This window comes from Gossypium arboreum, chromosome 8 (genome assembly GCF_025698485.1).
Source record: "Gossypium arboreum isolate Shixiya-1 chromosome 8, ASM2569848v2, whole genome shotgun sequence".
NCBI lineage: Eukaryota > Viridiplantae > Streptophyta > Magnoliopsida > Malvales > Malvaceae > Gossypium > Gossypium arboreum.
This window is the reverse complement of record NC_069077.1, coordinates 79749043-79821131: the sequence shown is the minus strand read 5'-3', so window position 1 is coordinate 79821131 and position 72089 is coordinate 79749043. Positions and strand designations below refer to the sequence as shown.

Below are 72089 nucleotides of genomic sequence, written 5' to 3'. Positions count from 1 at the left end.
TTGGCAAATTACCATTTTACCCCTGACATTTACATTTTTTTAGAATTTAGTCCCTATTGCACAAAACACTAAATATGCAAAATTTCAATATACCCATGTTTGGCCGAATATTCCTAGTATTCATACAAGTCCATATATTTCATTTATTTCACATTTCAATCCCTAAAATTATTATTTTTGCAATTTAGTCCTAATTAATCAAAATCATCAAAAACTACAATACAAAACATATTAGTCAAAAACATATCTTTCATATTTCATCAACAAACAACAAAAATCACAAGCTCTCAACAATGGCATAATTCAAAATATTCACCAAAATAAAAAATTCAAGCATGGGTTTACTAGTACTCGAAGCAACGATCTCAAAAACGTAAAAAAATATCAAAAATCGAGCTAAACTCATACCTTAATCAAGCTTGAATTGTAACAGCCTGATTTAGACCCTAATCGGAATGGTGGTTTCGGGACCACGAATCCGAGTCAAAAAAATATTTAAAAATTATTTTCTGTGTTTATTTTGTGTGAATTTATATCTGTGAAATTTTCGTGATTTAATTTTGTCGTTTGGGTATCCGATTTAATAAAAGGACTTAATCGCGTAAATTAAAAATTGGTAGTTTAATTTATAAAGGGTCGAATTGTTATTGGCTTTATAAGAGGAAGCCCTTAAGTAATAGCCCATTGACTTATTAAATGGACGGTAGTGGACATATATTATATGATTTTTTTTATAACTTTAGTATGGATAAATAAGTAAATTAAATCATAAGTTAATAAAATATATTATAACATAAAACATAAATAATAATAAAAAAGAGAAATCCATGTCCATTTTATTTTTATCATTGCCGAAACTAAAACAAGAAAGAAAAATAAAATAAAACCTAGGTTCGGTTGCTTTTCAAGCTCAATCAAGGTAAGAGTTTAACTCGATTTTTGATGATTTTTTACGTTTTTGAGATTGTTGCTTCGAGTACTATAAAACCCATGCTTGAATTTTTGATTTTGATGAATATTTTTAGTTGTGCCATTGTTGAGAGCTTGTGATTTTTGTTGTTTGATGATGAAATATGGAATATATGTTTTAGATTAACATGTTTTGTATTAGAGTTTTTGATGATTTTGAGTATTTAGGATAAAGTTGAAAAATTAACAATTTGAGGGGATAAAATGTGAAATAAATGAAATATATGGACTTGTATAAGCATGGGTAAAATTTGGCCCAACATGGGTATAGAGAAATTTTGCATATTTTGTGTTTTGTGCAATAGGGACTAAATTGTAAAAATTATAAATGTCAGGGGTAAAATGGTAATTTTCCCATTTATGTGTTTTTGGACTAAAATTGAATGAAAATATATTTGAATGAGCTTAATTTGAATATGTTTAGATCAAGAACCAAAGAAATTGAATTTGGACCGGGGAAAAACGAAAGTCGTCGATTAGCGAATTTCGAATCCGCTTTTCTGACGTCCGAGGTAAGTTTATAAGAAAATGAATATCGTAAATTTTAAATATATGTATAATGCTGATTTGAATTTTATGAGTTTGTATAAATAATAGCCGAATGTGAAAATGGTTGGGAACTATGTTTACGAATACGATTCGACCGAGATACGACGTCCGAAAGCGCCGTATGAACCTTAGGAATAGCTAGGATACATATGTCATGACATAGGATTCCGATATATGTGTGCGAGTAAGACCATGGCATCGATTTGTGATTCCGATATGTGTTTAAGAGTAAGACCCTGTCTGGGATAGTGGCATCGATATATGGCTACATGTAAGACCACATCTAGGACATTGGCATTGTACGATTTATGTGATTATCCGAGTGTCCTATCCAATTCCAAATGATTCAACGGGAAAAGGTAAATCGAATTCGAATATGTTAATTGAGCTATATGCCAGATATAAATTAATATAGTACTTACTTGAGGTAAGTTACGTAAACACCGTGACTATATATTATAAATCTTGTATGGTGCAAATAAACGATATATGCAAATGTGATATGTGTACTAGACTTTGTGAGTCAGTAGCTTATTTTTCATGAAAAATCTTTAATCATATGCATATATGAATGAAAATCTTTAATCATATGCATATATGATTAGGTAATTTCGGTTACATATTTAATATGTGAATATTCTGAATCATATTAATACAGGGATTTAAGTATGCAAGAGTTATCGACCTTGTAATTATTATTGAAATGAAAGTTAGTATTAGATATGCATGACTATAAGTGTTCGGCTTCATAATTAGCATATATATGAAATTATGCAACTACACATGAGTTTATATGCTTCTGGATATGTGAAGTAAGTTACAATGATTAATTGGTTGTGGAAAATAAGGGATAATAATGATAATTTGTCTTCATGAGTGTTCGGCCAGTGTGATATTTGAGTGTGAAAATATATATTTATAATGAATTATAAATATTTGAATCTGAAAGGTTATGATTTTATAATTTAGTTTGATTTGAATAAGTTGATAATATTATTGGGATGTTAAATTGCTTATGACTTACAAAGCTTCAAAGGCTTACTCTGTGTTTTTATGTGTATCTTATTTTATAGATTTTGAATTCAAGTTACAAGTTCGGAGATCGTCAGCAAAGTCTAACATATTATCTACAACATCGGTACTTAAATATTCAAACCTGAATTACGGCATGTATAGGTTGGAATGTGTTTTGGGAAAATATTGAACTTTGATTTTGTATTAAGGCCATGCGAAAATGGCTTATTTCTATGTTTGTGTTCGGTTCTAGCTTGATAATGGTATAAGCTTATTTGATTCATATGCCGTGTGTCATGGATGTATGTGGTATGAGTTATGTATTTGAATGTTGAATTTAGTTAATGACTTTGCATGAGGAAAGGAGAAATATGCCATAAGCATGTTAGTTACTTTGGATGTGTATTATACTAATTTATTTAGTGAATAAGAGCACCTGATTATCATGTTTAATCTTAGTCCTATATGTACTAGTCGTAAGGTTTAGTGAACTTAGTTTTAGTAATTTCAGGGATGAAATCATTGGATATGTTCATGGCTTAAATAATGGAATTCGGTTGTAAGGCAAATAGTAAGAAATAAAATGTCTCATGAATATTTAGTCAATTGTGTGTATGGAATAAAATGTGAAGTGTGGTTGTTCAACTTAAGGAAAAGCGTACAGTATGTATATGAGTAAATATCAAGTTCGGCCATGTTGTGTCATAACAAGGATATACATATAATTGACTATTAAATTAAGTAATATGTTTTAAACGGTTATTTTAGAAACTTCTACAGATATAGATATTGTGTTTTAATAACAGACTGAGAATATTATTGTTGATGCATGGTTAGGCGTTGAGTGCTTGTTGCGGTTGAAAATTTATTTATGAATATATGATGAAACATGTTTGAGTTCAATGAGATATGTTACCTCTTTTTAAGTGATAGATATATGTATATCAACCGAAATTATAATTTGTCTTAAAAGCTTCATTTGGTTCTGCCTAGTTACCTCTACATATGAATTTATAGTTTAAAAATGGATGTACCAGGTAACCTTAGTGTTTGACTCATGAATTATATTTATATACATTAATACTGTAATGTCACGTAAATATATAAAGAAAGGTATTGGAAATAGTTCCTAATAAGGTTTGATGTCGTATGGACGCATGACTTATGTATGTTGGTTTTATATTAAATTAATCGATTATTAATTTGGTGCATGTACAGCATATAGCTAAATTGTTTAATAGACAGATTATATTTTGAATTATGTCAAGTTAATAATAATGAGATACTAAAATTGGAGATCTGATTTAGTTTGAATTTTAATGTTATTAAAAACTTCAAACTGTGATATGTTTTTGTATACCTGTGAGATATGTATTATGATCGGTAATGACTCATAACCTTCATTCAGCGACGGATATAAGTTAAGGGTGTTACATGAATAAAGTTAAACCCTAGCTTCTTATTCTTATTCTTTCTTGTTTAAGTTTCGGCCAAAAGAAAATATAATGAACAATGATTTTTAATTATATTATAATATGATATATTATAACATATTATTCCATTTACATTTTTAACCTTTTAATTTAAATATAAAATCATTATAACATAAGGTCATTACCATCTACCACTCATGATTTTATTCTAATTGCATTATAAATGCCTCCACTTATAAAGACAACAACAATTAAGCACATTCACATTTAACCACCAACTTTTCTTTTTACGCGATTAAGTCCTTTTATTTAATCGGACACTCAAATGATAAAATTAAATCATGAAAATTTCTCAGATATAAATTCACACAAAATAAACATAGAAAATAATTTTTAAATATTTTTTTGACTTAGATTCGTGGCCCCGAAACCACCGTTCCGACTAGGGTCTAAATCAGTCATTACAACAAATATGCTAGAGGTTGAACTATTCGACATATGGGGGATTGATTTTCTAGGCCTGTTTCCTTCTTTGTATGGTAATAAATATATTTTGGTAGTTTTGGATTATGTATGCAAGTGAGTTGAAGCCGAAGCATATGGAAACACAAAAATTTACACACTTTTTCATACCCTTTTTAACTTAATTTCATGCGAATTCGGTTAAATTCTTGTCAAAAAATAATTAACTTTTATAAAATAATTAAAGTGCACTTAAAATATGAACATGTTTAATTATATTTAATTTCATAATTATTTTTGACGAATTTTGGTTATTTTCGATAGATTTTCACAAAAGGGCGAAAAATGACTCGGCAGACAATGCTAGAAGCACAAAACCGAGAAGCAATTTGAAGTATCGAGGAGAACTAAATTTCAGCCTAAGATGGTCCAAAATTATATGTATTAATTAATAATATAATTAATTTTAATTTATACCCAAGTTAATTTGGGTTAATAAATCATTATTAATTAATTATGAAAAAAGGGTCTAATTGAACCGAACTGAGTGAACCGAAGCGGCCAAGAAAAGGGCAGCCCAAAATCGTCCAAGTGCTGACCCAATTCAGATTATTAGCTTATTATTTAAGCTGCAAAGAAGCCCTTGAAGACATGTTCAAATTGCAATTTAGCCCCTCCACAATTGATGGTTTTGAAGATTTGCCCCAAGCCATATTTAGCAAAGTTGAAGCCATCAACTTTGACACATAGATGGCCGGCCAAGGGGTGGCTCTTTCGCTGCTATCTTTATCTGCCAGATTCAGTTATAAAAACCCCCCTTGGCTGATCATTCAAAGCATCCCTCATTCATTCACATCTCTTCTCTCCTCTCTCACTTTCTCCTCTCATTTTCCCATTCAAAGTCCCTTGCTCCCTTGCCGATTTCTCCTCTTGGAAAAGGGGTATTCATCAGCCATCTTGGAGCATCATTGAAGTGTTCATATCAGCCTTGATCGGCGAGGACAATAGAGAACGAAGGCAGAGAAAACTAGTCAAGCCACGGAGAAACACCGAATTTGATTCTTATTCTTTATTTCTTTAATTTTTGTTGTTGTTATGATGAACATAACTATGAAAATTTATGTTGTTGGAATAGTTAATTTAATCAGCTTAGCTTGAATTTAATTCATGTTGGTTTGATTGCATTTCATCTGCTTAAATTATTAAAATTGTGTTTATGTTGTTATAGGCCTCGGTAAAATGCTTTATTAAGTAAAATCATGCCTATGTTATTCTTGCATTACGATTGTGAGGTAACTAATGAATTAGTTATTTAAACGGATTGAAATTGTAATTAATGGACACAATACTTAATCAGTGCATGTTTATTCTTCTAAGGTAGCTGAAGGTTAAATTAGCATTGTATCTGGCGATACATTTGCCTTGCATAATTTGCAAGGTTATTGTGATTAAACTGTTTCAAGGTAAGGATACCTTGTTACCTCACATAGTCTTTTATGTTCTTATTAGATTTAATTAATCGTTTGAATTGACATAGGGATATGTTAAGAGATGAATGGATTTCTGTAGGTGAATGTGTTCGTATGTTACCAAATTACTGAGTTGCCGTGAATTTATTTGTAACAACATAAGCATGAGTTTAATAATTCTAAGTTAAAGAAATGTAATTAATCCAACACAATTATGTCATCTTGATTAAATCATATTTTGAAATCGTGCATTAGAACTTTTATTTTTATTTAGTTAAAATCTTATTTTTCTTAATCACCCTTTTCAAAACAAAATATTTTTCTTCACCAAAGTGTTTTAATTGCCTTCATAAATAATTCTTTTCACAGTCCCTGTGGGTACGATAACTCGAGATTTACTTGTCACTTTATTACTTGTTGCGATTGTGTACACTTGCACATTTCCGTCATTCCAGCATACCCAACAAATGATGCTAAGGTAGTCATGCGATTCCTACATAAGCATGTTTTTACACGGTTTGGGACTCCTAGAGCTATAATTAGCGATGAATGATCTCACTTTATAAATAAATGGCTTAAGTGGTAGCTTCATAAGTATGATGTGAAGCATAAGATTGCTACTGCCTATCACCCATAGTCAAATGGGCAAGTTGAAAGGGTGAACCTTGAAATCAAAGGTATTCTTGAGAGGGTGGTGTGCCTTAATAGAATAGATTGGTCTCAAAGGCTTGATGATGTACTGTGAGCATATCGAACTACTTTTAAGACGTCGTTAGGAATGACTCCCTATTGCCTAGTTTTTGGAAAGGCATGTCATTTACCGCTTGAATTAGAGAATAAAGCTCACTGGGCTTTGAAACAATTATATTTGGATCTTAAGCAAGTTAGTGAGAGAAGGATGTTACAACTTGATGAGTTTGAAGGGTTCATGTTATTTTCATATGAGAATGCCATGATGTGTAAAGAAAAATATAAGAGATGGCATGATAGTCGAATACAACCTCATGAATTCAGAGAAGGTCAAAAAGTGTTGTTATTTAATTTGAGGATGAGGTTATTTTCGAGAAAGCTCGAGTCCCAATGAAAGAACCTTATACCATCCACAAAGTTTATCCATATGGAGTTGTAGAATTGTACAACAATCATGGAGGTACGTTTAAAGTGAATGGCCAACGTTTCAAGCACTATTCGGATGGTGAAGTTGAGTGAATTAAAACCTCGTTCAAATTATTAGACCCTTAATTTTTCATAAACCTACTTTTTAATAAAAAGTTAGAAATTATTTTCTTAAATTAGTACATTTAATTAATTACTTCTAAGGAGATTGGAACTTAAGCGGGATTGTATTGATCCCTCCAGCCTTTCTTGGGAATTAATTTACTGTAATCTTTTGAGAATAAATTTTCTAATTAATTTTGAAATTTTTATTTTTATTTTAGTTTTAGTTTTTAATATTAATTTTATTTATTATCTTATGCAGTCTAGTTGTAAATATAGTTTGGGCTCAAGGCCTGAAACAACAAATAGGAGAAATTTACCCATTGTTGTCATCAATAAGGGTTCTCTAAAACCCTAATTTTTCCACCATATTTTCCCTCCATCATTACTTGCCGCTCAAGTCACTTAAAGTAACTAAAATTTTGCAACAAATTTACCCTAATTCGCCACTATATAAACCTCTCTCCACCACTATAATCTTTACAACGCTTCAAGCAATTAGCTTAAACCCTAACCACACATTCTTTTTCCTTTTAGCCGTCGGCCTAAATCCAAAAAATTTTCCCCAAAATACTTTCCTTGTCACAAAACCCTAGTCTTGCCGCCACAAGCTTTTTGTCGGAGCGACCCTATCGCTGTCGCAAGCTTTGCGTGACCGCCAGCCCATCACTGCAGCAAGGTAACCGCCGTCGCAAATCCCTTGCTTCATCCATTGTCGATTCTTATCCCTTCTTTTTTTTGATATTCTGTCTATTTTTCGAAAAAAAAACATCACGTCTCGCAAAAGAACTAAATCTTTTAAGACCACTTCTGAAAATCTCACTGTGATTCAAGATGAGGAAGTGAAAGAAAGGTTTGATTCTATCCTCAAAAATAAACCTATGATGCTAGAAAAAGGTTTCAACTTGGAAAGAAATGATAAGATGGTTGTGCCTTTGCCGATTTAAAATATAATTGATGCCCTCAATTGGAATTATTTTTGTGATGCATGATCATTGCCCGAAGAAGAGTTAATTCAAGAGTTCTATGCTAATTTGACTAAGCCAGATGCTATTGAAGTTCTTGTTCGCAAGAAAATTGTAACACCCCGTACCCGAGACCGTTGCCGGAGTCGAACACGAGGTGTTAACGGACTTAATTCATTAATTAAACAGCTCATACAATTCATTTTAAAATTTCCAGACAAGCTGGCTAACTGCATCACAGTCGCTTTAAAAATAATATCTCGAGTTACGAAACTCGAAATCCAATTCCGTAAATTTTTCCTGAAACTAGACTCATATATATATCTACTAATTTTTTCTAGAATTTTGGTTGGGCCAATTAGTACAGTTTATTAGTTAAAGTCTCCCTGTTTCAAGGTTCAACTACTTGACCTCTGTGTATTACGAATCAGATATCTCCTGTACAGAGCTTCAATGACTATGTCGTTTATCTCTAATAAAACTAGACTCAATAAGGAATCTGTACATATAAAGCATGACTTCTAATTATCTTTGTAAAATTTATGGTGAATTTCCAAAGTCAGAACAGGGGATCCAGAAATCGCTCTGGCCCTGTTTCACAAAAATTTAAACATCTCATAAAATATAGCTCATATACCTGTTTCGCTTATTCCATATGAAAATAGACTCATCAAGCTTCGATTCCATAACTTATTCATTATTTAATTCCATTTCTACTATTTTTAGTGATTTTTCAAACTCACGTCACTGCTGCTGTCTGAATCTATTTTATGGTAAATTTTACCTATTTCATGGTTTCCATGGATTAGCTAGCAATTTGACATACATAATACCAAATATGATCATGATTAGCCATTCCAATGGCTAATCATTACCAAGCATTTCTATCTCCATACCACTTAATAACCATATCATAAGACCATATATACAAAATGATTATAATGCTATACATGCCATACTCAAAATATACAAGCCATTATGCCAAGATGGTATACGGATAGTGTGAGCGTGCCTCCGACCGCTTCCGATTTCGAGCTGGCTTGTCAACACTACAAGGAATGAAAAGGAGGAGTAAGCATAAATGCTTAGTAAGCTCACATGCAAATAGCAAGTAACATAACCATATAAGCAAACATAAAACATCATTTGCATAATCATCACCAAGACATTCATATCACCTTTTCATTTATCATCTTACCATATTGTTGTTATATCGAGTTTTCAACCCGAGGGTTAAGTACATACCTGTTCAAATTATCCATTTCACAACACTTACCAATACGTCCCTTTCATCTTGAGTATTCCTCCATTTGAGTAGAACTTTACCCGTTGAACACATCGAATATAATTCGGATACATGGAAAGTTTGCACATAAGTGCCACATATGTAGCCAAGCTACCATGTAACCCGCCCATAAGTGAACTCGGACTCAACTCAACGAGCTCGGCGTTCGCATCCATAAGTGAACTCGGACTCAACTCAACGAGTTCGGATGACTAGTTACATCTCACGAACTCGGACTCAACTCAACGAGTTCGGACGCTCGCATCCATAAGTGAACTCGGACTCAACTCAACGAGTTCGGATGCCCAAATATCCCAGTGACATGTCACTTGTATCCTAATCCATTCCTAAGGTTCAACGGGACCTTTTTCCCAATCATGTGTCTCAACCATCTTCTACGGAATGCCGATACCGATACTCGGTAGTATTTCATATTTTCCAAGTATATCACATAATTTGACATATTATCAAACAATTATCACAAGTATAATATTTCATAATAATTATCATATCATTTAAAAAAACATTAAAACATTTAAAATAATAACTATGTTACCAACATTTACATATGAACTTACCTCGTATGCGAAAATGGCTATTTTTACCATTTCGTCCACAACTTGGTATTTTCCCCATTTTAGCCCGAATTTCAGTTTTCCTTGCTCTATCATTTAAAATATAGTCTAATTAGGACTCACATTATTCAAATTGACCCAAAATCATATTTTGGAAAAATTACAATTTTGCCCTAAACTTTTGCATATTTACACTTTTGCCCCAAAGCTCGTAAATTAAAATTCAGCCTATTTTCTTATGTTTTATGACATGCTGATCATTTTTCCTTCTATGGCAACATCAAATTCTCACTCTAACATGTACTTATGACTATTAGGTATTTTTACCGATTAAGCCCTTTTGCTCGTTTTCACTTAAAACCGAGTAGCACAAGTTGTCTAACATAATTTAAAACCTCATATTCTATCATAAAACACCAAAATACACAAATTTCACCTATGGGTATTTTTCCAAATATAAACCCTAGGTTAAATTATTGCTAGCATAAGCTAAATCGAGCTCTAGGGACTCCAAAAACGTAAAAATCATTAAAAACGAGGCTAGAACGAACTTACAATCGAGCTTGGAAGCTTGAAAAACCCTAGCCATGGTTTCTCCTTGCTATATTCGGCCATGGGGTTGAAGATGAGCAAAATTGGCTTTTAATTTTGTATTTTAATTCATTTTACCCTAAATGACCAAAATGCCCTTACTACTAAACTTTCCAAAAATTCCATCCATGTCCAATTTTTGTCCATAGACTTAGAAATTGGTAAAATTACTCTTTAAGGACCTCTAATTAATAATCTAATTCAATTTTATGCAAAATACTTCTAGAACACAAGTTTTGCAATTTATTCAATTTAGTCCCAAATTTCAAATTAAGCACTTTATGCATAAAATTTCTTCACGAAATTTTCACACAATCATACAATCATATCATAGACCTTAAAATAATCATAAAATAATTATTTATATCTCGGATTTTGTGGTCACGAAACCACTATTCGACTAGGCCCAAAATCGGGATATTACAACTCTCCCCTTCGAGGATTTTCGTCCCCAAAATCTTACGTAAAAGTGGTCTTCACTTTTAATCTCATATTTGGTGTCAAGAACTTGCACTTAGATTGTACCTCCAATACATCTCTTCAATTTCTCATATGATCTAAAAGCTTACAGCCTCAACTCTCAACTGTTCTTAAATTTTCAACCCTTCTCAATTTCCCATGATATCATGACATAAAACCCGGATCTCAACTTGATTTAATGGAGACCTAATTCCAAGAAATCCGACAATTAAAGAGACCGAAATTCCATGAATCGATGAGTAGGAATTCATTCAATCTGAGATGTGATTTATAGATCTCGCCAAACATTTAACAATAGGATACATCACATTTTCCTCTTTCCGCCATAGAAATAATTCGATATGGCCTCAAGAATAATCCTTCTCATTTCCATCCCAATATCAACATTGACAAGGATAATTTTGATAGATCCCAATGCTCGGCTTTAACCCCTTTAACAACTCCGATTTTATGTAACATCGGATGCTCTAAACTATCACATTACCTCACCGTCTTGAAACACATCACAATTCATACAACAATACATTCTTGAAAGTCGAAGTCTTTGCTCAATGTAGACTAGTCTAGTTCGACGCTTGGCTACCAATATTCTCATCTATCCGAACTCGTCAACTTGTAATAAACTTTTCAGCTTTCACAAGATGGAAACCTTATCATTCGTAGTGACTTAAACTAATATTCAACTCTTTCTATTAAATATACACTTCTCGCTCAAACTATTTACTCTTTTATCCGTACAAAATGAAATTCTATTATCAAACTTGGGAAAAATAATCCGACATAATTGTCACATGAAATCTTTCAAATAAATAATTTACCATACCGACTAAAACTCGCGCTTTTATCACCTATGCCTTTCTCGATGTCAAATCCTTACACGTAAATTAGAAAAATCCCAATACTAAAATCACCACATTACCAAGATCAAATTAGAAGTATAGTCATATTTGACATGATTATCACGAGTGAAGAACGACTTGAACATAAGTCGTAATTGACAAATTATGGAACAAAGATAACAAGAAAACCGAATAAAGAAATCCAAGATAGAGAAACCCGGAATAAAGAAATCCGAATAAAGAGATCCGGGATAAAGAAACCCAAGATACGATACTATGCCGAGAATCGAAAACCAAATTCATAGAGAAAATACGAATACCTCGATAATTCTTCAAAGAAAGAAAGTCCAAAAGAAAACATCATTTAATCCCATGAAATCAAATATAACAAGATCAATATATCTTCCCATACATATATATCGATGAAGCATCAAGTAGAAGAAGCAGAATCATAATATCATATGAATTCTCTCATCAATTCTTATCGACGAAATGAAATAGAATACCCGATGAAATAGAGCAATATAAATTATAAACCATCAGACTACCAATGCTTTCATCCAACACCAAATTAGAAGACATTCCCATATAACAAGAATTTCTTCAAGATCAATAGCCATAGAAATATTTTCGAGAACGGGTGAACACATAGAACATCTCAAAAGAGATCGCTAAATCTGTCATCGGTCATAATCTGTCACACTCGGATAATTCACATTTGAAATATCATTTCCCCAACTAGTTCTGCCGTCACAAATTTTATATTAAACCATTCACTAAAAAGGCCAATTCTGAATAAATTTCGATTTACACTTTTCTCGACCTTGCACTTGAGTAATTCGATTTACCAAGGAGAATTCCTTTTCTAACTAGGACAAGTGCATAACTCCAATAATTTTACGTCAATCCGATACTTTCTCGCTCGACTTTACTTATCAGCTCATTTTCAATCTCGGATCATACTTATAATTATTCTATCATCGAACTCTTTGGGTTCTCAACCGAAAACTTATTCAATACAAATCTCGTGAAATTCCATTATAAGTACCACTTTGGTAAGGGGAGGGTTGTAGGACCTCGACTCGACTTTCTTATACATACACATATGACACAACTTCCATCATCATAGTAACATCATCAAAATCATGTCATTCATTCATGTTGGCTTACACCAATTTTCCTATTGTCCCATTTAGACAATATACTTATGCATACATTCTATGTTTTCTAGATAGCTTTACTTATCCATTCAATTAATTAAATTAATTCATGCTCATGACATTATATAAGGCCAAACAAACATAGATATTTGCATCACAATCACAACTTTCATTTCGTGCATCATCATGTACATATCATTACAATCATATAATTCAGGTCCAACAATTTAACATAGATAAGTTCATTTCATTATAATCCTTTACCTCATAAAAATTATATACAATTAACATTCACCAACATTCGACATCCAATCAAGACAAGGACATTTTCATTCAGTATCATAATATTATGACCTTTATTCATACCTCCACTACTTTCTATTTATTCCGTTCATCTTATCAAGTAAGCCACATACACTACATCATATGAGCATTAAGCAAATATGAATATTTATCACAACATGAACTTTCATCTCACATATTATCACATATGTATCATAAACCTTTATTCATACTTTTCTGAACCGAGACTTATCATAATCATAATTTTACTCAAATACCTTTACTTAACATTGAACATGGTTGGCGCAGTTTCGGTTGGAGAGTACCTGCCTAAATAAGACGGTACTTATATGCGTCGGAAGACATCACACTATCACGCATCGCTGGCATGTATAGCTAAACTTTTACACATGCTAGGTTAGTCCGAGAACCGACTAAACCTGCTCGATACCACTAAATGTAACACCCGCACCGAGACCGTTGCGAGTCGAACACGAGGTGTTAACGGACTTAATTCATTAATTAAACAGCTCATACAATTCATTTTAAAATTTCCAGACAAGCTGGCTAACTGCATCACAGTCGCTTTAAAAATAATATCTCAAGTTACGAAACTCGAAATCCAATTCCGTAAATTTTTCCTGAAACTAGACTCATATATATATCTACTAATTTTTTTCTAGAATTTTTGGTTGGGCCAATTAGTACAGTTTATTAGTTAAAGTCTCCCCTGTTTCAAGGTTCAACTACTTGACCTCTGTGTATTACGAATCAGATATCTCCCTGTACAGAGCTTCAATGACTATGTCGTTTATCTCTAATAAAACTAGACTCAATAAGGAATCTGTACATATAAAGCATGACTTCTAATTATCTTTGTAAAATTTATGGTGAATTTCCAAAGTCAGAACAGGGGATCCAGAAATCGCTCTGGCCCTGTTTCACAAAAATTTAAACATCTCATAAAATATAGCTCATATACCTGTTTCGCTTATTCCATATGAAAATAGACTCATCAAGCTTCGATTCCATAACTTATTCATTATTTAATTCCATTTCTACTATTTTTAGTGATTTTTCAAACTCACGTCACTGCTGCTGTCTGAATCTATTTTATGGTAAATTTTACCTATTTCATGGTTTCCATGGATTAGCTAGCAATTTGACATACATAATACCAAATATGATCATGATTAGCCATTCCAATGGCTAATCATTACCAAGCATTTCTATCTCCATACCACTTAATAACCATATCATAAGACCATATATACAAAATGATTATAATGCTATACATGCCATACTCAAAATATACAAGCCATTATGCCAAGATGGTATACGGATAGTGTGAGCGTGCCTCCGACCGTTTCCGATTTCCGAGCTGGCTTGTCAACACTACAAGGAATGAAAAGGAGGAGTAAGCATAAATGCTTAGTAAGCTCACATGCAAATAGCAAGTAACATAACCATATAAGCAAACATAAAACATCATTTGCATAATCATCACCAAGACATTCATATCACCTTTTCATTTATCATCTTACCATATTGTTGTTATATCGAGTTTTCAACCCGAGGGTTAAGTACATACCTGTTCAAATTATCCATTTCACAACACTTACCAATACGTCCCTTTCATCTTGAGTATTCCTCCATTTGAGTAGAACTTTACCCGTTGAACACATCGGAATATAATTCGGATACATGGAAAGTTTGCACATAAGTGCCACATATGTAGCCAAGCTACCATGTAACCCGCCCATAAGTGAACTCGGACTCAACTCAACGAGCTCGGGCGTTCGATCCATAAGTGAACTCGGACTCAACTCAACGAGTTCGGATGCCTAGTTACATCTCACGAACTCGGACTCAACTCAACGAGTTCGGACGCTCGCATCCATAAGTGAACTCGGACTCAACTCAACGAGTTCGGATGCCCAAATATCCCAAGTGACATGTCACTTGTATCCTAATCCATTCCTAAGGTTCAACGGACCTTTTTCCCAATCATGTGTCTCAACCATCTTCTACGGAATGCCGATATCGATACTCGGTAGTATTTCATATTTTCCAAGTATATCACATAATTTGACATATTATCAAACAATTATCACAAGTATAATATTTCATAATAATTATCATATCATTTAAGAAAAACATTAAAACATTTAAAATAATAACTATGTTACCAACATTTACATATGAACTTACCTCGTATGCTAAAATGGCTATTTTTACCATTTCGTCCACAACTTGGTATTTTCCCCATTTTAGCCCAATTTCAGTTTTCCTTGCTCTATCATTTAAAATATAGTCTAATTAGGACTCACATTATTCAAATTGACCCAAAATCATATTTTGGAAAAATTACAATTTTGCCCCTAAACTTTTGCATATTTACACTTTTGCCCCAAAGCTCGTAAATTAAAATTCAGCCTATTTTCTTATGTTTTATGACATGCTGATCATTTTTCCTTCTATGGCAACATCAAATTCTCACTCTAACATGTACTTATGACTATTAGGTATTTTTACCGATTAAGCCCTTTTGCTCGTTTTCACTTAAAACCGAGTAGCACAAGTTGTCTAACATAATTTAAAACCTCATATTCTATCATAAAACACCAAAATACACAAATTTCACCTATGGGTATTTTTCCAAATATAAACCCTAGGTTAAATTATTGCTAGCATAAGCTAAATCGAGCTAGGGACTCCAAAACGTAAAAATCATTAAAAACGAGGCTAGAACGAACTTACAATCGAGCTTGGAAGCTTGAAAACCCTAGCCATGGTTTCTCCTTGCTATATTCGGCCATGGGGTTGAAGATGAGCAAAATTGGCTTTTAATTTTGTATTTTAATTCATTTTACCCTAAATGACCAAAATGCCCTTACTACTAAACTTTCCAAAATTCCATCCATGTCCAATTTTTGTCCATAGACTTAGAAATTGGTAAAATTACTCTTTAAGGACCTCTAATTAATAATCTAATTCAATTTTATGCAAAATACTTCTAGAACACAAGTTTTGCAATTTATTCAATTTAGTCCCAAATTTCAAATTAAGCACTTTATGCATAAAATTTCTTCACGAAATTTTCACACAATCATACAATCATATCATAGACCTTAAAATAATCATAAAATAATTATTTATATCTCGGATTTTGTGGTCACGAAACCACTATTCTGACTAGGCCCAAAATCAGGATATTACAAAAATGGTACCCCAAACTTCTAAGTCCATTTCTAATTTGTTTAACCTACTTGATGTTGAAAAAGATGAATACTTTGTCATGATGACAAATATAAATTGGGATTTTCTTCTCCAAGTGTTTCATGTTGTGACAAATTCAAGATCCCAATGGATTATAAGAAAGAATGGTATTCATTCTTATTGAAGGGAATATCTAAAATTGTTGGCTAAGGTATGGTACTACTATGTTCAATATAGTTTCATGCCTAACTTTCACAGTTCCACCATCTCGATGGAGCGGATACTTTTTTTGTATGCAATTATAACAGAAAGTTTTATCAATGTTTGGATGATCATTCTCAAGGAAATCTATGATTGTGTTAGAAATAAGACTGGAAGTGCTTACTTTCCATCATTGATAACTTCACTTTGCTTAAGGTCCAAAGTTAAAACAAAAGCAAACCTAAAGGGCTCATATGTCCAAGGTTGCATCATAGCACATGATCTTGAAAGGTTAGTGGAGAATGTTCATGAGCTAAACCAAATAGAACCGAGTAAACCAAAAGAACCAGAGACTGATGAGTCATTGAGCAAATCCAAAACGAAAGCTAACTCAGTTACTGAGACAAAATAATAAGAATCTGAGGAAGAACTAAACAATCTAGATCCAATAAAGGAATCAGAAGTCACTGAACCAAGAGAGGAGTCAAATGCTGATGAGCTAGTTGAACCAAGTGTCGATCCTAAGTTGACAATTCCTATGCCCACTTCTTCAAGTACTATGAAGAAATCAAAATTGTCAATTATGATGGATATTATAAAATTTATGCATAACCAACAACAGGCTTATTAGAAATATGCAAAGATTAGAGATTATTCTCTAAGAAATACTTTTAAAAATATCTATAACAATTTTGTTCCTGAGTTCCCAAATTACATCTTTGAGTCATGGAAGGAAGATGAGAATGCAAGCAAAGATGAAACATCAAAGGAGGAATAGGAGGAGGATAAGTCAAATAAATAAAAAGGGGAATTTCTTGTCTTTAGTTTTTTATTTCTTTTGAAGTATTTATTTTTATTTTCTAGTTAGAATTTTTCTTTCGCTTAATAAAATAGCAAGCATGAATATATAAGCTCAAGGCCTCTTCAATAGAAAAAAGCAAAGTGATGTGGTAATAGGAATGGACATGTCTAGGATTGGAGCGTTGAGAAAGACTTGGTACTTAAGAAGTCTTTATGACTCACCTCTCTTTTCTTGCAACCCTACCTGGTGTTTAGTTTTCATTCATTCCTTTGTTTTCGCAATGAGAACATTACTTATTTTTCAAGGAGGGTAAGGCATTTCGTATGAAGTTTTAAAGTATGTTTCAATCTTTTTACTTAAGTATGTTGAAATAAATGAATGTTCAGAAATAATTTTTTTTCATACGTATGTTCAAATGCAATCATGACTTCTGATTTTGTCTAAATTTTCGTATGTTATCTTAAGTAATGGAATGCTTGTATGGTCTTTAGTCTTATGTAGTATTTTCCATGAATATTTGATTTCTTTAGAAATAGACATGTATAAAGGTTTAAGTCTTTAAAATTGACTTAGTAACTTTCTTGAGGCAAAATACTAGGAGGTATAAGAATCTAATATGATATAGGCACACTTTCTTTGGATCGTTTGAGCCTTTTAATCCGACCTTGTTAATTTAACCGTTGAAACTTAATTTTTGAGCTTAATGGCCTATTTATTGCAAAGTACCTACACTATAAGTCGTAGTATCATCATTTGATTTTATCCTATTTTTTGCATCTCTCTTAACTAAATTTGTCTTTCTGATCAAAGTTTGAGGAAAAATATAAAAAAAAATGTACAAGCTCTTCCCATGTTTAAAAAAGAAGAAGAAAATGACTAAGAGAAAAGAAAAGATTTCTAAAATTCTCAAAAATAAAAAGAAAAGTTTGCTTAAAGCCTGAAATAATAAAAGTTGAGCATGAGTTCAAAATAAGTTTGGGGTGTTCCAAAGACCAAATTTTATGAAGGTTGTGACACAGAAACATCCAAGACAAGATAGGGTTAAGATGATTGAACCTAAAAATTCACTTATCTTTATCCCTACCTTTAGCCTAGCCCTATTACAGCCTAATAAACGACCCATTGATTGGATGATTATATCGACTGCATTAGTGGAGAGGAATTACTAAGCTCAACTTATGAAGACCACTAATTAAACCTTGGGATTGCTATGTTTAGTTAATAAGGAAAGCATATTGATTGGTGAATGTTATGTATGACTTTTGAAAATGCATGCAAATTATGATTCATGTTGATATTATAATGTGCTTAGTATAAAGTTTGGAAATAATATTTGCATTCGACCTGCTTATCAATAAAAAATATTTTTGAGCATGATTTTGTTGATGCATGATTATTTGCAAAAATTGATGCTACTTTATCATTTTGCAAAAATTGCCTTAGCAAAAAGTTGTGTTGTGCATCAACATTGCTCAGGACGAGAAATGGTTTAAGTTTGGGGGTGTTTAAACTCAAAATTATATAGGATTTTTCTATATATTTTTACCACTTTTTTACTTAATAAATATGTTCATCTTGAGCAATTGTTATTAAAATAAGTGAATTTTACTTAATTAGTAATATTGGGCATGAACTTATAAAGTCTGAAAATTTTCTTAATTACATGATTTTTGTACATATTTTATATTATTTCATGTTAAGTTATTAATATGTGATTTTTCACTATGTAAGAGGACCATTGAAGATGTGATTAATGTGAATGAAACATAGACATGCACAAATCAATTCAGGTGGACGGCAAGACCATGCAACTTGGGTCTTGAGGTTGATAATTTGACCTAGTAAAAGATGTGCTAAAAGGTGGACATGTCTGCTAAATTATTGGACTGAGAAATCGTCCAACAAGGGGGAATTAAAGCCCAGTTTTGGCACAAGTAGATGGCTACCTAAAAGCAAGCTTTTGCGTATTTAATTGAAGGTCCTTACAATTGGAAAATAATTAGAAATCAGCCCAACAACTTTACTATTGAAACCGTCCACCCTATGGCTATTAATAGCCTTATTTAGAATTCAAAATGAGGAGCCTAAGTCATCTCCTTTTCCTTGAAATGTGGTTGGCTATGTGTGATAGAAAAAAAAGGAAGTTGAATTTTATTTTCAGCAAACTTTATCCCTTACCTTTACTGATAAATACCATGCACCTATCACTTCTCAAATAATCCATCATCCCTCATAACTCTTTTCTCTTCTCTCATTACCATTTTCTTTACATTCTATTTACCTTTTCCTTTCCCTTACATAAGCTTTATCAAAAGCATTCTTTGGCCGGCCACATTAGGAACTCCTTAGAAAAAGAAGCATTGAGCAGAATGGAGGAGCGCATCAGTCAGAATAGATCCAAAAGGCTGTTGAACTGAATAGAGTTTACTTCTTCCTCTTGTTATTTATTTTAATTATGTATGCTTTGAGTTTATTGTTTCTGACATCAACTTTGGTATTTTAAATCTTATTTTCTAGGATGATTATGTTAATTAAATAAGATTTATTTTATTCATGCTTAATATGTTTGGGCCTCAGCCAATCATGTTTTCAATTAATATCATGATGCATTCATTCATACGTGACTGAGTGCACTCAGATTAGCTGAGTGATCCTAACCAAACGACGACTAGTAGACACATAATTGAAAAGTGCAATGCTCAATTTAGATCATTAAACCCGACTAAGTTGAGGTTAATAGTATCTTTAGTTAGATCTATTATCTTGCATAGTTTTTAGGTTTATGTGATTAAACTATTGCAAATGTAAATGTCCCTGTGACCTCACATAAATACTAAGAAACCCATAGTTAATATGATCAGTAAAATGCATATTTAACTAAGAAAAAGACTCTGAAATGACTTAATTTGGTTTCCAAACTCATGAAAGATCGAGTTGCCATGGAAGTATTTCCGAACATTGTTAAGATTGATAAACTAAATTAAGTTGATTAATATAATTATCCCAGCCCATTTAATGTTGGTTGTTTTTGTTGCTAAAGCCATTCCTTCATACATTTAGATAAATTGCACTAGGGATCACTCTTTGCATTTAGTTAATTAAATCATCACTATCCAAAATTATTGAGTTTTTGCATCAATTTGTTAATTATAAGTTTTCAATTAATCAGTTAAGCTTATACAATCCTTATGGAGACGATAACTCATTTTACTTACTTATTACTTCAATAACTGTGTAACAACCCATTTTTAGTGAAATCAAAAAAGTGGTTTCGGGACCACAAATCTGACAAGTAAACTGATATTTTATTATTATTTTAATGTCAATGGAATATTGAAAAGGTCGTATAAAATTTTCGTTATGAAATTTTGATGTTTGCATGTTTAATTATATGAAAAAGAGTAAATTGTAAAAGGTGCAAAAGTGGAGTTCTAGTAGCTAAAGGTGTTAAATAGCTATGAAACTTTAAAATGAAAGGACTTGGATGGTAATTAGACCATTTATAGTGTTAGTGGACAAAGATGGACACAAAAGTAAGTGATTTTAATGTTAATAATCAAGGTTAATTTAGTAATTTAATAATTAATTAAGTAAAATAACATAAACAAAAGGTATCATCTTTTTAGTTCATCTCTCCACCAAAAACAGGCTAAGAAAACACCATTTAAGAATTCTTGAAGGTTCGGCTATGTTCATGTGTTGCATGTAAGTGTTTTTTATCCTGTTTTTAATGATTTCTATGTTTTTGAAGTCATTGTAGCTTAATCTAGCTAGTCCGGGGGTCAAATTGCAAAACTATTAAAGATTTAAGGTATTTCCATGAACGTTCTTGCATGATTCTTGAAGTTTAATGAAAGATTATGAGTCTTTGTGGTTAAATAAACAAGTTTTTTAAAGTGATTTTTGATGAAAATGTCATTTAGGGACTTATTTGTAAAAGTAGTAAAATTCCATGGTAAATTTGTGAAATTATGAATTGTATTCAACTAGCATGAAAATGCTTAAATTTTAATTTGTGAGCCTAAGGACCAAATTGTAAAAAGTTAAAATGTTAGGGAAAATTAGTAATTTTGCAAAAATATGAAATATGGACTGAATTGAATAATAGAAGAATTAAATGTACTGAATTTTACTATTTAGATTAAGATAGACTACATATGGATCTAGATCGAGGAAAAGCTAAAGCCTTAGATTTGTTTATCTAATTTCTTCATCTTTGGCATAGAGGTAAGTTCGTATGATTTAATATCGTTCTAATGTTATAATGATATATATGTTAATGTCTTATTTGCCATGTAACCAAATGATGTATATCCAACGATGTCACGACGGTTATCAAATCCCGTTTGAACCTTAGGAAGTCGTAGGATAAAAATTACATGTCATTAGGGTTTTCATGTTTCGGGTACTGGTCTTGAATGCCCTACTAATGGCTGAGGTCTTCCATTTGTTGCAAATACTCTACAGCTCGTGTGAGTAGCATCGTGGAGCTTACATTCTGACCCACAACTCGTATGAGCAGGCCCATTTCATAGCTTGTGTGAGCATCAGTGTAAAGGAAAAGTTACTATGACAGCCTTAAAACGACCCTAGTCGGAATGTGGTTTCGAGACCACAAAACCGAGGCATAAAAATAATTTAATATTCATTTTGATGCCTATAATATGTGTTAATTCGTGTGTGACATTTTTGATGTTTTGATTTAGGGTTATAAATGTGAATTTCACTAAAAGGACCTAGTAGTAAACTTTGAAAGTAGGATAGGAAATGTGTGATGACTAATTGAATCATGCATGCAAAACAATGGTTTTGCATGTCAAATACCCTTCTTTTTTATAAGTGGTGGCGGCCATGACAAAGGAGGATGGGCAAAACATGTCATAGACATGTTGTGTTGGTGCATTATGGGAGGAAACAATAAACTAAGGTTAGGAATAAAGAAATGGGAAGAAAAAAAAAGAGAAGGTGTGTGATCCCCCATTGCCGTGAGTTGAGGGAAAGAAAACAAAAAAAAGTGTTCATCATTTTTTCACTTCTCTTGGCCGAAAATTTTAAGGAAGAAGGAGGGAGTTTTTGCTTCATGCTTGTGTTGGAAGAGGATTAGGAGGAGGTTTGGCCATACTTGTATCTAGATTAAGGTATGTTTGAGGTTGTGCCATGAGATTCATGCATGTTTTTAGTTGCTAGCTTGAGTTCTAATTAGCCCATGGTTCAAATCTTTGCTATGTCATGGGGATGATATTCGGCCAAGGTGGATTTTGTGTTAATGCCATTGCATGCTAAATATGAAGCTTGTTAATGATATATGAGATGGTGGGTTGATAACTCTTGGATTTTCTTTTTAGCATTTTTGAGTGAGACATTAAGTTCTTTGTTTAACCATGACCAAAATTGAAATGGTATGGTGTTGTGATGTATTCGGCCATGGTATGTCCATAAGTATGATTTATGCTTATTGCATGGTAGGTAAGATTTGTGTTTTGGATATATGTTTATATTTGGTTATAATCAACTTGAGATTCGGCCCTTGCACCTATATGTATATATGTTTGCACATGATGTATTGGTATGACATATATACTATCTCAAGGTATATATTTACTTATGATGATGTTTCGGTTATGAAGTAAATGATAGATGCGTATTGAGCTACAATATGTAATGCATTAGTTAGTAAAATGTATGCCATTTATGTGTGGTATTAAATATGTAATTGGCCTCAACATAGACATGCATATTCGGCCACATGAGATGGATTGGTGTGCATGCATTTGGTTAGAGGCAAGCATATTGATGCCTTTATCTTGGTTAGGACAATCGGCTAAAAAGGGAGTGTGGGTTAATATCTTGAGTTGATGCATGATTTCACATGTATGTGACTTTAATGTCTAATGTATAAATGTGGGCTAAGTGCCTTGTGTTCCTCTTTTCGATGCTCAAATGATTAAGTCGATTTATTTATTTAATTAAGCTCAAGAGCAAAGGGGATCTAAATCCGATAAAGGGAAGGAAAAAGTGGTCGAATAGCCATCGAAATCGTTCGACAACATCCGAGGTAAGTTCTTGAGTAATAGAGCTTAAATTATGATTTGATTAGATCATGTTTTAAGCAAATCAAATCATGCTCTTTGTGTATGGATATTGAGCGAAATTTGCAAGTGTGATAAGTGTCTTGTGTTTGAGTTTTGCTAATGAAAATGAAATACTGAATGTGTCATGATTTAGTGTTAAATGTGCATGGTTATTCGAATGATGTCCGGGCTAAGTCCCAAGGCTTTGTGCTAAGTGACCATATCCGGACTAAGATCCAAGGCATTTGTGCGAGTTCCCAAATCCGGGTTAAGTCCCGAAGGCATTTGTGCGAGCTATTATAACCGGCTATGTCCCAAGGCTTTTGAGTGAGTCGCTATATCCGGATAAAATCCAAGGTACGTGATTCGGGAATGAGCAATCTTGCTGTAAAAATTTCAGTTAATACGCTTGCAAAATTCCAGCAATGAGGTATGTTTCAGTATGTGCTTTGAATTAGTTGAGCCCTTACAAATAAGTATTCGCCAGTTGATAAACGAGCTACCGCCTTTGGCTAAGTTGATCTTTTGTGTATGAACATAAGGGTTGGTAATGTGAAGTAAGTATGATATTGAGAATGTGTGCATATGAAATTATCCGCTTAGCTATATGAATGCTATGCTTTTGTTGTCTTGGAATCCTTGCTCAAAACTTACTAAGCATAAATTGCTTACTCCGTTTCTTTGTTCTCTGTTTTATAGATTTTGGCTCGTCACCATCGGACTCGGGATTTTGGAAGTCAAGTCTCCCACACTATCAAAGCCCCTTTTGGTACAAATTTTGGTTGAACATTGAAATGGCATGTATAGGACTACTCTTTCGTTTGTTGGTCATAGACCCTTTGATTTTGTATAAATTTGATAGACATGCTAAAATGGCTTATATACACTTTGGCATGGTATCATAATCATTTTGTATGTTGTTCATTAAGAGATGTGGAAATGTTTGGAATCGATTAGCCCTTGGAATGGTTAACCGTGATCATCTTTTGTGCCATGTATGCTAAAAGGGCTAGTTGAATCAAGGAAATTATGAAGTAGGTAAAATCTACCTTAAAGACAGAGGTTGACAGCTGCAGTGATGTGGATGTGAAAATTCACTAAAAATAGTAGGAATGGAATTAAATAGTGAATAAATTGTGTAAATGAACCTTGATGAATCTATTTTCATAGGAAAGTAATGAAAAGATCATATGAACAGTATGTTAAGAGATATTGAAGTTTTCGCGAGACAGGGCCAGAACGGTTTCAGGATTCCCTGTTCCGACTTTGGAAATTCATTGTAAATTAACCAGAGATAATTAGGAGTCATGCCATATATGTATAGATTCCTATTTGAGTCTAGTTTCTACAGAAAGAAACGGCATCAGCATTGAATCCCTGTACAGGGAGATATCCAAGTTGTAATGCGCGAAGGTCATTGTAGTCGATCCCTGTAACATGGGAGACTTTAACTAATAAAATGTATTAATTGGCCTTACCAAAAATTCTAGAAAAAAATTTGTAGATGCATATATGAGTCTAGTTTCAGGGAAAAATCACGAAACTGATTTTCGAGTTGTGGAACTCAAGATATGATTTTTAAGGTGATAGTGACACAGTTAGCCAGCTGGCTGGAAATTTTTAAATGGATTGTGAAAATAAATATATTTATGTCTGTTAGCACTTCGTGTTCGACTCCGGTGACGGACTCGGGTACGGGGTGTTACAGTTACGGTTATATGTTTAGCACACTTTGTGTGAGCTTCCCAAGTATCCGATGATATTCTAAATGGTTCAACGGGCATGAAAAGGAAAGGAACGGTAAGTGTTCAAATGAATTATACCATGAAATTGTGAAAAGAATTGAACTGAAAAGTTTCAATCGAAACATGTTTATGTTCATGAAAATGATGCATCCAAATGAAGTATGTTCATGTAAAAATAGTTCACCTTATGTTAATTTAAGTGAATTATGTTTGAATGAACTAACATGTGTTGTTGTTGGTGCTTAGGCTTGTGCTTAGGCTTGTGGTTGGACTATGTTGTGCTTAATCTTAATGTTATGTATTGAAATGGTAAGTTATGTTCATGTTTTACGAACTTACTAAGCATTTTGTGCTTACATAGTTTTCTTTCCTATGTTTTATAGATAATCGGAAGCTCAATCAATTTGGAATCTATGTAACACCCCTAACCCGTATCTGTCATCGGAATAGGATCCTGAGGTATTACTGAATAAAAGAACTACTCTGAACATTCACACAAGTCATATTCATATATGTAAACGAATGTCTTATTAATTGTTAATCATGAAATTATTAATACATAATACATAAAAAAATTACAAATCATATAATGAACATGTTAATGATATTCGAATATCTAATAAACATCAATCATTTTACGTCATATTTCTATACACGTATAAATTTAAATCAAATAAAATCTAACACAAGACATTTTAGAAATTAACTTATACGGCATTAATAATCCATAAATGATCAAATAAATTTCAATGAATAAATAAAACTTATAAACATTTTAATCATAATGAAATGGAACTATTGCGAACATCAATAATGATGCTAATCAAGCTTAGTTCACATACTAAAAGTATACTTAATCAATTATTTATAGTTAACCATTTTATAACACAATAGCGACTTAAATTGCACTCATTTTACATGCCAAAATGTATATACACCATTAGTCTTTTTACCACCAATTCGGACATTTAAACATTACATAAAACACATATCCTCTTGAATATCACCTGTCTAATACATGTTATACCTGATACGAGCACGCCCCGCGAACTTCATCGAACAAGTCTGTCAAGCCGAGCATTGACATGTTGGCAAGCTGATCCCACTCGTTTCAGCTCCACGAGCTCCGTCCAGCTCAAATCCAGCTTATTCAAGCTCGATCCAACTTGCTCGAGCTAAACCGAGCTCACTCCTAGCTCATATTCAGCTCACGAGCTAAACCTTAGCTCAACTTCACTTAGGAGTTTAGCCTCACTCAACTTTAGCTCACGAGCTAAAGCTTAGCTCATTTTAGTTTAAACTTGGTTTTGTCTTTAATACATTAAATAAAAATTTGCACATATTCATTTAAGCATTAAACTTGTCTTATATTAATATTTTTTATTAATATGTCATTGTCATTATATAAATTGATTATGTTCACATAGCCGAATTAATGCATGACATTAATGTGTTCACATCATGCCGAATTTATGAGTGTTCATGAGATGTCTTAATGACTTGTTTATTTCAGGTAGGTACATTCCTTTGGACGGTACAATGTATGGATGAAGAAACATCTCTTTTGGGCATTCCACACTCATGAATGAAGAAGTATTAAATGTTGGTGCATGTACGGCTAGATGCAATGTTTCTACAAATTCATGCATATGTCGAATGCATGTATGGACATTAAAGGCTAGTCCATGAATGGATCAAATGCATGGGATGATAGAATACATGAATGGCTTAAGTGCATGTATGGTGGCTGTCTCTTAACTTTCCAAGGCACTTATTCGGCCAATAAGTAACTGCTAACTAATTCTATGTTGACCATAGAGCTCCTTGAACATGTTCACACTTTGAATTGACCTATAGGCTACTACAAATGCATGGATGGGTTCAAGAACGTCCAAGGGAAGGAATTAACTCAATAATTCAACACATTGATTGAATTAAGTGCATGCACAAAGGGGAGAACGAATTTACTAGGTTCATGCTGCCATTTATGAACTTACATGCCATTAAAGTGTTTAATTATGAAGATACATGTTCCATACAAGTGCATGAACGTCCCAAGGAGATGAATGCAACCTTTTGGTGCACATACAAGTCACTTGAAGCCTTTCTTTATGACTAAGCATTCATACACAAACCAAGGGGGAAGAAAGTGCCCATTCAGCTAGTGCATGAATCTGCCGAATTTATGAACTATTTTAATACATTAGTGTGAACGTTTTTATTATTGTGTGAACACCTAGATGCCGAATTTGAATGGTCATCTATGTGCCTATAAATATTTGTTTTCTTTCATTTGTAAAGAACTTTTTGCCAAAATTTTTATTGAATTTAATCTTGTGAGAATTTTCTTCTCTAAACTTTGTTTGAGACTTTGTTGACTTATCTACCTAGTAGTGGCGTCAATCCTGTTTCGTTCACCCATATACCGAGGTTCCTACTTTGCTAAGTAGCGGGTCGAGGTTTATCATTTTCATCCTCCACCTTGAAAGTCTATAAGCGATTGGGTCAATACTCTCTAGTATTGGTTCGTGCTTGCTTTTGAGTTCCTTCTTTCCATTCTTTCATTTACTTAAAATCGAACCTTAATATTCATATTTTAAACCCTTCCTTTGAACCCCTTGAATAGCTTCCGCATAATTTATTTAGAAACATCCTTTTTGAATAAACCGAACGATACCTTCTCGTAGACGACCGGGCAAACTCGCATACGACTCGACTCACCCCGAGGCGGTTCGTATCATTTGGTATCAGAGCTACTAAAACAAGAAGATCGTGCGACGAAATTAATCCCGGGCTAGTCCAAGTGAACGCAAGTAAGTAGGATCCGGAAAAAAAAAAGAGTATAGAAAAAAAAATTCGTATACCAAAGTTTTCTTATTTTGATTAGTTAGCTGCTGTTGCTATAAAAACAAAAATCTACGCAGCCGAAGAAAAAAAATCGTGTACAAAAAGTGTTTTATTGTATTTACTTTGTCAATATAGTACCAAAAAAAAGTTATACAAGTAAAAAAAAATTCAAAAAAAAATTCAAAAAAAAATTCGAAAAGAAAACAAAATCTGAAAAAAAGTGTTTAATGCAATTCGATTGTTGTTCGAATGTCAAAGCCCTTGGTTTGATATCATTCCTGATTCATCTTCTATTCTAATCTCATCCACGCCACATTTTTTTTTTACCCAATTTCCTTTTCTTTTAGCCAACCCGTAACCCCTCATATGTTATCCTTTGTAAAACCATTTGAAACCGACCCACAATACTAGAGATCAAGTCATACTAAGTCTGTTACAAGGTTATAAGAGGAGAAAGGAGCGGAAAAAGGCATGAGCGAGTAAGATCATTCGAATGGAGGTAAAAGCCAAACGAGTGTAAACACGAGCGGGAGTGACACCTTTTTTTCTTCTTCTTTTCGAGCGAAATTGTGAGGTTTGTGGTGAGGTACTTAATTTTTTTTTTATTTTGTTTTGTGATCTAACATTTTCTTTTTAGCAACAAAAATCTTGTCACGCGAAGAGTTCACCGAATCGGAATACCAATACTTGGTTCAAGAAATGTGAAGAATGGCGACTAAACGAGACCAAAGTGATCAAGTTTCTTCAAGTCGTAAAACGGAACCAAGAACCCCACGGAGATATCCCCCGACTACTACCTGAAAAAAAGTTCCAATCGTGATTCCTTTTTGTCATCTACTTTGAGACAAAGAGATTCATACTATGACTCATATTCATCAACGAATTCGAGAAGTGACTTCGATCGAAAGTCCTTTTCATCAAGAAATTCGAGAAGACGAGAAGCCGATTACGATTTTGATTCGTTCCAAGATGGCGTTCAAAGAGAAAGACATACTCCTACTAGATCTTCAAAGAAATCTTACTCGGAGTATTCTTCACGAAGTTTTAATTGTGAATCATATGCAAATAGTTCTTCATCTTTCGAATAAGATTTGTATTCTCATCGTTCTTTTGTACATTCTTGTAAAGAGAAAACAAAGAAAAGAAATGAAAAAGCAAAAGAAGAAAAATAAAATGAAATAAAAAGAAAAGAAAGGCAAGAGGCAAGTAAGAGAGAAAATGAGCGAATCTTGAGAGAACTTGAAAAAGCCTTTGAAAAGCAAAAAGAAAATGAAAAAGAAAATGAGATTGAAAAGAGAACGAAAAGAAATTTGAGAGTGAAAAGAAGATGAAAAGAAATTGAAACAAAAGAAACGAGTGATTCGGAAGAAAAGAATCGAGTGAGAAAACAAGTGAACAAGTGAGGATTATTTCTACTAACCCACTGCTCGATCTTCTTGTGAATTAACTTTTCAAGTTCCTAGAAGTTTGTGCGACCAATTCCATCTACATTACCTTCCAAACGAGAGGTGTTTTAGGTTGTTCAAAAAGGTAAGTTCACGAATGACTACCACCCACTTGCGATCGAAGGTAAGGAAGGTAAGGATTCTTTGTTTATCGAATCAAAGTCACGTATTTGGATAATTTTGTTCACTTCTTGTTGTTAACTAATTTTTTTAAAGGTGCCATATACAACTTTTCTTATGACGATTACTACATTGGAAAATTTGTTGACAACATTGGATTAGTTTTCTCTAAGCGAATTTTGAACATGTTTGATCAAAGTCTGCCACGTAAAAATTCTGATGTGTTTGACCCTGCAAACTTTTTGAACTCATGTGTTAAATCTTTATGTTTAAATATGCCTGCTCAATTGATTTGTGATAAATCTTCCTGTTTGAAAAGTTGCATGTTCGTTAAAAATTCTTTGTTTGGCATCCATGTTAAAAGATCTTCACATGATATGTGCAATTGTGTTCTTCATTAACAATCTTTGAGTTTTTGTGTGAATTTCCATGTAGTGATTTGCATTCCCGATCAATACTCTTGAAGTATGAACCTTTGCATTTTGGTATGCTCGATTTTGTCAAATCAACATGTGTGTTTAAACTAGTGAACTATAATTCGTGTGGTGAGTTGATTATATCTTTTTCTAATATGTAGCTTGTTGGAATTCCTAATCAAGTTCGTGTGTTCAAGCCTGGTATTTGCTACATGAATTCATTTTATGGAAACATTAAGCACTTGGCATCATTTGCATTCAAATTATGTTTGCTTGATGTTCGAACTTTTGATAAGAAGGTGAAATTCAATGATTTGGGTTTCAATTTTGATTCGTTTACTAATCACCTTGTTTGGCCACATCTGAAATTTTCGTTCCATTTTGAGAAGGTAAGATCGACTTATGCTTTGGGACTTGAATCAAATTTCAACGATGATTTATTTTTTCTTTTCAGTCCATACCTCCTATTGAAACTAACCTTTACATTTTTGTGAATGTAACCCTTTAAAAAGCACGAGTGTCATGGTGCTTCGTCACCAACCCAAGTTGATCGAGGTAAAAGCTTTGTTTTACATTATCTGTCCGAAGAGAGAAGATTTATCTAGTTTGAAAAAGGTAAAACCGATCCTAAATTTTCTTCTCTTCAAGATCGACAAGGTAAAGTTTATGAAAATTTTCAAATACCTTTACTCTATTCGAATGTTGTTGAAAATCTTTTTGATGGTTTGATGTTTGGAAATTGTTTGTACCTTGTTGTGATTGATTGTTGTCTTTGGCCTAGTAGTGATCCGTTTGTGTTGGAAAGTGATTACACAAATCATGTTGTTAATAAGCGAAAGAGTGATTTAGTTTCCAATTGGCCATGGCACACTTTGCGTGTACATTCCCATGAATTGTTATTTTTGAATAAACATATTGAAATGTTTTGGATGAGGAATAATGTGTTTAAGTGCTCGCCATCGCTTACAACCAATTATCCCTTGATCCAACTTAGTCTTCATGTTTGCAACGATGGTCTAACGAAACTCTTTGATAAATTTACGTATGCTTGCTTTGTCCAATTGAGATTTTTGGCATATGTTCGATTGAATGAATTTTTTATGAACTATCGAACACATTTGAATCGACTCCTTTGAGTTTCTTTTTATTGGCTGTGGTAAGAATTTTTCAGGTTTGTGTGACATCTTCCATCCCATTTGACCGAGGAAAACCATGCATGAGTAAAAGTTCTCCCATGGACAAACGGCTCGACTTGAGGACAAGTCGCCTAAAAGAGGGGGGGAATAATACGAGCACGCCCCGCGAACTTCATCGAACAAGTCTATCAAGCCGAGCATTGACATGTTGGCAAGCTGATCCCACTGCTTCAGCTCCACGAGCTCCGTCCAGCTCAAATCCAGCTTATTCAAGCTCGATCCAACTTGCTCGAGCTAAACCGAGCTCACTCCTAGCTCATATTCAGCTCACGAGCTAAACCTTAGCTCAACTTCAGCTTAGGAGTTTAGCCTCAGCTCAACCTTAGCTCACGAGCTAAAGCTTAGCTCATTTTAGTTTAAACTCTGTTTTGTCTTTAATACATTAAATAAAAATTTGCACATATTCATTTAAGCATTAAACTTGTCTTATATTAATATTTGTTATTAATATGTCATTGTCATTATATAAATTGATTATGTTCACATAGCCGAATTAATGCATGACATTAATGTGTTCACATCATGCCGAATTTATGAGTGTTCATGAGATGTCTTAATGACTTGTTTATTTCATGTAGGTACATTCCTTTGGACGGTACAATGTATGGATGAAGAAACATCTCTTTGGGCATTCCACACTCATGAATGAAGAAGTATTAAATGCTGGTGCATGTACGGCTAGATGCAATGTTTCTACAAATTCATGCATGTGTCGAATGCGTGTATGGACATTAAAGGCTAGTCCATGAATGGATCAAATGCATGGGATGATAGAATGCATGAATGGCTTAAGTGCATGTATGGTGGCTGTCTCTTAACTTTCCAAGGCACTTATTCGCCAAGAAGTAGTCGCTAACTAATTCTATGTTGACCATAGAGCTCCTTGAACATGTTCACACTTTGAATTGACCTATAGGCTACTACAAATGCATGGATGGGTTCAAGAACGTCCAAGGGAAGGAATTAACTCAATAATTCAACACATTGATTGAATTAAGTGCATGCACAAAAGGGAGTACGAATTTACTAGGTTCATGCTGCCATTTATGAACTTACATGCCATTAAAGTGTTTAATTATGAAGATACATGTTCCATACAAGTGCATGAACGTCCCAAGGAGATGAATGCAACCTTTTGGTGCATGACAAGTCACTTGAAGCCTTTCTTTATGACTAAGCATTCATGCACAAACCAAGGGGAAGAAAGTGTCCATTCACTAGTGCATGAATCTGCGAATTTATGAACTATTTTAATACATTAGTGTGAACGTTTTATTATTGTGTGAACACCTAGATGCCGAATTTGAATGGTCATCTATGTGCCTATAAATATTTGTTTTCTTTCATTTGTAAAGAACTTTTTGCCAAAATTTTTATTGAATTTAATCTTGTGAGAATTTTCTTCTCTAAACTTTGTTTGAGACTTTGTTGACTTATCTACCTAGTAGTGGCGTCAATCCTGTTTCGTTCACCCATATACCGAGGTTCCTACTTTGCTAAGTAGCGGGTCGAGGTTTATCATTTTCATCCTCCACCTTGAAAGTCTATAAGCGATTGGGTCAATACTCTCTAGTATTGGTTCGTGCTTGATTTTGAGTTCCTTCTTTCCATTCTTTCATTTACTTAAAATCGAACCTTAATATTCATATTTTAAACCCTTCCTTTGAACCCCTTGAATAGCTTCCGCATAATTTATTTCGAAACATCCTTTTTGAACAAACCGAACGATACCTTCTCATAGACGACCGGGCAAACTCGCATACGACTCGACTCACCCCGAGGCGGTTCGTATCAATACCTTAGTTAACAAAATAACCATTATTTACCTTGTGGCCGACGCATATAAACCAAACTCCTTAACATTACATAAATTAAACATACCTTCTATATAAGTCCAAACCAAGGTTAATTGTATACATAACCATGAGCATTATAATTAACCATATTCATTGTCTCATTTTAACAAAGCATATTAACCAACTTCACACATATTTATACATAAATACCATAGTCGAATCAACCAATATACTTACGAACAGGTATATATATTTGTACCATAACAAGTGCATCAAATACTTAGATACATAAATGCAAAAACCGAATCATTTTAACTAAGAGTGACAAATCACCATGATTCATACTATAAGTATATCATGTCCGACTCTTTCAAACCACACCCAAATCATCAAGCAGTTCAATCACATATCACATATGCTTCTATCCATGAATAACCTTATCCGAACCATTCACATGCATATCCTAAGTCGTCAACCATTTCTAAAGCTTGTAGTACCTAACACAAATATTATACATTCTTAGCACATAACCTTATGACTAAAATGAATTTAAATCATACTTAACATAATCGAATTTAAACATAAAAGGGTTAGCCATTTTCGCATGGCTTAGATTATACAAAACCAAATTCCAACATTTCATATTACAATCTAGCCTATACATGCCATAGGTTCGAAAACTCAGCTTATAAAATACCGAAGACAGTCGATAGTGTGATAAGCTTCTCTGACGATTCCCGAGCTTGAAACTTGAATCCAAAATCTATAAAATAGAGGTAAACATGAACACACACAAAGTAAGCTTTTATAGCTTAGTAAGTCATAAGCAAATAAACAACGTAATTACATAATCAAATCATTTAAACTAAACCAAATTATACTATCATAGTTACTTTAAATCTTAAGCTTACAAATTCATGTATTTTATATGTACTTCCACATGTATATTATTCATGGCGAATGAACATATATATATATTTCATCAAACTATCATTCAATTTCCAAACCAAAATATCTTTATCATAACTAGTACATATACTCTTATATGCATAAATTCATAGGTCAAGGACGATAATCACATACATATTTATATTATATGGCCGAATACACATACATATTTATAAGCAAAATATCCTTCAATTTCAAAGCTATACATCAATATGTGAGCACCTATATGTATACTCATAAATCAAAATACAGCACCTTATGCATAAACATGGTAATGACCGAATGAACACTTTTATATACATTACTAACTATCTTTCAATGGCCAAGCCAAAACACATTTTTCATACCAAATACATATACATTTATATGCATACACTCGTAAGTCGAACTATAACAATCATACATTATTTATATCAATGGCCGAATATACTACCAATTGCATATATTCAAAAATAATTTCAATAATGTTCAAATTAAATATTTACAAGGCCGAATACTTTTTTTCACATTCACATATAATTTTTACTTTACTTCAAATATGTTTGCATCGAAGATTAAGTAACTTACTCACTTTATTTCAAATAGGTAATAAACTAATTCATACCTGATCATTTTAACTCACTTTTGCATATTTGATCATATCTTATCGATGCCTGATGAACCATTTAGAATTGGATAGGACACTCGGATAATCAAACATATATCGTACAATGCCAACGTCCCAGATGTGGTCTTACATGTAAGCACATATCGATGCCACTGTCCCAGACAGGGTCTTACACGTACACATATATTAGGGTCACATATCGATGCCATGGTCTTACTCACACATCACATATCGAAATCCTTTGTCATGAAATATGTATCCTAGCTATTCCTAAGGTTCATACGGGACTTTCGGACGTCGAAACTCGGTCGAAACGAATGCTTGAACATGGTTACCAAGCTTATTCACATTCGGCATAAGCATATATAAATTCATATTTTTCAACCAGCATATATATATAGCATTTATCTACAATTAAACACATCTATTTTTCTATAAACTTAGCTCAGACGATGTAAAACGGAACGGGACGACTAGTCGACAACTTTCGTTTTTCCCCGATTCAAATCCGATTTCTTTGGTTCTTGATCTAAACATATTCAAATTAAGCTCATTCAAAAATATTTTCATTAAATTTAATCAAAAAACACATAAATGGTAAAATTACCATTTTACCCCTAACATTTACACTTTTTACAATTTAGTCCCTATTGCACAAAACACAAAACATTCAAAATTTCAAGATACCCATGTTTGGCCAAATATTCCTAGTGTTCATACAAGCCCATATTTTTCATTTATTTCACATTTCAGTCCCTCGAATTATTATTTTTGCAATTCAGTCCTAATTACTCAAAATAATCAAAAACTCCAATACAAAATATGTTAATCTAAAACATATCTTTCATATTTCATCATCAAACAACAAAAATCACAAGCTCTCAACAATGGCACAACTTAAAATATTCATCAAAATAAAAAATTCAAGCATGAGTTTTGTAGTACTCGAAGCAACGAACTCAGAAACGTAAAAATTATCAAAAATTGAGTAAAAACAAACCTTGAATCAACTTGGAAGATGGTTGAACCCTTGAAAACTTATTCTTTTCTTTATGTTTTTCATATTCGATCATGAGAATAAAATAAAACTTTGGCTTTTTAATTATATATTTATATTATATACTTATTATTACCTATTTTACTATTATAACCTTAGTAATAAAATTATAAAATCATATATAACATACCCATTACTGTCCATTCTTTCCTCAATTGGGATAATTGCAACATAAAGGCGTCCATTTAGAAAGCCACTAACAATTCAGCCCTTATGCTTTTAACCATCAAACTTTTAATTTATACGATTAAGTCCTTTTATTTAATCGGATACCTAAACGAAAAATTTAAATCACGAAAATTTCACAAATATAAATTCACACAAAATAAACATAGAAAATAATTTTTAAATACTTTTCTAACTCGGATTCTTGGTCCTGAAACCACCATTCCTATTAGAGTCTAAATCGGGCTATTACATCCAGTGAATATATCGATAGTTTTTGATGTTTTGGCTAAGGTTATAATGGCATTATAGGTGGATTTGTGTTTGGTGTTTAGTTAAATTCTTAGATGTTGACTTTGGCATGTATAAGTTGGTTGTTTTGGTACCATTTTGATGATGGTTGAATTGTGGCAATTTAGTACTTGTGATGCATGAATGGTATGGCTCAAATGGTAAGTTTATGTTGAAATGGTCTAGGTCCAAATATGATATGTTTTGAGATGGAAATGAACTAGATGTGTATGAATGAAATGTGGTCAAGTATGTATGTAAGTTCATATGTTTGCATTTGAGGTGCCTTGTATGGCATATTGGTTGAATGATTTTGGACTATTGAATTGGTCATTTTATGTTGGTTTTGGTCATATTATTATGCCTTGATCATGTGCGCAAAAATGCTTTTATGTGGTTACACGAGTTGGTGTTTAGAATGGCTTGAATCTGGCTAATTTCATGTCCACACGGCCTGAGACATGGGCATGTGACTTAATCATGTGTGGCACATGGCCGTATGTCCCCCGTAAGTTTTAATGCATGCATGTTAGGATATTACACAGCCTAGCACACAGCCTGACACACAGGCGTGTGTGGTTATTTTGAGAGTTACACGGCCTAGCACACGGGCGTGTGGCTTGGCCATGCGACCCAAATCAGAGAGTTACACGAGTGAGGACACGAGCTGGGACATGATCGTGTGTCCCTACTTCAAAAGTTACACGACTTGAGAAATGGGCATGTGTCTCAGCCGTGTGAGTCACACGGCTGCGTGACCCCTGTAGTCAAAATTTTCTAACTTTTTCCTGAAATTTCCAATTGCTTCTAATTTGGTTCCGAATTGATTCTAATGTATTTTCAGGGCCTCGAGGGCTCGATTAAGGGACGTTATGTATGTTATTGAATGTAATTATATTATGTTTGAAATGATGTGTGAAATAAATGTTTTAATATTTTGTTTGTACGGTAATACTCCGTAACCCTATTTTGGCAATGGATATGGGTTAGGGGTATTACAGACTATGTCCACTAGAAACACAAAAATTTACACACTTTTTCATACCCTTTTTAACTTAAATTCATGCAAATTCGGGTAAATTCTTATCGAAAAATAATTAATTATTATAAAATAATTAAATTGTACTTAAATTATGAACATGTTGAATTTTAATTAATTTTATAATTAATTTTGATTAATTTTGGTTATTTTCGATAGAATTGCACAGAGGGCCAAAAATGGCTTGGCAGACAATGCTAGAAGCACAAAACCGAGAAGTAATTTGAAGTACCAAGGAAAATTAATTTCCATCCTAAGATGGTCCAAAATTATGTGTATTAATTCACAATTTAATTAAATTTAATTTATATCCAAGTTAATTTGGGTTTAATAAATTATTCTTAATTAATTATGAAAAATGGTCCGATTGAACCGAATTGAGTGAACCGAACCGGCCAAGAAAAGGACTCCCCAAAACCGTCCAAGTGCTAACCCAATTCAGCTCATTAGCTGATTATTTATGCTGCAGATAAGCCCTTGAAGACTTGTTCAAATTGCAATTCAGCCCCTCCACAATTGGTGGCTTTAAAGATTTGCCCCAAGCCATATTTAGCACAGTTGAAGCTATCAACTTTGCCACATAGATGGCCAGCCCAGGGGTGGCTCTTTGGATGCTATTTTTAGCAAATTTTAGCTACCACATTCAGCTATAAAACCCCCCCTTGCTGCTCATTCAAAGCATCCCTCATTCATTCACATCTCTTCCCTCCTCTCTCACTTTCTCCTCTCATTTTCCCATTCAAAGTCCCTTGCTCCCTTGCCAATTTCTCCTCTTGGAAAAGGGACATTCATCAGCCATTTTGAAGCAACATTGAAGTCTTCATAGCAGCCTTGATATGCGAGGACAACAGAGAACGAAGATGGAGCAAACTAGTCAAGTCACGGAGAAACACCGGATTTGATTCTTGTTCCCTATCTCTTTAATTTTTGTTGTTGTTATGATGAACATATCTATGAAAATTTATGTTGTTGGAATTGTTAATTTAATCAGCTTAGCTTGAATTTAATTCGTGCTGGTTTGATTGCATTTCATCTACTTAAATTATTAAAATTGTGTTTATGCTATTATAGGCCTCGGTAAAATGCTTGCTTAAGTAAAATCATGCCTAAGTTATTCTTGCATTACGATTGTAAGGTAACTAATGAATTAATTATTTAAACAGATTGAAATTATAATTGATTGACACAATACTTAATCAATGCATATTTATTCTTCTAAGGTAGCTGAAGGTTAAATTAGCAATGTATCTGGCGATACACTTGCCTTGCATAACTTGCAAGATTATTGTGATTAAATTGTTTCAAGGTAAGGATACCTTGTTACCTCACATAGTCTTTTATGTGCTTATTAGATTTAACTAATCACTTGAATTGACATAGGGATATGCAAGAGATTAGTTCAATTTAATGAGTATGTATGTGCAATAACATGTTTCCTTATTAAAATATGTTTAATCGTTTGAATTAACATAGGGATATGTTAAGTGATGAATGGATATTTGCAGGTGAATATGTTCATAAATTAGCAAATTACCGACTTGCCGTGAATTTATTCGTAACAACATAAGCATGAGTTTAATAATTCTCAGTTAAAGAAATGTAATTAATCCAACACAATTATGTCATCTTGATTAAATCATATTTTGAAATCGTGAATTAGAACTTTTATTTTTATTTAGTTAAAATCTTATTTTTCTTAATCACCCTTTTGAAAATAAAATATTTTTCTTCACCAAAGTGTTTTAATTGCATTCATAAATAATTCTTTTCACAGTCCCTGTGGGTACGATAACTCAACATTTATTTGTCACTTTATTACTTTTTGCGATTGTGTACACTTGCACATTTCCGTCGTTCTAAGTTTTTGGTGCCGTTGCCAGGGACTATTTTAAAAAGTTGTTATTTGTGAATTTGTTAGTTTTATATTTTGGTTTATTTTTTTGTTTAATTTTTAACTTAATTAATTTTTCTGTGATCATTTCATGTGTTTATGAGTATTGACCAAACTATTGACCTTCTCCTTGTAGACCCTGAGATAGAAAGAACTTTTCAACAACGAAGAAGACAAGCAAATCAGAGAAGGACCGAAAAGATAAACTTTGAAAATCCAAACCAAGGAAACAGAGCAAACCCTGCTCAAAATCCTGTCCTTATTGTTGATGATAGGGATAGAACTTTAAGACAGTATGCCATGCCAGTGTTTGATGATCTTAATCTGGGTATTAGGAGACTCAAAATTGAGGCACAATAGTTTGAGCTGAAGCCAGTCTTGTTCCAGATGCTTCAGACAGTGGGCCAATTCAGTGGAATGCTTACCGAAGATCCTTACCTACACTTAAGACTATTTATGGAGTGAGCAATTCTTTCAAATTAGCCGGAGTACCCGAAGATTCATTACGATTGAAGTTGTTCCCGTATTCGCTAAGGGACAGAGATCAAGTCTGGTTGAACTCATTGCCACCAAATTCAATTTTCACATGGCAAGAGTAAGCAGAAAGATTCCTTATGAAGTATTTTTTGCCTAGCAAGAATGCTAAGTTGAGGAACGAGATCACTACTTTCCAACAAATGGATGACGAGTCCTTGTATGAAGCATGGGAAAGGTACAAAGAGTTATTATGAAAGTGCCCTCATCACAGAATCCCACATTGTATCCAACTTGAGACATTTTATAATGGTCTCAATGCTCACACGAGGATGGTAGTGGACACTTCTACTATTGGTGCTCTCCTTTCTAAGTCTTATAATGAGGCTTATGAAATCATTGAGAGGATTGCCAGCAACAATTACCAATGGCCAACCAATCGTGCAGTGTCAGGAAGACGAGTTGCTAGAATACATGAAGTAGACGCAGTTACTTCACTTGCATCTCAGGTATCATCAATATCCTCAATGTTAAAAACTCTTACTCCTAATGGGTCTAACAGTTTTGCAGCACAGCCACCAACCCAATTTGAAAATATAGCCTGTGTCTATTGTGGGGAAGGACATTTGTTTTAAGAATATCCATCAAACCCATAATCCATGTACTACATAGGTAACCAGAACCAAAATTGAGGAAGGCAAGGATTGAAATCCAATTTCTATAACCCATCATGGTAAAACTAACCGAATTTTTCCTGGAGTAACCAAGGGGTTAGAACCAGTAATACTTACACCCAACCTAAATTGACCTAGCCACCTAGTTTTCCCCAACAAGTTCAGAAACCAACCCAAGCTAAACCATCCAATGGCTGAGAAAATCTATTGAAGGCATACATTTTAACACCCCGTGCCCGAGACCGTTGCCGGAGTCGAACACAAGGTGCATATAGACTTAACTTAATTAATCTCACAGTCCATTTAAAATTTTCCAGGCAGGCTGTCAAGCTGCGTCACTGCCACCCTAAAAATCATATCTTGCGTTCCACAACACAAAAATCAGTTTCGTGATTTTTCCCTGAAACTAGACTCATACTTACATCTACAATTTTTTTTCTAGAATTTTTGGTCGGGCCAATTAGTACAGTTTATTAGTTAAAGTCTCCCCTGTTTCAGGGCTCGACTACCCTGACCTTTGCACATTACGACTGGGATATCTCCCTGTACAGGGCTTCAATACTGGTGCCGTTTGTTTCTATAGAAACTAGACTCAAAAAGGAATCTATGAATATATGGCATGACTTCTAATTACCTCTGGTTAATTTACAATGAATTTCCAAAGTCGGAACAGGGGATCCAGAAACCATTCTGGCCCTGTCTCACAAAAACTTAAATTTCTCTTAACATACTATTCACATGATCATTTTCTTGCTTTCCTATGAAAATAGATTCATCAAGGTTCATTCACATAATTTATTCACTATTTAATCTCATTCCTACTATTTTTAGTGATTTTTCAAATCTACATCACTGCTGCTGTCAGCATCTATTTTTAAGGCAACTTTACCTATTTCATGATCCTCCATGGATCAACTAGAGTTTGTCATACATATACCAAAAGTGATCATGAATGACCATTCCCATGGCTAACCGTTACCAACATTTCCATGCTTCTTAATGAACATATACATTCAAGATGACTATAACATTATGCTCAAACGTATATAAGCCATTTTCGCATGGCCATCCAAAGTTTTACATACCAAGTTCAAACAAAACATAATAGCCTATACATGCCGAAATGTTCTCTTAGACCATCTAAGAAGAAAATACCAAAAGTTGCTAGCCGGTGTGATAACTTCGACGACGGTCCCGAGCACGCAAAATGGATCAAGAACCTAAATAAGCAACAATAAGCACCAAATGAGTACATAACTCAGAAAGTCATAAGCAATGCACTACCATCCATTAATAACATTATCATAAGAGGAAACAAAATGGAACGATGCTAATTACTTCATCCAAACCGAACTATACCATAGTTCCTTAAACCTTTCGGTTCAATCTCACACCAAGTTACACATTCACATTCCATATACTAATCAATAGGATATTTGAGGCGTTTTTATACATCATTTTGTTTTCGTTGCATTCATACAACTAAATGGCCTTTCACTTATTCCACGATAATTCTCATGTACGTGACTTCAATTAAAATTGTCACATAGGTTCAAAACTTACCAAGCTCAACTCCAAATATAAACATAGCGCCTATTAGCCATGAACTCAAGGTACTTACCCGATCCGCTGTCCGTGATCAACTTAAAATGTCGCACACTCAGTGTCAATAGTGATTCAAAAACATATAGTGAGTCCGCACACTTAGTGCTATAAAATCAACTCGCACACCTAGTGCTATATAATCAAACTCGCACACTTAGTGCTGTACAAATTTAAAACCCGCACACTTAGTGCAATCTCATGATCATAAATGTTTATACCCGCACACTTAGTGCCGAAATCCACAACTCAATACATCTCACCTCTTTTCTTTTCATTCAATACTTTCATCACCACATACATACATGTACATAAATTTATCATTCCATTCGGCATAATTACATAGACATCATGTCTAGTTAAATCGATACAAAATATACGCTTAGTGACTTACTTGTGTTGGGTGAATTAATTCCAGGTCGGCTACTCGATGACCTTCGATTTCCCCTTGTTGGACGCCTCTCCTTTAGGATCTTGAGCTTAAACAAATAAATTAACTCATTCAACACCTTTGCTACATATATTGGTATTCACATTTTAATGATTTTATGACATACGGAACGGCATGGTAAAATTTTTTTATCTTGCTGCCTCGTGCTTTTATCTATTCACTAATAGCCATATGCTATCGCCCTACTATCAATAATCCAATCACACATGCATATATGTATATGGCGAATGTACAAAGCTTAGACTCATCATCACCTATGCTCTTAATTGATAGCCGAATATGCATACATATATATATATATATATATATATGATATCAACTATACTATCATCTTTAATTCACCTAACACAAAATTTCATCTCATGAACACTTGACCGAATTTTTCCTAACCTAGCATGGCTTTACATATACTTGTAACATCCTATAAATCTACATTTCTACCTAAATTTTCTTTTACCTTTCCTCTACTTCCATTCACAACATCAAGAGCACCATACACGTGCATCATTACAAAGCTTCACACTTAGCATGCAAATGACATCAACACAAACCTACCTTAGCCAAAACTTAACTCATCTTCATGCCTCATCACCACAACATCAAACATCAAACATCAAACAAGAAGACAACACCCATGGCCGAATATCATCTCCATCTCATAGCAAAGATTTAAACCATGGGCTAAGTAGAACTCAAACTAACAACTAAAACATGCATGAATCTCATGGACAACATCAAACATACCTTAGTCTAGCAAACTCCCATGGCTGATTTTCTCAAGCTCTTCCCCTTCTTCTTAGAACATTCGCCAAGCAAAGAAAATGTGAAAGGATGGACACTTTTTTTCCCTTTGTTTTCATCATATTTTCCTTTTTTTCATTATTTTATTCTTTCTAACATAACCACTAACCCAACATGTTTGCAACATGTTTCCACCCATAGCATGGCCGGCCATCATGCTTGAATTTGGGTAAATTGACATGCAAACCCACCATTTTCACAACATGCACTTATAGGCCACCCTACATTTGCCTAGCACATTTCTAAATTTTCTCACATAAGTCCTATTTGATAAAATTCACTTACAATTAACAAAATCCAAACATGAAATTTTCACACATGCATATGTACATATAATGAGCATCAACTATGACAATTAATTATTTTTATGACTCGGTTTAGTGGTCCCGAAACCACTTTCCGACTAGGGTCAATTTAGGGCTGTCACAACTCTCCCCCACTTAAGAAATTTTCGTCCCCGAAAATCTTACCGGTAAATAGGTTTGGGTATCGGTCTTTCATAGAGTTCTCAGGTTCCCAAGTAGCTTCTTCCATTCCGTGTTTGAGCCATAACACTTTCACTAATGGAACCCTTTTGTTTCGCAACTCTTTCACTTCACGAGCTAGAATACGGATCGGTTCTTCTTCATAACTCATATCGGCTTGAATTTCAATTTCGGAGGGGTTTATTACATGCGAAGGATCGGATCGGTAACATCGAAGCATCGAAACATGAAAAACGTTGTGGATCCTTTCGAGTTCAGGGGGTAAAAGCAACCTATATGCTACTGGGCCAACTCGTTCGGAGATCTCATACGGCCCAATGAATCTCGGACTCAATTTGCCCTTACGGCCGAATCTGAGTATCTTTTTCCAAGGCGATACCTTAAGAAACACTTTGTCTCCCACCTGATACTCAATATCTCTTCGTTTTAAATTCGCGTACGACTTCTGGCGATCCAAAGCAGCTTTCAAACTTTCACAAATTGCTCGAACTTTCTGCTCAGCATCCTTAATCAAATCAACCCCAAAGATTTTGCTTTCGCTAAGTTCAGTCCAAAATAATGGGGTACGACATTTACGACCGTATAAAGCCTCGTAAGGTGCCATCTTAATGCTTGATTGAAAACTATTGTTGTAAGTGAATTCAATCAAAGGCAAATATCTTTCCCATGAACCACAAAACTCTAAGACGCAACATCTCAACATATCCTCGAGTATCTGAATTATTCGTTCAGATTGGCCGTCAGTCTGGGGATGAAATGCTGTGCTAAAATGCATCTTAGTATCCAACGCTTCTTGTAACTTCCTCCAAAATCGCGATGTAAATCTTGGGTCTCTATCCGACACGATAGAAATAGGTACCCCATGCAATCGAACAATTTGGGAGATGTATAATTCTGCCAATTTATCGAGCGAAAAATCCGTACGAACAGGGATAAAATGAGCAGACTTGGTCAATCTATCAACAATAACCCAGACCGAGTCTTTCTTACTCTGAGTCAAAGGTAACCCAGATACAAAGTCCATTGTCACTCGATCCCATTTCCATTCAGGTATCATGATTGGCTGAAGTAATCCCGATGGCACTTGATGTTCTGTTTTTACTTGTTGACATATCAAACACCTTGAAACAAATTCAGAAATGTCTCGTTTCATACCCGGCCACCAAAATTGACGTTTCAGATCGTTGTGTAACACCCCGAACCCGAGACCATCGCCGGTGTCAGACACGAGGGGTTAACAAGCCAAGTTCACATATTTTGCCCACCAATTTCCACTTTTCCAGTCAGGCTGGAAAACTGCGTCACCGTCGTCTTAAAAATCATATCTCGAGTTTCAAAACTCGGAAACTGGTTTTGTAAATTTTTCCTGAATTTAGACTCATATATACATCCATGGATTTATTTCTAGAATTTTTGGTTGGGCCAATTGGTACAGTTTATTAGTTAAAGTCACCCATGTTACAGGGATCGACTGCTCTGAGCTTCGCCCGTTATAACTTGAATATCTATCTGTACAGGGCTTTAATACTGGTTCCGTTTGTTTCTAATGAAACTAGACTCAAAATGGAATCTGTACATATAAGGCATGACTCCTAATTCTTTCTGGATAATTTATAGTAAATTTTTAAAGTTGCGAGAGGGGACCCAGAAACCGTTCTGGCCCTGTCTCACAATAGCTTTAATATCTCTTAACATGTAACTCCTATGACCGTTTCATTTCTTCCATATGAAAGTAGACTCATCAAGGTTCATTTACATAACTTATTCACTATTTAATACCATTCCTACAAATTTTGGTGATTTTTCAAAACCACACCACTGCTGCTGCCAGCATCTGTTTTCAAGGTAACCATTACCTATTTCATGATTTCCACGATTCAATTGGCCATTTTTGCATACATAGCACAAAGTGTGATCACGATTAACCATTCCAATGGCTAATATTTTCAAACAATTCCATACCCCATAATGATCATCATACAAACGATTATAGAATCATACTAAAACGATTATATAAGCCATTTTCGCATGGCTATCCAAGCTTACACAAAACCGAAAGGTACATGACCTTCAACAATAGGGTAGTCCTATACATGCCATTTCAAAGTTCAACCAAAATTATACCAAAATGGAGGCTTTGATAGTGTAGATGACTTCGACTTTAATGATCCCGAATCCGATCGCTAACGAGCAAAATCTATAAAACAGAGAGCCAAAGCAACGGGTAAGCATTTTTTATGCTTAGTAAGTCTCAAGCAATAAAATCAGCTTTAACTAAAGCATTACATTCACATAGCCAAATGAATCATTTCATTAATACACATTCACATAATCATACTTACTTCACACTTCATCATTATACACTTTCACAAGATATCAACCAATTCAATAGCTGAAAACTCGTTAGTCGATTGAGCGAATGTTACTCAAACATATCGACTTTTCCAATGCACATATAAACATACCTTATTCTTTGGGCTTTTCGAGCGTACTAATTAAATTTATTACAGCAACCAACGCTCACCTCCAGCCCAAGCTTCTTCGGAATACAACCGGATATAACCACATGCACGAATGCCTTCGGGTCTTAGCCCGGATAGAACGACTTGCACAAATGCCTTCGGGTATTAGCCCGGATTTAACAACTTGCACGAATGCCTTCGGGTCTTAGCCCGGATGTAGTCACTAGCACAATTGCCTTCGGGTCTTAACCCGGATATAATTTCCAGCATAATTGTCTTCGGGGCTTAGCCCGGATATCATTCAATTTCTCATGCACACATACATCAATAATCATTGGACATACATATTTCATTTTCGTTACTAAGGCTCAAACACAATTATAATCACTAGCATAATCGCCGGGACTTAGCCGGGTATCATTCAATACTCATACACACATAAATCAATAATCAATACATCCATATCTCATTCCACATAATTCAAGTAAGATCACTTCTTGAGGACTTACCTCGGATGTTGTCGAACGGCTTTTACGGCTATTCGATCACTTTTTCCTTCCCCTTGTCCAATTGTGGCCCTCTTAGCTCTTGAGCTAATTCAAACAAATTCAATTTATTAAAACCTCATTGTGCTAGCTTATGGCGAATATGACAAGGAGTTTAAATGGTCATATGGCCACTCTTTAGCTTGAATACACAATGGTCATGCACATTTTATACTACATCAAGCAATTCAATACAATTCATTCGAGCATCAAGGAAAAGCTAAGGCCATCAATAGGCTACCTAAGGCCGAATATACATGTCCATGTTGAGGCCAATTATGCACTTAATACCACACAAAAACAGCATGCATTTTACTAGTTAATGCTTTGCATATTGTAGCTCAAAACTTATAATATAGCATCAAGCACTCATATGTGTGCTAGGCCGAATGTGCTTACAATTTCACAATTATTCTTCAACATCTTCTTCTTTAAACAAACATATTCATCACTTACTTCATAACCAAAACATCATGTGCAAACATATATATACATATATGAGCATGGCCGAATTTCAAGGTGTCCATAGCCATCCAAAACACAAATTTTAACTAACATGCAAGAAGCATGAACCATGCTCATGAATGCATCATGGCCGAATATGACAATCATGCCCCTTTTCAACTTCAATCATGATTAAACAAAAAGAAAACTCAAAATCTTACTCAAGAGTAGACAATCCATCATTGCATGCATCATCATCAAGCTTCACACTTAGCATGCAATGGCTTTATCACCATAACAACTTTGGCCAACTACCATTTCCATGGCATAACAAAGATTTGAGCCATGGCTAACATGCACATCAAGTTAGCAACCAAAACATGCATGAAACTCCCAACACAACCTCATACATACCTTAATCTTGATGCAATTTAGCCAAATCTCCTTCTAGATCTCTTCTAAACCAAGCATGAAGCAAAAATCCTCCCCTTTTCCTTAGTATTTTCGGCCAAGAAGTGAAAATGGATGAACAAAATTTCTCCTCTCTTTTCCTCTACTCACGGAAACAAGGGCATCCAAGCTCATCTTTCTCTTTTTTTTCATTTTTTATGCTTATTTTTATTATAATACTTCCTACATAACTCACTAGCCAAACATGTTGGAAACATGTTTTCCTTGCCCATCATACCCACCTTGGCCGGCCATTATAGTCAAATTTGGGGAATTTGACATGCAAGGACAACATTTCTAGTGTGCATCAATAGGCCACTTCAACATTTGCCTATCTCATTTCTAAGTTTTCTCACACAAGTCCTTTCTAGTGAAATTCACCTTTATAACACTAAATCAATCATCATAAAATGTCATACATGAGCACACACATATTATAGGTATCAAAATAAATTTTTAATTATTTTTATGCCTCGGTTTTGTGGTCCTGAAACCACATTCCGACTAGGGTCAATTTTGGGCTGTCACACGTTGTACATTTTAGTACTACCCGGGTGGATAGACATTCGGCCACTATGAGCCTCGTTCAAAATCATCGAAGTAAGTTCCGAATTTCTTGGAAAACATAATCGACCCTTGAATGTCAAACAATCATTGTTGTCAATCCAAAATTCTGATTCCTCATTCGAGGCACATTCAGCTCGTTTAGCGACCAATTCAGCGTCGACTTTCTGGGATTCAAGTATTTGATGAATCCATAATGGTTTGGCCTTTAATTCAACTACTAGCACCTCATCGGCTAAACGGATAGGTGAGCATCCATCGCCTCAAAGCAAACAAGTGCTTTACGACTCAAAGCATCGGCCACCACGTTAGCCCTCCCCGGGTGATAATCAATGACAAGTTCATAGTCTTTCAACAACTCAAGCCAACGTCTTTGTCACAGATTTAGATCTCTTTGAGTCATTAAATATTTAAGACTCTTGTGGTCCGAATAAATGTGACACCTCTCTCCAAACAAGTAATGTCGCCATATTTTCAAGGCGAACACTATGGCTGCTAATTCAAGGTCATGGGTCGGGTAGTTTTTCTCATGTGGCTTTAATTGTCTCGATGCGTAGGCCACCACTCGACCTTCTTGCATCAATACGCAACCCAACCCAAGTAGGGAGGTGTCACTATAAATGACAAATTCCTTGCACGATTAATTTGCACTAGAATTGGAGCTTCAGTCAAATAGGTTTTCAGTTGATCAAAACTTTTCTGACATTTTTCCGTCCATTCGAACTTAACATCTTTTTGAAGTAGCTTCGTCATTGGTGTGGCTATCGTCGAGAAACCTTTCACGAACCGTCGGTAGTAGCCGGCAAGTCCCAAAAAGCTCCGAACCTCGGTAATATTTCTCGGAGGCTTCCAGTTAAGTATGGCTGAAATTTTACTCGGGTCCACTCGAATACCCGATGCGAATACCACATGACCCAAGAAGCTAACCTCTCTTAACCAGAACTCACACTTACTGAACTTAGCATATAACTTCTTATCCCGTAAAATTTGCAACACTAACCTCAGGTGCTCAGCATGTTCGGTCTCATCTCTTGAATAGACCAAGATGTCATCAATAAACACAACTACGAACCGGTCCAAATACTGTCTGAAGATCCGATTCATTAAATCCATAAATACCACAGGGGCATTAGTGAGCCCAAACGGCATCACTAAGAACTCGTAGTGACCGTACCTCGTTCTGAAAGCAGTTTTGGGTACATCCGCATCTCGAATCCGCAACTGATAATAACCCGACCTCAAATCTACCTTTGAAAACACTGAGCCTCCCTTTAGTTGATCAAACAAATCATCAATACACGGTAACGGATATTTATTCTTTATTGTCACTTTATTCAGCTGACGATAGTCAATGCACAACCTCATGGTTCCGTCCTTCTTTTTCACAAACAATACTTGGTGCACCCCAAGGTGAGAAACTTGGTCGAGCGAAACCTCTATCATCAACTCTTGCAACCGAGCTTTCAACTCTTTTAACTCGGTTGGTGCCATACGACACGGAGCTATCAAAATCGGTGTAGTCCTAGGTACAAGCTCAATACCAAACTCTACCTCCGAGCATGTGGTAAACCCGTAATTCTTGGGAAAACATCCGGTATTCACCAACCACCGCACGATTCAAGTTTCCTTTCGGCTCTTTATTATCAAGTACGTATGCAAGATACGCTTCACACCCCTTTCTCTCATATTTTTGAGCTAACATCGAGGATATTATTGTTGGCAATCTATACAAGGCAGTAGACTCAACTCGGATTATCTTATTATTTGTGCACCTCAAATCAATAGTCTTGCTTTTGCAATTCACAATCGTATCATGCATGGTCAACCAATCCAAACCGAGAATAACATCAAACTCATCAAACGGCAAAAGTATCAAGTCTGCCGGAAAAGAGGAACCTCGAATTACTAGGGGACATTTCTTACACACTTTGTCGACAAGCACGTAACGACCCAAGGGATTTGACACCCGAAGTACGAACTCAGTAGACTCAATAGGTAAAGTCTTACTGGATGCTAAGGTTTCACATATATAAGAATGAGTAGAACCAGGGTCAATCAAAGCAATCACATTAGTATCAAAGAGAGTAAAAGTACCGGTAATAACATCCGGCGAGGAAGCATCCTCGCGGCGCAGATAGCGTAAGCTCTAGCAGAGCACGAGCCTCGAGATCTGGTTGTAGCATCTCTAGATCCTCTCGACCGCCACTAGCATTACCCGTATTTCTAGATGGTCTACCTCGAGCAGTAGTAGCACCAGGTTTCCCACTCTGATTTACGTTCTGTTCAGACAATCTCGGGCAATCTTTAATAAAGTGGTCAGCTGATCCGCAATTGTAACAGGAGCGGTCATGCAATCTACAACTCCCCGAATGCCATTTACCATAATATTGACACTCCGTTCTGTCTCGATGATCATTTCCAACACTGGCGACCGAAGTGACTCGTGCACTCACAGGGGGTCGATCGCGATCTCGTCTAGAAAAACTCAAAGTGTATCTAGACCAGCCTAAGTCATCTCTAAATTTCTTCGATGACTGTTGGAAGGGCTTCCCCGAAGACCTCTTATGAAACTCCTTTGCTCCCACTTCAGCTTTTCTTTTCTCCATACTGAGCTCCTCGGCTTTGCAAGCTCGCTCGACAAGTACCACAAATTCTCGAATTTCCAAAATGCCAACATACAGCTTCATATCATCATTCAGTCCATCCTCGAAACGTTTACACATCACGGCTTCTGAAGAAATACATTCTCGAGCGTACTGGCTAAGCCTTACAAACTTTCGTTCATAGTCGGTAATTGACATGGAACCTTGTTTAAGTTCAAGAAATTCCTTCCGTTCTTGCATCAATACACAACCCAACCCCAGTAAGGATGCATCACTGTAAATGACGAACTCCTTGCCTGATTCGGGCTGCACTAGTGGAGCTTCCATCAAATGAGTTTTCAATTGATCGAAACTTTTCTGACACTTTTCTGTCCATTCAAACTTAGCATCTTTCTGAAGTAGTTTCGTCATTGGTGTGGCTATCATCGAGAAACCTTTTACAAACCGTCGATAGTAACCGGCAAGTCCCAAAAAGCTCCGAACCTCAGTAATATTTCTTGGAGGCTTCCAGTTAAGTATGGCTAAAATTTTGCTTGGATCAACTCGAATACCCGATGCGGATACCACATGACCCAAGGAGCTCACCTCTCTTAACCAGAACTCACACTTACTGAACTTAGCATATAACTGCTTATCTCGTAAAATCTGCAACACTAATCTCAGGTGCTCAGCATGCTTGGTTTCATCTCTTGAGTAGACTAAGATGTCATCAATAAACACAACTACAAACCCATCCAGATACTGTCTGAAGACCCTATTCATCAGATCCATAAATACCGCAGGGGCATTAGTGAGCCCAAACGGCATCACTAAGAACTCGTAGTGACCGTATCTCGCTCTGAAAGCTGTTTTGGGTATATCCGAATCTCGATTCAGAATCGATAATAACCCGATCTCAAATCTATCTTTGAAAACACTGAGGCTCCCTTTAGTTGATCAAACAAATCGTCAATGCGTGGTATCAGATATTTATTCTTTATTGTCACCTTATTCAGCTGACGATAGTCGATGCACAACCTCATGGTTCCGTCCTTCTTTTTCACAAACAATACTGGTGCACCCCAAGGTGAGAAACTTGGTCGAGCGAAACCTCTATCTGTCAACTCTTGCAACTGAGCTTTCAACTCTTTTAACTCGGTTAGTGCCATACGATACAGAGCTATCGAAATTGGCGTAGTCCTGTACAAGCTCAATACCAAACTCGCTTCCGAACGGTGGTAAACCGGTAATTCTTTAGGAAAACATCCGGTATTCACAAACCACCAAGACAGATTCGGGTTTCTTTTCCAATTCCTTGTCATAAGTACATATGCAAGGTATGCTTCGCACCCCTTTCTTACATATTTCTGGGCCAACATTGCTGATATTACAGCTGGCAACCCCTTTAAGTCCGTAGACTCAACTCGGATTATCTCGTTATTTGCGCACCTCAAATCAATAGTCTTGCATTTGCAATTCACAACCGCATCATGCACGGTCAACCAATCCAAACCAAGAATAACATCAAATTCATCAAACGGCAAAAGCATCAGGTCCGCTGGAAAGCAGGACCCTCGGATTACTAGGGGACATTTCTTACACACTTTGTCGACAAGCACGTAACGACCCAAGAGATTTGACACCCGAATTACGAACTCAGTAGACTCAATAGGTAGAGTCTTACTGGATGCTAAAGTCTCACATACATAAGAATGAGTAGAGCCAGGGTCAATTAATGCAATTACATTAGTATCAAAAAGAGTGAAAGTACCGGTGATAACATCGGGGAGGATGCTTCCTCTCGCACGGATGGCATATGCCCTAGCAGAGTACGGGTCTCGGATCGAACATACCGTGTCGGTGGCCCCTCTTTGACTACCACCCTACCTCCTGAAATTCTTGGTGGTCTACCTCTAGTCATCATTCCACTAGGTCTTGCACCTTGCATCCTATTCTTCTCATCAAGCTCCGTGCAATCTCTAATGAAGTGGTCCTTGAACCGCATCCGTAATGAGCCCGTTAGTAGACTTACCCCAACATTCACCTATGTGTCGCCTTCCATATTGTGGGCATTCGTGTTTCTCTTGGCGATTATTGCCCACACTAGCTATCAAGTAGCTCGGAGTCCGTCGATGGTCGTGCTCTAATGGAAATTCCCGCAGTCGTCTTCGATTTATTAGTGTCCTCCCTGAACTTCTTTACAGCCGAGAACGGAGCTTTACCCGTCTATCTTTTACGATAGTCTCTAGCTTCAAATTCAGCCTTCTTCTTCTCCTTTCCAAGTTCTTCCGCCTTGCAGGCTCGTTCAACTAGTGTTACGAATTCTTTTATCTCCAAAATACCCACTAGTAGCTTTAAATCTTCATTCAATCCTTCTTCAAATCTCTTGCACATAGCAACCTCATCAGCCACACACTCCCGAGCATACCGACTAAGTCTTATGAACTCATGTTCATATTCAGATACTGTCATATGGCCTTGCTTGAGTTCCAAGCACTCCTTACGCTTTTGATCGATGAACCGTTGACTAATATATTTCTTTCGAAATTGTTTGAAAGAAATCCCAAGTAACTCGCTCGTTTGGGACTATGGAAATCAAAGTCCTCCACCAATAGTAAGTCGAGTCTCGCAACAAGGATATAGCACACTTTAGACATTCATCGGTGTGCATGACAGTTCATCAAACACCGAATAGTGTTATCAAGCGTAACTCGGCCCTTTCGTCATCATCAAGAATTATGGCCTTGAACTCCTCAGCCCCCGCTTCCTAATCAAGTCTCTGGTGGCTTACTCAGCCTCACGGGATCAATAACCGATGGCATTACGGGCTCTTGGGGTGGATTATTCAAATTCGGAAGTGTTGGACAGCCGGATTGGTTCGGGCATATTATGCGACCCACTCGCTCATCATGGTAAAGAAGGCTTGTTTAGCCCCTCACCTTGATTATTCGCAGATGACTGTGGTTCAACAGGCGGCGTCCCTTGTGTAGGAGCAGCCGCTACACTTTCAACGTCATCCGCCAAGGTTCTCTCTACACCGGGATCCATTTACTAATCAAAACAATAATTTTAACCGTCAGAAGTCATCACACATTTAAACATTAACATTAAGGCATGTATAGCTAGACTCATACGTGCTATGGTAGTCCTAGAACAGACTAAACCATAGCTCTGATACAAATTAAATTGTAACACCCCGTGCCCGAGACCGTTGCCGGAGTCGAACACAAGGTGCATATAGACTTAACTTAATTAATCTCACAGTCCATTTAAAATTTTCCAGACAGGCTGGCAAGCTGCGTCACTGCCACCCTAAAAATCATATCTTGCGTTCCACAACTTGAAAATCAGTTTCGTGATTTTTCCATGAAACTAGACTCATATTTACATCTACAATTTTTTTTCTAGAATTTTTTGTCGGGCCAATTAGTACATTTTATTAGTTAAAGTCTCCCCTATTTCAGGGCTCGACTACCCTGACCTTTGTGTATTACGACTTGGATATCTCCCTGTACAGGGCTTCAATACTGGTGCCGTTTGTTTCTATAGAAACTAGACTCAAAAAGGAATCTATGAATATATGGAATGACTTCTAATTACCTCTGGTTAATTTAAAATGAATTTCCAAAGTCGGAACAGGGGATCCAGAAACCGTTCTGGCCCTGTCTCACAAAAACTTAAATTTCTCTTAACATACTGTTCACATGATCATTTTCTTGCTTTCCTCTGAAAATAGATTCATCAAGGTTCATTCACATAATTTATTCACTATTTAATCACATTCCTACTATTTTTAATGATTTTTCAAATCTACATCACTGCTGCTGTCAGCATCTATTTTTAAGGCAACTTTACCTATTTCATGATCCTCCATGGATCAACTAGAGTTTGTCATACATATACCAAAAGTGATCATGAATGACCATTCCCATGGCTAACCGTTACCAACATTTCCATGCTTCTTAATGAACATATACATTCAAGATGACTATAACATTATGCTCAAACGTATATAAGCCATTTTCGCATGGCCATCCAAAGTTTTACATACCAAGTTCAAACAAAACATAATAGCCTATACATGCCGAAATGTTCTCTTAGACCATCTAAGAAGAAAATACCAAAAGTTGCTAGCCGGTGTGATGACTTCGACGACGGTCCCGAGCATGCAAAATGGATCAAGAACCTAAATAAGCAACAATAAGCACCAAATGAGTACATAACTCAGAAAGTCATAAGCAATGCACTACCATCCATTAATAACATTATCATAAGAGGAAACAAAATGGAACAATGCTAATTACTTCATCCAAACCGAACTATACCATAGTTCCTTAGACCTTTCGGTTCAATCTCACACCAAGTTACACATTCACATTCCATATACTAATCAATAGGATATTTGAGGCGTTTTTATACATCATTTTGTTTTCGTTGCAATCATACAACTAAATGGCCTTTCACTTATTCCACGATAATTCTCATGTACGTGACTTCAATTAAAATTGTCACATAGGTTCAAAACTTACCAAGCTCAACTCCAAATATAAACATAGCGCCTATTAGCCATGAACTCAAGGTACTTACCCGATCCGCTGTCCGTGATCAACTTAATAATGTCGCACACTCAGTGTCAATAGTGATTCAAAAACATATAGTGAGTCCGCACACTTAGTGCTATAAAATCAACTCGCACACCTAGTGCTATATAATCAAACTCGCACACTTAGTGCTGTACAAATTTAAATCCCGCACACTTAGTGCAATCTCATGATCATAAATGTTTATACCCGCACACTTAGTGCCGAAATCCACAACTCAATACATCTCACCTCTTTTCTTTTCATTCAATACTTTCATCACCACATACATACATGTATATAAATTTATCATTCCATTCGGTATAATTACATAGACATCATGTCTATTTAAATCGATACAAAATATACGCTTAGTGACTTACTTGTGTTGGGTGAATTAATTCCAAGTCGGCTACTCGATGACCTTCGATTTCCCTTGTTGGACGCTCTCCTTTAGGATCTTGAGCTTAAACAAATAAATTAACTCATTCAACCCCTTTGCTACATATATTGGTATTCACATTTTAATGATTTTATGACATACGGAACGGCATGGTAAAATTTTTTTATCTTGCTGCCTCGTGCTTTTATCTATTCGGCTAATAGCCATATGCTATCGCCCTACTATCAATAATCCAATCACACATGCATATATGTATATGGCCGAATGTACAAAGCTTAGACTCATCATCACCTATGCTCTTAATTGATAGCCGAATATGCATACATATATATATATATATGATATCAACTATACTATCATCTTTAATTCACCTAACACAAAATTTCATCTCATGAACACTTGACCGAATTTTTCCTAACCTAGCATGGCTTTACATATACTTGTAACATCCTATAAATCTACATTTCTACCTAAATTTCTTTTACCTTTCCTCTACTTCCATTCACAACATCAAGAGCACCATACACGTGCATCATTACAAAGCTTCACACTTAGCATGCAAATGACATCAACACAAACCTACCTTAGCCGAAACTTAACTCATCTTCATGCCTCATCACCACAACATCAAACATCAAACATCAAACAAGAAGACAACACCCATGGCCGAATATCATCTCCATCTCATAGCAAAGATTTAAACCATGGGCTAAGTAGAACTCAAACTAACAACTAAAACATGCATGAATCTCATGGACAACATCAAACATACCTTAGTCTAGCAAACTCCCATGGCTGATTTTCTCAAGCTCTTCCCCCCCTTCTTCTTAGAACATTCGGCCAAGCAAAGAAAATGTGAAAGGATGGACACTTTTTTTTCCTTTGTTTTCATCATATTTTCCTTTTTTTTTCATTATTTTATTCTTTCTAACATAACCACTAACCCAACATGTTTGCAACATGTTTCCACCCATAGCATGGCCGGCCATCATGCTTGAATTTGGGTAAATTGACATGCAAACCCACCATTTTCACAACATGCACTTATAGGCCACCCTACATTTGCCTAGCACATTTCTAAATTTTCTCACATAAGTCCTATTTGATAAAATTCACTTACAATTAACAAAATCCAAACATGAAATTTTCACACATGCATATGTACATATAATGAGCTTCAACTATGACAGTTAATTATTTTTATGTCTCGGTTTAGTGGTCCCGAAACCACTTTCCGACTAGGGTCAATTTAGGGTTGTCACATACATGGCCAATAATGATGCCTTAATCCAAAGCCAAGCAGCTACACTGAAAAACCTAGAAAACCAAATAGGTCAGCTTGCAATTGAACTCAGGAACTGACCACAAGGTACTTTACCTAGTGATACGGAGAATCCAAGGAATCCGGAGAAGGAACATTGAAAAGCGTTGACATTGAGGAGTGGAAAGAAAGTAGAGCCCAACACCATCAAAGCTGAACAGGAGCAAGCTGACACTCAAGATTCAGAGGAAGTTCAACTGAGTGTTGAAATTCCAGTTTCACAAGAACCAGAATATGCAAAACCCGACAAGGTAACTTCATAACCAGCTAATTTTTATCAACTAACAACTCCGTTAGATACAAAATTGGCACAAAAGATAAATCAACCAATTCCAATAAAGAAGCCACCACCACCCTACCCTTAAAGACTTTAGAAGCAGAAGCAGGAAATTCAATTCAAGAAGTTCCTAGACGTACTCAAGCAACTTCATATCAAAATCCGTTGGTTGAAGCACTTGAGCAAATGCCCAACTACATCAAATTCATGAAGGATATCTTGTCCAAAAGCGAAGACTTGGAGAATTTGAGATGACAGCTCTGACGAAGAAATGCAGTGCATATCTTCAAGACAAATTACCCCTAAAGTTGAAAGGTCCTAGATGTTTTACCATACCTTGCAACATTGGAGCAACATATTATGGTAAAGCATTATGTGACTTAGGTGCGAGTATTAACTTGATGCCTATATCAATATTTAGGAAGTTAGGGATAGGTGAAGTTAGACCTACTATGGTTACACTTCAATTAGTAGATTTTTCCTTAGCACATCCAGGAGGAACAATCGAGGATGTATTGGTACGTGTAGATAAATTTATCTTCCTTATTGATTTTGTTATTCTAGACTTTGAAGCAGGCAAAGCAGTGCCAATTATCTTAAGAAGACCATTTTAGCAACCAGAAGGACTCTTATTGATGTGTAGAAGGGCAAGCTTACTATGCGTGTTCAGGATAATCAGGTAACATTTAAAGTTTTTAAGTCTATACAAATTTCTGACACAATTGATGATTGTTCTACAGTATTCGATTTATAGGATTTAATAGTGGAGAAGGAGCTCAACTATATTGAGGATCCATTAGAAAAATTTTTAACATCAGATCTTCCGAATGATGAAGAGGAGGATGAATACTTAACATTGTTAAAAGCTAATCAAAAGGGATTTAATCTGCAATCCCGTTTTGAATCTTTGGAATTAGAGAAAATGGATTATTCCCAACCAAAAGCGTCAATTGAGGAGCCACCTAAATTAGAACTAAAGGTACTTCCCTCACATTTAAAATATGTTTATTTAGGTAAATCTTTTACATTGCCTGTGATTGTTTCAGCAGAATTAACTACTGAGCAAGAAAAGAAACTCATCCTAATGTTGAAACAATTCAAGAAGGCTATCGAATGAACCATAGCCGATACTCGCAGTAATAGTCCATCTGTATGCATGCACAAGATTATCCTTGAAGATGGAAAAAAAGGGATGATTGATGGACAATGAAGACTGAACCCCATCATGAAGGATGTAGTAAAGAAAAAAATCATCAAGTGGTTAGATGCGGGTATAATTTACCCCATCTCAGATAGTTCATGGGTAAGTCTAATCCAGTGTGTGCCAAAGAAAGGAGGTATTACGGTCATTGAAAATGGGAATAATGAGTTGATACTGACTAGAATGATTACATGATGGAGAATTTGCATCGATTATGGAAGCTAAACAAGGCAACTAGGAAAGATCACTTTCCATTACCGTTCTTGGACCAGATACTAGATAGACTCGCGGTGTAACGCCCCGAATTTGGGCTTAGAAGTGTTGGGCCTTGAGTATGGGTCCGTAAGGAGGTTGTATATAAGTATTTAATTGTGCAAGGAAATGACACAATTAAATGTCTGATCAAGTGGTTAAGGGTCCTGAGAGGAGTTGGAAAAGTCTTGGGTTCAAACCTAGGCTTTAGCAAAAATTTTGGTTTTAAGTGAATAAAACCCTAGATGCTTGGATGAAGGCCTTTTAAATTATTGTGTTAAATAAGTAACACAAGGAAGCATGTGGTCTAGTGGTTGTGGCGTCATTAAGGTTGCAAGGGAGCCTGGGTTCAAGTCTTGGCTCTTGCAATTTATTTTGGTTATTCTTTTAAAGCAACTTTGACTTTGGCCTATAGAACTTATAATTAATTGAAGCTAAAATGGTGACACAAAGAGCCTTGAGGTGTAGTGGCAAGGTGGCGTGTTGTGTAACTGTGAGGTCTAAGGTTCATATCTTGGCATGCGTAATGGAGTATTTATTTTGCTGTTTGAGCTGTGTAGGAGGTGGAGTCGGACTGGAACTATGTGGTTGAAGTGGTTATGAAAAAATAAGGAATTTTCCTAATGGTTGAAAGTAAGCCCACATCGGGACTTTGACACGTTCTCATAAATAGATGTGTATTCACGCCCTTCTTTGTTGGAAGTCAGCAAAAGCCGAAAAGCTGAAACTTCGGCATTTGAGGCCTCATAAGTGTGTGACCACTCGTGGGGTAAACCGAGCCCACAACCATAGGCGATAGACTGTAGAGGCCTCCACGAGCGTTCTCGTGTACTAGGCCTTGATGGGCAAAATAGGCCCAATGGGCCCCTTGGGCCCTCTTGTGTAAATCTAACTGTTAGGTGGGAAGTAGTTGGGCTTGTCATGTGGTGTGCATGGCATAGGCCGTTAAAGGCTTCGTTAGGCCGAAATGGGTCGTGTGGGCCTAATGGGCTCGTGGGCCCCACACAGATTAAATCCACGGTATGTGATAAATATTGCACTGGGCTATGTAGGTCACATAGCCGTATCTAAATTTGGGCTAAATGGGCCACACGAGGGCGTGGGCCCACTTGGACCGAGTAATGGGCCTTAGGCCCATTTGCACCGTTATTTCTGTTTAGGCTACTTAAGTTGCCCGAGGCAACGGTGGACCATCTGATAGGTCATAAATACCCCCAGTTTGGAAAATAACCATAATGCCCCTATAGGGCAAAATGACCGTAATGCCCCTGTATGGTAGAATGACGACTATGCTCTTATGTTCTGTTTGACTGATGTGCTTATGATTTGCATATATGATTGTACTGAGTATGATTTTGCATACACATAATATTTATGACATGACATATTACATGGGGTTGGGTTATTATGGACGGATAAAGTGTACGGCCTATAGCCGTTCTGTACAAGGCTTTCAGCCTTTCAGCAATACGTATGGCTTATAGTCATTCTGTTACTGTCAGCATTGCTACGATATTTATGGCCTTTAGCCATTCTGTCTATGGTATTGAGCCGTTCTGTTGACTTAGTGCCACAACTGGTGCTAAGCTTGGTGTGTTGGCTGGGTGGCTCGATTTTATCCCCACATGGTGTGTTGGTTGGTACGGGTGGTGTATTGATTGGACTGGGCTGGATATTTGTCTACATATCTGCATCTGGTATTGATTCTTTATTGGGCTTAGGCCCACCTAATTCTATTATTGGGCTAAGGCCCACCTGATACTGTTTCTGTGATGGGCTCAGGCCTAGTCTGTTTCTGCATACCGTATATCTGACTGTTTGTATTTTTAGGAAATTACACATTGAGTTTTCGCAAACTCACCCTTTCTGTCTAACTGTGCAGGTAATACCCAGCCTTAGACGATTTTGACCTGCGAGGGACTCGGAGGTGGCCACACGATTGCAATGGATCTGCAACTTGACTTTAGTTATTTTAAATTTTAATTGGGCTTTAGATTTCTTATATTAAACTACTAGTCTAGGAAAACTCGAGCTTTCAAATTATTCACGGTTTTCTAAAGACCATGAGCTTTAAACAACAAAGTTTTCAAAAGAGCTTCCGCGATTTAAGTTGAATTAATATTCTAGAGACAAATATTTGGCAAACGTTTGTGACGAGATGATTTTCTAACCCTATACAAAAGGTTTTAATTTTAGAAATAAACTTTTAACGGCAACTCAATTCTTGAACGACGCTTTGATGCAACATGCCAGATTCGGCCATAATGTCTAGGCCGGGTTTGGGGTGTTACACGCGGGGCGAGACTATTACTGTTTTCATGATGGATACTCGGGGTATAATCATATTACAGTAGCACCGAAAGATCAACACAAGACAACATTCACCTGCCCGTATAGTACATTTGCATTTAGACGCATGCCATTTGGTTTATGTAATGCACTTGCTACATTTCAAAGATGTATGATGTCTATTTTTACTGATATGTTTGAGAAGTATTTGGAAGTTTTTATGGATGAATTTTCAGTATTTGGAGATACATATGATGATTTCTTAGCCAATCTAGCCAAGGTACTAAGGTGATGCGAAAAAACAAACCTAGTACTCAACTGGGAAAAGTGTCATTTCATGGAACAAGAAGGGATTGTTCTAGGGCATCGGATAACAAGACATGGAATCGAAGTAGACAAAGCAAAGGTAGATGTTATAGAGAAACTCCCACCTCAAACATTTGTAAAGGGTGTTAGGAGCTTTTTGGGCCACGTCAGTTTCTATCGAAGTTTCATAAAAAACTTCTCCAAAATTGCCAAACCCTTATGCAAATTATTGGAGAAGGACACGCCGTTCAAATTTGATAAAGAGTACTTAAGAGCTTTCAACCATTTGAAGAGTCGATTAGTTTTGACACCCATAATCGTCACATCATACTGGGATTTTCCATTTAAATTGATGTGTGATGCAAGGGACTTCATGATAGGAGCTGACATGGGTCAACGAAGGAACAAAGTTTTTCATCCCATCTACTATGCAAGTCAAACTTTGATAGGAGATCAACTAAAGTTTTTCATCCCATCTACTACGCAAGTCGAACTATGACAGGAGCTCAACTAAATTATACAGTAACAGAAAAAGAGTTACTTGCTATTGTGGTTGCTTTTGACAAATTTCGATCTTATCTTGTAGGTACCAAAGTGATTGTCTATACGAACTACTCAACAATTAAGTACTTACTTTCCAAGAAAGATGCTAAGTCGAGGCTGATCCGATGGGTACTTCTACTTCAAGAGTTTAATGTAGAAATTCAAGATGGAAAGGGAGTAGAAAATCAAGTAGCAGATCACTTGTCCAGATTGGAGTCATAAGAAGGGAATTCACCACTTATACCCATTCAGGAGACATTTCTAGATGAACACATACTGAAGGTAAATCATGTCCACAATACCCCTTGGTTTGCTGATATTACTAACTATTTAGCTTGTGGTTTGATGCGGATTGATAAGACATATCATCAAAGGAAAAAGTTTCTTCACAATGTGAAGTACTATTTCTGGGAAGAACCATACTTGTTTAAAAAGTGTACAGACCAAATGATCAGGAGATGCGTGGCAGAAGATGAAGTACATAAGATCTTATACCATTGTCACTCAGCTCTGAGTGGGGGACACTTCGGAGGAACTCGTACTTCAGCCAAAGTATTGCAAGCTAGATTCTTTTGGCCAACACTATTCAAGGATGCATATGCTTACGTAAAGAGTTGTGATCGATGTCAAAGGGTTGGAAATGTCACCAACAGAAATGAGATGCCTCGAACAAACACCATTGAGGTAGAATTGTTTGATGTTTAGGGTATTGATTTTCTTGGTCCTTTCCCTCCATCTGTTGGTCACAAGTATATATTGGTAGCAGTAGACTATGTGTCTAAGTGGGTTGAGGCTAAAGCTTATCTAGAAAATGATGCCAAGATTGTAATTAAGTTTTTGTAGAAACATGTGTTCACAAGGTTTGGAGTCCCAAGAGCTATTATCAGCGATGAAAGGTCCAATTTTGTGACGAAGTGGTTAAGATGGTTATTAGATAAACATGGAGTGAAACACAAGGTTGCTACAGCTTACCATCCGCAGATGAATGGGCAAGCTGAATTGGCAAACAAGGAGATCAAAGGCATACTTGAGAAGGTAGTTTGCCCGAACCGACGAGATTGGTCCAAAAGACTAGATGATGCTTTATGGGCTTACAAAAAAGCATACAAGACACCTTTAGTGATGTCACCCTACAGGTTGGTCTTTGGGAAAGCCTGTCATCTGCCCTTGGAGTTAGAGCACAAAGCTTACTGGGCCCTTCAACAACTCAACTTGGATCTTAAGCTTGCTAAAGAGAAACAGATGCTCCAACTCAATGAGCTAGAGGAATTCTGAATGTTCTCGTACGAAAATGCCAAATTACTTAAGGAGAGACTTAAGAAATGGCATGACAAGCACATTCAAGTTCGAAAATTTGAAGCAAGTCAGCAAGTCTTGCTATTTAATTCCATATTAAGGTTCTTTCCAAGTAAATAAAATCACGTTGGTCTGGTCCATTTATGATTCATCGCATCTATCCATACGGAGTTGTTGAACTCCAAGGTAAGGGAGGTAATTTTCAAGTTAATGCTTAGCGTCTGAAACATTACTGGGGAGATAAGACTGAACGTAATCAAATTTCGTTCATTTGATCGGATGTTTAAATTTTCTTATTTTTCTTTTTAATAAATGATTTAGGGTATGTTTTCAAGAGTAGTATGTTTAAATAAATTCTGTCTAGGAGATTGGAACTTAAGCGAGACTGCTTGTGACCCCTCCAATCTTTCCTAGGGATTGATTTTAACATAATTTTCCAAGAAATTATTCCCTAAATAGAAAATAAAATTTTTGGTTTTTCGAATAAAAGGGTCAATTTTAATCCAAGTTTTAAATTGCAACTCAATTTCAAATTTTCATTAAGTCTATGGACATAATTGAATTATTTTTAAAATTTGGTTGCTCTTTTCAGTAAATAATAAAAATTAGATGCCTCTTTTGTAAATATTTTCAAAAGGCTTCTAGAATAAATGTTTTTAATTCAATAAAAAAGATGATAATTATTAATATATAATTATATCCATTATAATGTATATTAATTATTATCAACTTTATATAGAGTTAAGATTAATTTTAATTTAATCATATTTTATTTGATAAGTTTTTATCTTAATAAATTAATAGCAGTTGGTAATTTAATATGTATTTTATTAATTATTAATTGTTGTTAACTCTAACTAGAATTAGAACTTAGAATTTTAATTATTAAATTTTTCTAAGAATTCTATTTCGACTCTTATTTCCCTCATTATAAATACCTCCAACCTTCTCCATCATTCATTCACCATTCACTCCAAAAACACCCAACCCCTTAAGTGCCGAAACCTCCTAGTTGGACACCTAATAGCAACACGCCCAATAGCCCCAACTCTATTGCACGTAGCATGCCCAAGTGCCCAGTAGCCCTCGCACATAGGCGCGCTAGTGGCCTCCCCGTGCCGCTACACATGCTCCTTCAGCCCAGCTGCCCAGGCTGTGTCTCGGACGAGCACCCAGTGCCTGTGCACTCACACCAGGCCTGTTCGACAAGGCTCCGCACGTTGCTGCTTGCTCCCAGCCCAGCTCGTGCACTACTCCCACATGCACCAGACCTGCACGCCCTAGCTGCCTTGTACGTCCAAACGACACACACCTTCACCCATACTTAGCCAAATCCTCCAACCTACCTTAAATCGATCTCTTTTGCTTTCTAATTATTTTAAGGAGTTCTTAAAAAAAAGTGGTAAGACCGAATTTTCTCTTAAATTTTAATTTTATTCTAAAATTTAATTTTTCAATTTATTGAATCATTAATAATTTTTATTAATTAAATTTTTGAGAAAATAATTTTCCCATATTTTGTTCAGGTTAATCATGCCTCGCAAGAGAACTCGTGCATGCGCCCAAATTGATGAAACACAAAACAAGTTCCATTGCAAAGAAGCTAGAGCAAGATACGAGAGTATCTTCAAAAATCAACAGATGCATCCAGGGAAAGGCTTTACATTGAAAGAGAGCAACTACAAAGACTTTATGGAAAGTATTCGTCAAGTTACTGAAGCCCTCAATTGGTAATTATTTTGTGAGAAGAGACCTAGTGTGGATGAGGAGTTAGTGCGTGTATTCTAGGCGAATTTAACCTCAAGCAAGTTGACAGAATTTCCAGTTTGTGGATCAAGGTACCAATAACTTCAAACGCTATTAATGAGTACTTTGAATTGCCTGATTTCGAAAACGAGAATTATTCTTCCTTGATGAGCAATATAAAGCTTGAAAATTACAAGAAATTCTTGAGGAACTTACAGTTCCAGGTTCTAGTGGATTGTGTCAAAGCAAGGAATCCACACTTGTTGAAGAGAATATCTGACACCACTCGCAAAGTTATGGTTCTATTTCATCCGATTCAGCCTTATGCCTAGTTCACATGAAACTACAATTTCATTAGAGCAAATGGTTTTATTATACTCGATTTTAATTGTAAAGACCATTGATGTGGGAAAAATTATCCTGAGAGAAATGCGGAATTGGGCTGTTAGACGTTCTGGCCCAGCCTACTTTCCCTTTACGATAGCAATTTTATATTTGAAAGCTAAAATTCTTACAAACGTAAAGAAGACAGGCTATTATAGCCAGGGCACAATCACAGATGGGGACCTCTACTGAATAGCTGGAGATTCTATTCTAGAATAGCAAATTGAAGAAAGTGAGGATCTGGAAGAAGAGGAAGAAGATCCCACAGAGATCGAACCAAAGCAATCAGCTAAAGTCCTTGATAAGGTGGAACCAATGGAACCAGAAATTGAACCTGATGACGAAACTTCAATATTCAGAGCTCAACCGCCTAGCCCAGATCTTTGAGATGAACTATCAAAGTTGATGGACATAATGCAACATATGCAATGGAAGTAACAAGCTTACTGGAGATACTAAAAAATAATGGATGACTCGATGAGAAGTGCTATTAAGAAAACTTACAATGACCCATTTGTTTTTGTGCCTGAATTTCCAGATTTTATATTTGAACCATGGAGTCCATTATCGAAGAATGAGCAAAGTGATTCATGCAAAGGCAATAATGATGGAGCAAAAGATGAGTCGAATTCGGAAGGATCTGCAAATAAATAAATGGGGGGATCTTGACTTTATTTTATTTCTGTTCTTAGGTCATTTTAGGATTAAGTTTAATTAGGAATTTTTATTTTCGCATAATAAAGCAAGAGATGGAAATCATGAATAATGAACAAGTCGCAAAGTATAAAGTGTGGCAATAGGTATATACATGTCTAGGATTGGATCTAGATAGAGCTTGGTACTTAAGCAGTCAAATTGACTCACCTCCTCCTTTCTAGAATCCTATGTGGTGTATAGTATCTATTCACTGTAAATAATGAGAACATTGTTCATCTTAAGTAGGGGGACCAAAAAATTAAATTATCTCCACTTAGAATAAATTTTTCTTTTAATTATGATTAGGATATATTTTGTTCAATAATTGGAAATTTTGTTTAGTATGATAAACTTCAGTATAAATAAAGTTCTATTATTTTAATAAATTATTATGTTAGCTTAATAATGATATGAATGTATTTTTAATAATGCATGCAAATCATACCATAAATTTTTAGTTCCTTACGAAAGTTAGGCATGCACAAAAGTTTAAGTCTTTAGAATTGACTACGAAAGTTTAAGTCTTTAAAATTGACTTAGTAGTTTCTTGAGGTGAAATCCTAGGAAGCATGGAACATTGGCAATGATTTAGGCAACTTTTGTTTGGACCATTTGAGCCTTCCAAGCCAACCATGATGAAATTTTTATCCTTTGAAACCCAACTTTGAGACTATATGGCCTAATTTTGTTTGAACCTTTGCAAATTTAGTCATCACTTCTCTCTTAACTATCTTAAAATTGTCCCAAACACTAGACTCAGTACTATTCAAAGTATTCTTTAAAATAAGTTTGGGGGAGTTGAAAAGAAATATCAAATGCTCTAAAATTGTAGTACATTCAGTAAAATGCTCGAATTTAAAAATAAAAAAGAAAGAAAGAAAGAAAGTGTGCATGAATTCTTAAAATATGATGTACAAAAGAGCATGTGGAAGCAAAGAAAGTTGATGTATTGAAGGTAATTATTTTGAAGGTCTGATGCAAGCTGAATCTAGGGTTTAAAAGCTTAAATTTATCTATCTTTTACCTACCCTTAAGCCCAGTCACGTTACAACCTTGTTAAAGACCTATTGATTCAAAGTTCCAATGCTACCTACATTAGTGGAGAGAAATTGCTATGTACAACATACGAAGACATAAGTTAAACTTAATAATTGCAACTTAATCTTGAATAAAAGGAATAAAATTACATTGGTAAGGTTTAACATGACTTTATTAGGAAGCATTTAGTCTAATTTTTGCTATCATAATAGTTGTTGAGATTGAACGATATGTATACTTAAGTAGCATAACTATCAAATTTCTTGTCTTTGAGCATAAGTATATTAAATTCATAATTTTGAGAAAAAATTTGTTCTGAAGGAATTTTTCAAAGGTGTTTCCAAGAAATTCTTTTCAAAATTCATGCATTACTCGGGACGAGCAATGAATTAAGTTTGGGGGTGTGGAAACACAAAAATTTACACATTTTTTCATACCTTTTTTAACTTAAATTCATGCGAATTAGGTTAAATTCTTGTTGAAAAATAATTAATTATTATAAAATAATTAAATTTTACTTAAATTATGAACATGTTGAATTTTAATTAATTTTGGTTATTTTCGACAAAATTGCACAAAGGGTGAAAATGGCTCGACAGACACTGCTAGAAGCACAAAATCGAGAAGCAATTTAAAGTACCGAGGCAAATTAATTTCCAGCCTAAGACGGTCCAAAATTATGTATATTAATTCATAATTTAATTAAGTTTAATTTATATCCAAATTAATTTGGGTTAATAAATTATTATTAATTAATTATGAAAAATGGTCCGATTGAATCGAACCGAGTGAACTGAACTGGCCAAGAAAAGGACAGCCCAAAATCGTCCAAGTGCTGACCTAATTTAGCTCATTAGCTGATTATTTAAGCTGAAAAAGCCCTTGTAGACTTGTTCAAATTGCAATTCAGCCCCTCCACAATTGGTGGCTTTGAAGATTTGCCCCAAGCCATATTTAGCAAAGTTGAAGCCATCAACTTTGCCACATAGATAGCCAGCCAAGGGGTGGCTGTTTGGCTGCTATTTTTAGAAAAAAATTTCTACCACATTCAGCTATAAAACCCCCTTGGCTGATCATTCAAAGCATCCCTCATTCATTCACATCTCTTCTCTCCTCTCATTTTCCCATTCAAAGTCCCTTGCTCTCTTGCCGATTTCTCCTCTTGGAAATGGGGCATTCATCAGCCATTTTGGAGCAACATTGAAGTGTTCATAGCAGCCTTGATCGGCAAGGACAACAAAGAACGAAGACGGAGCAAACTAGTCAAGCCATGGAGAAACACCGGATTTGATTCTTGTTTCCTATCTCTTTAATTTTTGTTGTTGTTATGATGAACATATCTATGAATATTTATTTCCTTGGAATGGTTAATTTAATCAGCTTAGCTTGAATTTAATTCGTGTTGGTTTGATTGCATTTCATCTGCTTCAATTATTAAAATTGTGTTTATACTGTTATAGGCCCCGGTAAAATGCTTGATTAAGTAAAATCATGCCTAAGTTATTCTTGCATTATGATTGTGAGGTAACTAATAAATTAATTATTTAAATGGATTGAAATTATAATTAATTGACACAATACTTAATCAGTGCAAGTTTATTCTTCTAAGTTAGCTGAAGGTTAAATTAGCAATGTATCTAACGATACACTTGCCTTGCATAACTTGCAAGATTATTGTGATTAAATTGTTTCAAGGTAAGGATACCTTGTTACCTCACTTAGTCTTTTATGTGCTTATTAGATTGAACTAATCATTTGAATTGACATAAGGATATGCAAGAGATTAGTTCAATTTAATGAGTATGTATGTGCAATAACATGTTTGCTTTTTAAATCTATTTAATTGTTTGAATTAACATTGGGATATGTTAAGAGATGAATGGATTTGTGCAGGTGAATATGTTCATAAGTTAGCAAATTACTGAGTTGCCGTGAATTTATTCGTAACAACATAAGCATGAGTTTAATAATTCTAAGTTAAAGAAATGTAATTAATCCAACACAATTATGTCATCTTAATTAAATAATATTTTGAAATCGTGCATTAGAACTTTTACTTTTATTTAGTTAAAATCTTATTTTTCTTAATGACCCTTTTCAAAACAAAATATTTTTCCTCACCAATGTGTTTTAATTGCATTCATAAATAATTCTTTTCACAGTCCCTATGGGTACGATAACTCGACATTTACTTGTCATTTTATTACTTGTTGCGATTGTGCACACTTGCACATTTCCGTCATTCCATCCACTTGCACAAACTATGTTACAATACATTACGATGAAATTTGTAAAAATAAAATAAAATAGGAAAGATTAGTGTTATAGAGTAATTATAGGTCAACCAATATGTGGAGCAAAATAAAAAGAAAAAAGAAAAAAAAACCAGTAGAAAAAGTTCTTAAAAGTAAAAGCATTTGTGAATGAGAAATGAATAGAAAAAGAAGAAAGAAAAGTGACAAAGTCACCAAAAATAAAGAGGACTCGTTCATTAGTGCACACAAATTCTTAAGCTATCCATAGTTGTTGTATTATGCTATGATTCCTATAGAGAAATAAAGAAGGTGAGAGACGGAGAAATAAGGAAATGAGCGGGTAAGAGTTGCTAAGAGGGAAGAATAGGGAACAATACAATGTTCCAAACTATTTTTGTGCTTGAAACTATTTAATGCTTATTGTTCTTGAATTCCATACCTTTCCCAAGCCTCAGAACATTACTGTAACACCCCAAACCCAACCTAGACGTTATGATAAAATTTGGAAAGTTACAATAATGATTTGAAAAGTCCAACCTAGATTTCTTCAACTTTAAATAGTCCAAAATCATTAAAAACAATAATATCAATCCAAACTTTTGACAATAATATGAAATAAAACATACTATAGTATAAATTTGATTAAAACAAATAAAATAACGAAACGGAGTTGACGTAGTTCCAGCTATGCCGACCCGTCTATTTCTGCAGGTTACCTGAAATTCAATCAAATAGATGAAATGAGTTTACATACTCAGTGTGCAACTTATGTATTCAAATAGTAGAAAATATAAGACAAGTATTTGGATTCTCAGTATTCAGACAATTCTCAAAGTCGGATACAGAAACAGAATCAGGATATAACAGATATATATACAAATCATATCATAAACAGATGAAAAACCTACCCCCATTTACTACACACCATCTCTGTCCATCCCTACACACCATATAGGGTATCAAGTATTTACTTTAAAATCAGTGTTTATTTCCAAAAATATCATTTAATAGCGGAAGCTTTTTAAAACAGTTGTGTACTTGCGTTTACTTTGTAAAAACATTGTTTCTTTTGAAAACTCGAGTTTTCCTATCTCTAGCAATTATAAACCAAAGCAAATAAAACCCCAAATTAAAAGTTAAAAATTTAAAAGGGTCTTATTACATAAACAAATACCCAAATTAAATTACTTATAAAAATAAATCAACTATGATAGTAAATGCGGTTGTATGGCCGGCCTTGAGTCCCTCGCAGCACCGATCAGTCTAAGCCTGGGGATTACCTATACAGATAAACAGATGGGTGAGTTTACGAAAACTTAATGTGTAATCCCATATAAGAAAACAGTCAGAAAACAAGCACAGTCTGGGCCTAAGCCCTTTTTAGAAACAGTGATAATATCAGCTTGGGCTTTAGCCCATCTCAATACAAAAACAGTCCTATGTTCGGGCCTTGGTCCATTGCAGTAACAATAGACAGTGCAGTAATAGTAATCAGTCAAGAATAAAGATGTCGAGTAGTAATGTGAATCGGTCGATAATAGTATACAAGTCCTACCCATCCAACTTCTACACTCTATCTCCGTCCAACCCTACACTCCATGTGGGGATATAATCAACCCAACCATCCCTACATTTTAGAATTAGCACCGGTCGCGGCACTAAATAGTAATATGCAGCTGGGCTGCCAGTAATTTAGGCTCGAGTACACTTCCTCCGATCAGTATAAACCCATCCCCATACAATGCATCATACAGTCATGTCATGTCATATCATAGAATCATACATGTATCTATTATAGTTTAAATAACATGCTAAAATACAGTCATACATGCACATATATATATACACAACACATTGGGAAAAACAGTCATCTTACCACATAAGGGCAAAATAGTCATTTTACCACACAAGGGAAAAACAGTCATTTTACCACATAAGGGTAAATCAGTCATTTTACCATATAAGGGCAAAACAGTCATTTTACCACGTAAGGGCAAACCAGTCATTTTACCACATAGGGCAAAAGAATCATTTTGATCAATCAGGGGTCTAGGTAAACTTACTGACCCGACATTAGGTCCACAATCGTCTCGAGCGACCCGTGCAACCTTAACAGTTAACAGAAAAAATGGGCCCAAGGCCCATAATGCGGGCCCACACCCCCGTGTCGCCCAAATAGCCCAGAAATGGCCGTGGACGTGTGAACTACACAGCCTGGCCCAATATTCTCCACACGTCTGCACGGTTTACCCATGTGGGGCCCACATGCCCGTAGGGCCCACACAGCCCATTCTGGCCCAACATGGCCCAAAACGGCCTAAGCCCATGAAATTGCTCATGGTGGCCTCTACGATCAAACGCCCATGCTTATGTGTTTGGATTACCACACGAGCGAGTGCAAGCTCGTGTAGCATCGACGATCACTTATTTCGGCTTTTGCCGATTTACAATTAGAGGTAGTGTGTTACACACCTGATTGCGAAAGTGCACCACTGGCCCACGAGCACTCCGACCTATCACAAATAGAAGTTTCGGTTAATTGCCTAACAGTCAAGTTGAAGTGAACCATAACCAAAGAACTTATTCAAAAGATTACCTATCACTCGCCTTAATTGATAGACTAAAACTTGCACAAGAAATTGGTTGCAACCCCTAAGGATTACCTGAATTCAACAGAGACTTGTTATCTATCACCAAATTCACAAATAGTTGAATCAAGTATAACAACTTACTGAAAGCATAAAACTAGGAATGAGAGACAGAAGAATTCGGTCAACACCCAAAAGCATACCCTTAAACCGAGGCACGAGATGGAACAGTC

General features: G+C 35.3%; 1 long non-coding RNA gene and 1 other non-coding gene across 2 annotated transcripts; both read right to left on the bottom strand.

The window, feature by feature from the left end:
• Window positions 1-39791: 39791 nt before the first annotated feature.
• LOC128279981 (small nucleolar RNA R71) lies at window positions 39792-39898 on the bottom strand. Its single transcript, XR_008270164.1, has one exon. It is a non-coding gene; the product is annotated as a small nucleolar RNA R71 (small nucleolar RNA).
• Window positions 39899-45643: 5745 nt separating this feature from the next.
• LOC128296362 (uncharacterized) lies at window positions 45644-46352 on the bottom strand. The gene is made up of 2 exons (XR_008286946.1): window positions 46100-46352; window positions 45644-45831 (listed from the first exon to the last, which is right to left on the bottom strand). It is a non-coding gene; the product is annotated as an uncharacterized LOC128296362 (long non-coding RNA).
• Between the last annotated feature and the right edge of the window lie 25737 nt (window positions 46353-72089).